General features: G+C 41.0%; 1 protein-coding gene and 5 non-coding genes across 6 annotated transcripts; all 6 read left to right on the plus strand.

Annotated features, from left to right (window-relative positions):
• The first annotated feature begins 23,888 nt into the window (after window positions 1–23,888).
• Window positions 23,889–26,770, plus strand: LOC123045117 (60S ribosomal protein L13a-4). Its single transcript, XM_044468063.1, has 3 exons — window positions 23,889–24,362; window positions 24,452–24,539; window positions 26,435–26,770. The coding sequence occupies exons 1-3, from the start codon at window positions 23,974–23,976 to the stop codon at window positions 26,576–26,578; spliced, it is 621 nt and encodes a 206-aa protein (XP_044323998.1). The 5' UTR covers window positions 23,889–23,973; the 3' UTR covers window positions 26,579–26,770.
• LOC123047809 (small nucleolar RNA R12) lies at window positions 24,984–25,066 on the plus strand. Its single transcript, XR_006423161.1, has one exon. It is a non-coding gene; the product is annotated as a small nucleolar RNA R12 (small nucleolar RNA).
• On the plus strand, window positions 25,293–25,375 carry LOC123047759 (small nucleolar RNA SNORD24). Its single transcript, XR_006423123.1, has one exon. It is a non-coding gene; the product is annotated as a small nucleolar RNA SNORD24 (small nucleolar RNA).
• On the plus strand, window positions 25,551–25,633 carry LOC123047763 (small nucleolar RNA SNORD24). Its single transcript, XR_006423127.1, has one exon. It is a non-coding gene; the product is annotated as a small nucleolar RNA SNORD24 (small nucleolar RNA).
• LOC123047762 (small nucleolar RNA SNORD24) lies at window positions 25,770–25,851 on the plus strand. The gene has a single exon (XR_006423126.1). It is a non-coding gene; the product is annotated as a small nucleolar RNA SNORD24 (small nucleolar RNA).
• On the plus strand, window positions 26,037–26,119 carry LOC123047761 (small nucleolar RNA SNORD24). The gene has a single exon (XR_006423125.1). It is a non-coding gene; the product is annotated as a small nucleolar RNA SNORD24 (small nucleolar RNA).
• Window positions 26,771–72,089: the final 45,319 nt, after the last annotated feature.

Below are 72,089 nucleotides of genomic sequence, written 5' to 3' on the forward strand. Positions count from 1 at the left end.
TTTTCTTTATTGTTACATGAATGTTCAGATCCAAAAGATTCAAGATAAAAGTTTAATATTGACATAAAAATAGTAATACTTGACCAAGCAGTTGATGTCTTATCAAAATAACATAGCCAAAGAAAGCTTATCCCTACAAAATCATATAGTTTGGCCATGCTTCATTTTCGTCACACAAAATGCTCCCATCATGCACAACCCCGGTTTCAGCCAAGCAATTGGTTCATACTTTTTAACGCGCTTCAACCTTTTCAACCCTCACGCAATACATGAGCGTAAGCCATGGACATAACACTATGGGTGGAGTAGAATACGATGATAGGGATTATGTGAGAAAACAAAAAAGGAGAAAGACTCACATTGACGCGGCTAATCAACGGGCTATGGAGATGCCCATCAATTGATGTCAATACGAGGAGTAGGGATTGCCATGCAACGGATGCACTAGAGCTATAAATGTATGAAAGCTCATAAAAAAGAAACTAAGTGGGTGTGCATCCAACTTGCCTGCTCACGAAGACCTAGGGCATTTTGAGGAAGCCCATCATTGGAATATACAAGCCAAGTTCTATAATGAAAAAATCCCACTAGTATATGAAAGTGACAAAATAATAAACTCTCTATCATGAAGATCATGGTGCTATTTTGAAGCACAAGTGTGGAAAAAGGATAGTAACATTGTCCCTTCTCTCTTTTTCTCTCATTTTTTTATTTGGGCTTCTTTGGCCTCTTTTTTTCTTTTTTCTTTTTAATTTTTTCCTCTTTTTTTATTTCGTCCGGAGTCTCATCCCGACTTGTGGGGGAATCATAGTCTCCATCATCCTTTCCTCACATGGGACAATGCTCTAATAATGGAAATCATACACTTCTATTTATTTACAACTCAAGAATTACAACTCGATACTTAAAACAGAATATGACTCTATATGAATGCCTCCGGCGGTGTAACGGGATGTGCAATGAATCAAGAGTGACATGTATGAAAGAAATATAAAGGTGGCTTTGCCACAAATACGATGTCAACTACATGATCATTCAAAGCAATATGACAATGATGGAGCGTGTCATAATAAATGAAATGGTGGAAAGTTGCATTGCAATATATCTCGGAATGGCTACGGAAATGCCATAATAGGTAGGTATGGTGGCTGTTTTGAGGAAGATATAAGGAGATTTATGTGTGATAGAGCGTATCGTATCACGGGGTTTGGATGCACCGGCGAAGTTTGCACCAACTCTCAAGGTGAGAAAGGGCAATGCACGGTACCGTAGAGGCTAGCAAATTGCGGAAGGGTAAGAGTGTGTATAATCCATGGACTCACATTAGTCATAAAAACCGATATACTTATTGCAAAAGTTTATTAGACCTCGAAGCAAAGAACTACTACGCATGCTCCTAGGGGAAGGGTTGGTAGGAATTAACCATCGCGTGATCCCGACCTCCACTCATAAGGCAGGCAATCAAAGAACACCCCATGCTTCAAATTTGTCACACAACGTTCACCATACGTGCATGCTACGGGATTTGTCAACTTTAACACAAGTATTTCTCAATTTCATTATTACCCAACTAGCATGACTCTAACACCACCTTTATATCTCAAAACAATTATCAAGTATCAAATTTATCATAGTGTTTAATGCACTCCATATGAAAGTTTTTATTTTACCCAACTTGGATGCCCATCATATTAGGACTAATTTTAAAACCAAAGCAAATTACCATGCTGTTCGAAAAGACTCTAAAAATAATATAAGTGAAGCATGAGAGTTCATCTATTTCTTCAAAATAAATCCACCACCGTGCTCTAAAAAGATATAAGTGAAGCACTAGAGCAAACGACAAACTACTTCAAAAGATATAAGTGAAGATCAATGAGTAGTCAAATAATTATATAACTATGTGAAGACTCTCTAACATTTAAGAATTTCAGATCTTGGGATATTATTCAAACAGAAAGCAAAACAAAATAAAACAAAATGACGCTCCAAGCAAAACACATATCATGTGGTGAACAAAAATATAGCTCCAAGTAAAGTTACCGATGAATGAAGACGAAAGAGGGGGTGCCATCCAGGGCATCCCCAAGCTTAGGCTCTTGGTTGTCCTTGAATATTACTTTGGGGTGCCTTGGGCATCCCCAAGCTTAGGCTCGTGCCACTCCTTATTCCATAGTCCATCGAATCTTTACCCAAAACTTGAAAACTTCACAACACGAAACTTAACAGAAAACTCGTAAGCTCCATTAGTATAAGAAAATAAATCACCACTTAGGTACTGTTGCGAACTCATTCTAAATTCATATTTGTGTAATATATACTGTATTCCAACTTCTCTATGGTTCATACCCTCCGATACTACTCATAGATTCATCAAAACAAGCAAACAACACATAGAAAACAGAATCTGTCAAAAACAGAACAGTCTGTAGTAATATGTAACTCTCGAATACTTCTGTAACTCAAAAGATTCTACCAAATTAGGAAAACCTGAGAAATTTGTGTACCAAGCCAGAGCAAAAATAATCAGATCAAAAGCACGTTTCTGTGAATTATCAAAACTAATTTACTGGGTGCAAAAGTTTCTGATTTTCAGCAGCATCAACACAACTATCACCATAAGCTATCCTAAAGGTCTTACTTGGCACTTTATTGAAACAAAAGCTATAAAACATGATTACTACAGTAGCATAATCATGTGAACACACAAAAACAGTAAAGGTAAATATTGGGTTGTCTCCCAACAAGCGCTTTTCTTTAATGCCTTTCTAGCTAGGCATGATGATGACAATGATGCTCACATAAAAGATAAGAATTGAAACATAACAGGAGCATCATGAAGCATATGACTAGCACATTTAAGCCTAACCCACTTAGTATGCATGGGCATTTTGTGAGCAATCAACTTATGGGAACAAGAATCAACTAGCATAGGAAGGTAAAACAAGCATAGCTTCAAGATTTTCAACACATAGAGAGGAAACTTGATATTATTGCAATTCCTACAAGCATATGTTCCTCCCTCTTAATATTTTTCAGTAGCATCATGAACAAATTCAACAATATAACCATCGCATAAAGCATTATTTTCATGATGCACAAGCATATAAATTTTACTACTCTCCACATAAGCAAACTTCTTCTCATGAATAGTAGTGGAAGCAAACTCGACAAAATAACTATCATGTGAAGCATAATCCAACTGAAAATTAAAATCATGATGACAAGTTTCATGGTTATGTTTATTCTTTATGGCATACGTATCATCACAATAATCATCATAAATAGGAGGCATGCTTTCATCATAATAAATTTGCTCATCAAAACTTGGGACAAAAAATATCATATTCGTCAAACATAGCATCCCCAAGCTTGTAGCTTTGCATATAATTAGCATCAAGGGTATTCAAAGAATTCATACTAACAACATTGCAATCATGCCCATCATTCACATATTTTATGCCAAGCATTCTATGTAATTCTTCTTCTAGTACTTGAGCACAATTTTCGGAATCCTTATTTTCACGGAAGACATTAAAAAAATGAAGCATATGAGGCACCCTCAATTCCATTTTTTTGTAGTTTTCTTTTATAGACTAAACTAGTGATAAAACAAGAAACAAAAAGATTCGATTGCAAGATCTAAAGATATACCTTGAAGCACTCACCTCCCCGGCAACGGCACCAGAAAAGAGCTTGATGCCTACTACGCAACTTTCTTCTTGTAGACGTTGTTGGGCCTCCAAGTGCAGAGGTTTGTAGGACAGTAGCAAATTTCCCTCAAGTGGATGACCTAAGGTTTATCAATCCATGGGAGGCGTATGATGAAGATGGTCTCTCTCAAACAACCCTGCAACCAAATAACAAAGAGTCTCTTGTGTCCCCAACACACCAAATACAATGGTAAATTGTATAGGTGCACTAGTTCCGCGAAGAGATGGTGATACAAGTGCAATATGGATGGTAGATATAGGTTTTTTTAATCTGAAAATATAAAAACAGCAAGGTAACTAATGATAAAAATGAGCACAAACGGTATTGTAATGATTCGAAACAAGGTCTGGGGTTCATAATTTCACTAGTGCAAGTTCTCTCAACAATAATAACATAAGGGGTTCATATAACTATCCCTCAACATGCAACAAAGAGTCACTCCAAAGTCACTAATAGCGGAGAACAAACAAAGAGATTATTGTAGGGTACGAAACCACCTCAAAGTTATTCTTTCTGATCAATCTATTCAAGAGTACGTAGTAAAATAACATGAAGCTATTTTTTCCATTCGATCTATCCTAGAGTTCGTACTAGAATAACACCTTAAGATATAAATCAACCCAAACTCTAATGTCACCTAGATACTCCAATGTCACCTCGAGTATCCGTGGGTATGATTATATGATATGCATCACACAATCTCAGATTCATCTATTCAACCAACACAAAGTACTTCAAAGAGTGCCCCAAATTTTCTACCGAAGAGTCAAGACGAAAACGTGTGCCAACCCCTATGCATAAGTTCACAAGGTTACTGAACCCGCAAGTTGATCACCAAAAGGTACATCAAGTAGATCACGTGAATATTCCATTGTCACCATAGATAAGCACATGCAAGACATACATCAAGTGTTCTCAAATCCTTAAAGACTCAATCTGATAAGATAACTTCAAAGGGAAAACTCAATCCATTACAAGAGAGTAGAGGGGGAGAAACATCATAAGATCCAACTATAATAGCAAAGCACGCGATACATCAAGATCGTGCCAAATCAAGAACACGAGAGAGAGAGAGAGAGATCAAACACATAGCTACTAGTACATACCCTCGGCCCTGAGGGTGAAGTACTCTCTCCTCATCATGGAGAGCGCCGGGATGATGAAGATGGCCACCGGTGAGGGATCCCCCGTCTGGCAGGGCACCAGAATAGGGTCCTGATTGGTTTTTGGTGGCTACAGAGGCTTGCGGCGGCGGAACTCCCGATCTATGGTGCTCCCGGATGTTTTCAGGGTATATGAGTATATATAGGCAAAAGAAGTCGGTCAGGGGAGCCACGAGGGGCCCACGAGGGGGGGGCGCCTAGCCCCTGGGCGCGCCTCCCTGCCTCGTGGCCGCCTCGTTGCTTCCTTGACGTCCACTCCAAGTCTCCTGGATTGCGTTTGTTCCAAAAATGATCTCCCAAAGGTTTCATTCCGTTTGGACTCCGTTTGATATTCCTTTTCTACGAAACACTGAAATAGGCAAAAAACAACAATTTGCACTGGGCCTCCGGTTAATAGGTTAGTCCCAAAAATAGTATAAAAGTGCATAGTAAAGCCCATTAAACATCCAAAACAGATAATATAATAGCATGGAACAATCAAAAATTATAGATACGTTGGAGACGTATCAGTCAGTCAATCCAACATTTACAACAAATTGCATGAACTCTTGCTAGAATTCGGCTTCGTTCATGAAGGCATTGTGTGGCCATTCCCATGGCTGGACCTCCATCCTGCGCAGAATGTTGAGGTCACTTTCCAAGGAGTCTCCAATGACTCCCTTGGCATTCCATTTTGAGTAACTCCTCCGGAAGAATTCATTTTTCCTATGAACAAAATTTTAAAATTTCCGGGCCACAAAATGATGTCAATAAAACTTCACAAGATTGATAGAAACTACTCATATGAATGTTTAGAGGCCATATCAAGCATTCAAACTACTTGGAAGTCAAAGAATTCAACATGCAAGCTCATTTTCAGTAGCACCAAGAGCAACTAATTATGCAAAATATAATCCACTAGAGCAAAAACTAATTGGAGCAATGGAGGAATCACATACCAAGTAGCAATCCCCCTAAACAGTTTCGAAAACAGAGCTCTAAGCAAAGAGATCGAAAATCTCAGGTTTGGGAGCAAGAACACGAGAGATAGAGAGAGAGAGAGAGAGAGAGAGAGAGAGCTACCAGGAATTTTTTCTCGAGGGAAGAGATGAAGTGGGCTGGAGGAATAACAGAGGCGGTCCCTATAGGGCCCACAAGCCACCAGGGCACGCATAATGACCCACAAGTATATGGGATCAATTGTAGCCTTTTTGATAAGTAAGAGTGCCGAACCCAACGAGGGGCAGAAGGAAATGACAAGCGGTTTTCAGCAAGGCAATGTCTGCAAGTGTTGAAATTGTAAGTAACAGAGTAGTTTGATTGCCAGATAATTTGTAACAAGCAAGTAACGGTAGTAGTAACAAAAGTGCAGCAAGGTAGCCCAATCCTTTTGAGGCAAAGGACATGCCAAAATGGTCTCTTATAATAAGCAAAGTGTTCTTGAGGGTACACGGGAATTTCATCTAGTCACTTTCATCATGTTGGTTCGATTCCCTTAGTCCCAAATGGTGAAAAGTGTCATTTAATCGACGTTCACATGACACCACTAAAGGAATCACAACATACATATCATCAAAATATCGAACACGTATCAAGTTCACATGATTGCTTGCAACATGATTTCTCCCGTGACCTCAAGAACAAAAGTAACTACTCACAAATGATAATCATGCTCAAGATCAGAGGGGTATTAAATAACATAATGGATCTTAACATATAATCTTCCACCAAATAAACCATATAGTAATCAACTACAAGATGTAATCAACACTACTAGTCGCCCACAAGCACCAATCTATAGTTCTAGTACAAAGATTGAACACAAGAGATGAACTAGAGTTTGACAGGAGTTGGTGTTGTTGAAGATGTTGATGGAGATAGCCCACCCCAAGATGGGAGAGTTGTTGGTGATGATGATGACGATGATTTCCCCCTCTGGGAGGGAAGTTCCCCCGGCGAAATCGCTTTGCCGGAGGGCAAAAGCGCTCTTGCCCAGGTTCCGCCTTGAGACAGCGGCGCTTTGTCCCAAAAGTCCTCCCCTTTTTTTCTAGGTTAAAATGACTTATGTACCAGAAGAGGGGCACCGGAGGTGGCCGAGGTGAGCACAACCCACCAGGGCGCGCCTGGGCTCCCTAGCGCGCCTAGGTGGGTTATGCCCACCTGGTGGGCCCCTCTAGTACTTAGTGGCTCCAAAAATCCTCATTTATTCCATAACAAATCCTCATAAAGTTTCAGCTTATTTGGAGTTGTGCAGAATAGGTAGCCTGATGTAGCTTTTTCAGGTCTAGATTTCCAGCTGCCGAAATTCTCCCCCTTTGTGCATACCTTACATATTATGAGAGAAAAGGCATTAGAATTACTCAAAAAAGCCTTATTATGCAATAAAACAACATAAATAACAGTCGGTAAACATGATGCAAAATGGACGTATCAACTCCCCCAAGCTTAGACCTCGCTTGTCCTCAAGCGAAAACCAAAACCGGAAAACATGTCCACATGCTTAGAGAGAGAGAGAGGTGTCGATAAAAACAAAATACGTACATAGCAGCATCATGTAACTTATTATGACAGCAACAAACTTTAACATAAAATTTTTATCATAGACTTCTCATGAACAAGTAACAATTCATCACAACATCGAAGTATAAAATATAAACTCTATTGGAAACCAACAAACAATGTTCTCAGTCAACTTTGCAACTACAATTCATCATCTTTTCAGGAAGGGTCACGTATCGGAGCCTTTAGGCAAGTCCACATACTCAACCATCATATAGTGTTCTATGATTGCTAACACTCACCGCATACACATGAGAAAAACATTTCAACCAGACACATAGAAAGATAGGGGCTTATAGTTTCGCCTCCCAACGTATTCACCTCAAGGGTGATGTCAACAATAATAACTCATGCTACCCATATTCAACTGGATATATGTGCCTAGATCTTTCCCCACCACATGATGCTTGCCAAAGGAGAAAATAAAAAGGAATAGAGAGAAGAACTTTGACTCTTGCATGAAATTAAATACATAAAAGTAAAAGATAGGCCCTTCGCAGAGGGAACCACAGGTTGCCATGCGCTTTTTGTTTGTATGCTCAACCCCTTAGTGCAAGAGAATGTCACGTTATATTGCCCCTTATGATGGTGCAGTCTGTCGCTTTTATTCTTCGCCACCACAAGTTTGTACAACACTCAATTTCTCTTATACTAAATGATCTAACACTTTTAGAAGCAATTTTTATTACCTTATTGCTCCGGTGACAACTTACTTGAAGGATCTTACTCAATCCATAGGTAGGTATGGTGGACTCTCAAAACAAGATTTGGGTTTAAGGGTTTTGGATGCACAAGTAGTATCTCTACTTAGCGCGGAATTTTTGGCTAGCAAAGATGGGGGGCAAGCACCACATGTTGAAGGATCTATGACAATATAACTCCTATGTGAATATGAACAAACATAAATCATTACGTTATCTTCTTTGTCCAACGTCAACAATTTTGGCATATAATATTTTTGATGGGTGCTCACAATCACAAAAGATTTCCAGGATAGTGTATTTGCATGTGAATCTTCTCTTCACTTATTAATTCTTTCATGAGTTGCATCATTGACCAATGCTATGTTTGTCAATCTACAACAAAATTTTCTACTTATACTTTTCCTTGTGTAATGTCATCACCTACCATAAGATTAGCATATGATCTTTTTCATTTATTTCCTTTATTTTTATTGAAACATGAAAGTAAAAGAAGCAAAACTCAAACTAAACTTTATTATATATCTCGCACACGATTACAAAGATAGATCACTAAGCAAACTCTCGAAAAGAAAGGATCGAACTAAACTTTTATTTGTCTAAGGCAAAAGATAACTATGGATCGAACTAAGAAAAGTAAAGGCAAGAGATAGTGAAGGTGTTACGATACTGGGGCACCTCCCCCAAGATTGGAGAAAGCCAAGGGGAGTGCCCATACCCGATACTCAATTTTCTTTTGGTGATGAAGAAGGAGGTGGTGGTGATGAAGCGGTAGCGATCCTGTCCTCGGGTTTCCACGATAGAGGCTCACCATCATAAGAGGAAGAGTGAGTCTCTCAGGTCCTGCAACTAGCAGCCAAACTCATACCTTTAAACCTCCCCTCATATTTAGAGACTTGGTTCTGAAGGTCGTAGATCTGGCTCTAGAGGAAGTTGATTTGCTCGTTGAAGGAGAAGACGTTGTACTTCATGGAGTTGCCACCCACCTTGAGATCATGGGTGTAGTCCGCGATCATGAGGTGATTGGCGTGAGTCCATGTTCCACCATCCCCTTGCACCGGAAGACTTCCTGCTCCATAGCTTCAAGCCTGGCCTCCATGGATCCAGTCCCCTTGGGGCCTTGCACGTCGCGGATGTGGAGCACCTCATCACGCATCTAGATAGCTTGAGGGTGCTGCATCACCTCCCGTAGATATGGGTTGATGATGTTCTAGAAGAACATGTCCTTGGAGGAGCTTGAAGCGGCCATGGTGGATTAGATCTCTCGGAAAATAGCAAGAAAAGAAAACAGGAGATTTCTTCGCGATACGGAGTTCAATAGGTTCGGGGTATATAAAGAATTTTTTATCTTGGGAAACAAGCAAACGGAAGAAAAATGGAGTCCAGAAGGTACCCGAGGTGGGCACAACCCACCTGGGCGCACCTGCCCACCAGGGTCACCTTCCTGGTAGTTTCTTATTTTCCTAATTTTTTAAATATTCCAAAACTGACAAAAAATATTTTTACGGATTTTTTGGAGTCCGTTTACTTACCATATCACGTACCTCCTCCTGTTCATGATTCTGGAGTGTTCTAGAAGGTTTATTTTATGTGTTCTTCTGGTGTCATAGTTTGGATAATATTGCTTTCAACATTAATGGGCGTACCTGAGGTATAATGTTTTATTCGTTGCCCATTAACAACCTTCGGGTTAGTGCCTTTGGCATTATATAGTTTGGTAGCTCCGGATCGATAAACCTCCTCGATAACATAGGGTCCTTCCCATTCGGAGAGGAGTTTTCCTGCAAAGAATCTGAAACAAGAATTGTACAAAAGAACATATTCTCCAACTTTGAACTCATGCTTTTGGATTCTTTTATCATGCCATATTTTAACTTTTTCTTTGAATAACTTTGCATTTTCATAAGCTTGGGTTCTCCATTCATCTAATGAGCTAATATCAAATAACCTCTTTTCACCAGCAAGTTTGAAATCAAAGTTGGGTTCTTTAATTGCCCAATATGCTTTATGTTCTAACTCAAGAGGAAAGTGACAAGCTTTTCCATAAACCATTTTATAAGGAGACATACCCATAGGATTTTTATATGTTGTTATATAAGCCCAAAGTGCATCATCTAGTTTCTTAGACCAATTCTTCTAGGGCCTATTGACAGTCTTTTGTAAAATTAGGTATATTTCTCTATTGCTAAGTTCAACTTGACCACTAGACTGAGGATGATATGGTGATGCAATTCTATGGTTAACATCATACTTGGAAAGCATTTTACGGAAAGCACCATGAATAAAGTGTGAACCACCATCAGTCATTAAATATCCAGGGACCCCAAACCTTGGGAAAATAACTTCCTTAAGCATTTTAATGGAGGTGCTATGATCATCACTACTGGTTAGAGTAGCTTCTACCCACTTAGTAACATAATCAACAGCAACCAAAATATGAGTATACCCATTAGAGGAAGGAAAAGGTCCCATGAAATCAAATCCCCAAACACCAAATGGTTCAACAGCAAGTGAATAATTCATAGGCATTTCTTGACGCTTACCGATATTACCTATTCTTTGACATTCATCACAAGATAAGATGAACTTACGGGCATCCTTGAAGAGAGTAGGCCAATAAAATCCAGATTGCAATACCTTATGAGCGGTTTTGTCTCCCACATGATATCCTCCATAAGCTTCGGAGTGACATTTCCATAGGATTTGTTCATGTTCATGCTCAGGTACACAACGTCTAGTAATACCATCTAGTCCTTTATAAAGATGTGGGTCATCCCAAAAGTAATGTCTTAAATCATATAAGAATTTTTTTCTTTTGTTGGTAAGTGAAGCTAGGTGGTATGTATTTAGCAACAATATAATTAGCATAGTCAGCATACCAAGGTGTACTATTTGAAACATTTATTGCAGCTAACTGTTCATCAGGGAAACTATCATTAATAGGTTGTGGGTCATCAAGAATATTTTCAAGCCTAGACAAGTTATCAGCTACGGGGTTCTCTGCTCCTTTTTTATCAGTGATGTGCAAATCAAATTCTTGTAGTAGAAGAACCCACCCGATGAGTCTACGTTTAGCATCTTTCTTTTCCATAAGATATTTTATAGCAGCATGATCGGTGTGAACAGTCACTTTGGAATCAAGAATGTAGGATCTAAGTTTATCACAAGCAAACACCACTGCTAAGAATTCTTTTTCAGTAGTAGCATAATTTTGTTAAGCATTGTCTAGAGTTTTACTAGCATAGTGGATAACATTCAATTTATTATCAACTCTTTGTCCTAGAACAACACCAACATCATAATCACTAGCATCACACATAATCTCAAAAGGCAAGTTCCAGTCAGGTGGTTGAACAACAGGTGCAGAAATTAAGGCTTTCTTGAGTGTTTGAAGGCTTCCAAACAATCATCATCAAAAACAAAAGGAATACCCTTTTACAAAAGATTTGTAAGAGGCCTAGAAATTTTTAAAAAGTCTTTGATAAATCTCCTATAGAAACCAGCATGACCAAGGAAACTACGAATACCTTTGATATCTTTAGGACATGGCATTTTATCAATTGCATCAATCTTGGCTTTGTCCACTTCAATACCTCTTTCAGAAATTTTCTGACCCAAAACAATACCTTCGTTAACCATAAAGTGGCACTTCTCCCAATTCAAGTCAAGATTTGTTTGCTCACATCTCTACAAAACTCGATCAAGATTGCATAAACAATCATCAAAAGACTTCCCATAAACAGAAAAGTCATCCATGAAAACCTCAACAATCTTTTAAAAAACAGAGAATATAGCAGTCATACATCTTTGTAAGGTAGCAGGTGCATTACATAGACCAAAAGGCATACGTCTATAAGCATAAGTTCCAAAAGGGCAAGTAAAATTGGTCTTTTCTTGATCAGGTTGAGAAACGGGTATTTGTGAAAAAACAGAATATCCATCAAGGAAGCAAAAATGTGTGTGCTTAGATAATCTTTCTAGCATTTGATCAATAAAAGGCAGAGGGTAATGATCTTTTCTTGTTACTTTGTTCAATTTTCTAAAATCAATTACCATTCTATAGCTTGTGACAATTCTTTGTGGACTAAGTTCATTCTTATCATTAGGAACAATAGTTATACCTCCCTTCCTAGGGACACAATGAACAAGACTTACCCATCTACTATCAGCTATATGATAGATTATACCTGCTTTCAGAAGTTTCAATATTTCCGTTCTTACCACTTCTTTCATCTTCGGATTTAACCGACGTTGGTGATCAACAATGGGTTTAGCATCAGGTTCCATATTAATCTTGTGCTGACATAGAGTGGGACTAATGCCCTTAAGATCATCAAGAGTACATCCAATGGCAGCTCTATGATTTCTTAGAACTTTCAATAATCTTTCTTCTTCATGTTTTGAAAGGTTAGCACTAATAATAACATGATATATCTTTTTCACATCAAGATAAGCATATTTCAAAGTGTCTGGCAACTATTTTAATTCAAACACAGGATCACTTTTAGGTGGAGGAGGACCTCCTAGAGTTTCAATAGGTAGATTGTGTTTAAGCAGAGGTTGTTGTTCGGACAAGATTCTAGCAATTTCATTTCTTTCATGCATATGCAAATCATTTTCATGGTCTAGCAAATATTGTTCTAAAGGATCAGTGGAGGTACAGCAATAGAAGCAAGACCAATACTTTCATCCTTACTAGGCAAATCTTTCTTATGAGGTTTTCTACTAAACTTAGAAAAATTAAACTCATGAGATTCATCACCAAAGCTAACACTGACAGTTTGTTTCTCACAATCTATTTTAGCATTAACGGTGTTCAAGAAAGGTCTACCAAAGATAATGGGACAAAAGTCATCTTGTGGGGAACCAGGAACAAGAAAATCAGTAGGGTATTTTATTTTCCCACACAAGACTTCAACATCTCTAACAATCCCAATTGGTGATATAGTATCTCTATTGGCAAGCTTAATAGTAACATCTATGTCTTCTATTTCAGCGGGTGCTATACAATTCATAATTTATTGATATAAGGAAAAAGGAATATCACTCACGCTAGCACCTAAGTCACATAAACCATGATAACAGTGATCTCCTGTCTTAACTGAGACAACAGGCATGCCAACAACTGGTCTATGTTTATCTTTTTCATCAGGTTTGGCAATTCCAGCAGCTTCGGCACAAAAGTAAATAACATGCCCATCAATATTATCGATCAAGAGATCTTTAACCATAGCAACACTAGGTTCTACTTTGATTTGTTCAGCTGGTTTTGGTGTTCTAATATAACTTTTGTTGACCACGGTTGAAACATTAGCATGTTCCTTCATCCTAACAGGGAAAGGTGGTTTTTCAATATAAGCAGTGGGAACAACTGGATCAACATTATAAATGATAGTTTCCTCTTTAGCTTTTACCAGTTCTTTAATTTCTTATTAAATTGGTGGGTGATATTTGAACCACTTCTCCTTAAGGCGATCAACATGAGTAGCAAAAGATTCACAAAAGGAAGCTACTATCTCAGAGTCAAGTCCATATTTAGTGCTAAACTTTTGAAAAGCATCGGTATTCATAATTTTTTAACACAATCAAACTTAGGCTCAATACCTGACTCTTTGCATTCGTCGAGTTCCCAATCTGTAGAGTTGCATTTAATTCTTTCCAAAAGATCCCACCGAAATTCAATACTTTTCTTCATAAAAGAACTAGTACAAGAAGTATCGAGCATGGATTGATCATTACTAGAAGCCGAGCATAAAAATTCTGAATAATAATCTCTCTTGAGAGCTCATGATTGGGGCATGAATATAACATTGAATTAAGCCTACCCCAAGCTAGAGCGATACTTTCTCCTTCACGAGACCAAAAATTATATATATAATTCCGATCACGATGAACTCGATGCATAGGATAATTTTTTTGATGGAATTCCAATTTCAACCGATTCCAGTTCCAAGATCCAATATCATCGCATAGCCTATACCGTGTCAAAGCCTTTCCCTTCAAAGATAAAGGGAAAACCTTCTTCTTAGCTTCATCTCCGGGTAAACCTAAAAGCTTAAACAATCCACAAATTTCATCCACATATATCAAGTGCATATCAGGATGTTCGGTTCCATCTCCTGCATAAGGATTAGCTAGCAGTTGTTCTACCATACCCGAGGAATTTCATATTCAATATTTTCAATAGGTGCAGTAGGTCGAGGGGCAACTAATTGTGGTTCCGGTCGAGGTGAAGATACCCCGAACAAACCCCTCAAAGGATTGTTTTCCATAGTAACAAGGGACAGTAAATTTCAGCACGTAGTAATAATGTTTCCTTACCAGTTTCCACTTACCAAGAGTGCTTCACTCCCTGACAACGGCGCCAGAAAACAGCCTTGATGACCCACAAGTATATGGGATCAATTGTAGCCTTTTCGATAAGTAATAGTGTCGAACCCAACGAGGAGCAGAAGGAAATGACAAGCGGTTTTCAGCAAGGTAATTGTAAGTAACAGAGTAGTTTGATAGCAAGATACTTTGTAACAAGCAATTAACGGTAGTAGTAAAAACAGTGCAGCAAGGTAGCCCAATCCTTTTGAGGCAAAGTACAGGCCTAAACGGTCTCTTATGATAAGCAAAGTGTTCTTGAGGGTACATGGAAATTTCATCTAGTCACTTTCATCATGTTGGTTCGATTCATGTTCGCACTTTGATAATTTGGTATGTGGGTGGACTGGTGCTTAGGTGCTATTCTTACTTGATCAAACCTCCTACTTATGATTAACCCCCTCGCAAGCATCTGCAACTATGAGAAAAGTATTAAGAATAAACTCTAACCATAGCATCAAACTTTTGGATCCAATCGGTCCCTTACAGAATAGCACATAAACTAGGGTTTAAGCTTCTGTCACTCTTGCAACCCAGCATCTAATAACTACTCCACAATGCATTCCCTTAGACCCAAATATGGTGAAGTGTCATGTAGTCGACGTTCACATGACACCACTAAGGGAATCACAACATACATATCATCAAAATATCGAACACATATCAAGTTCACATGATTACTTGCAACATGATTTCTCTCGTGACCTCAAGAACAAAAGTAACTAATGATAATAATGCTCAAGATCATAGGGGTATTAAATAGCATAATGGAACTGAACATATAATCTTCCACCAAATAAACCATATAGTAATCAACTACAAGATGTAATCAACAGTACTAGTCACCCACAAGCACCAATCTATAGTTCCGGTACAAAGACTGAACACAAGAGATGAACTAAGGTTTGAGATGAGTTGGTGTCGTTGAAGATGTTGATGGATATAGCCCTCCCCAAGATGGGAGAGTTGTTGGTGATGATGATGACGATGATTTCCCCCTCCAGTAGGGAAGTTCCCCCGGCCGAATCGCTCCGCTGGAGGGCAAAAGTGCTCCTTCCCAGGTTCCGCCTCAAGACGGTGGAGCTTCGTCCCGAAAGTCCTCTCATTATTTTTTCTATGTCAAAATGACTTATGTGCCAGAAGAGGGGCATCGAAGGTGGGCCGAGGTGAGCACAACCCACCAGGGCGCGCCTGGGCTCCCTGGCGCGCCCAAGTGGGTTATGCCCACCTGGTGGGCCCCCCTTGGTACTTATTGGCTCCAAAAATCCTCATTTATTCCATACAAAATCCTCGAAAAGTTTCAGCTTATTTGGAGTTGTGCAGAATAGGTAGCCTGACGTAGCTTTTTCAGGTCCAGATTTCCAGTTCCGGAATTCTCCCCCGTTGTGCATACCTTGCATATTATGAGAGAAAAGGCATTAGAATTACTCCAAAAAGCATTATTATGCAATGAATCAACATAAATAATAGTAGGTAAACATGATGTAAAATGGACGTACCAGCGCCCTGGTGCCTTGTGGGCACCAGGAGCACCCGCCTAGTGATGTTTCCAGTGCTAGAAATTCTTAATTGTTCCAGAAAACTCATGTTAAAATTTCACATCATTCTGAGAACTTTTATTTTTGGGCTATTTTTATTGCACGGGTAATTCAGAAAACAGGATAACCATGGCATTTTATTGTATTTAACTAAAAATAACATAGTGCAAAAAGTAGGTACATAAGGTTGTGCTTACTAAATTCATCGACCACACACCCCTAAAAAAGTATTAACAAACTATTTCCAAGTAACATGAAACCAAAGAATCTTCGTATAACACTAAGTTACCTCAACAGGGATATGAATCTCCCCAATAATAAGTGTTCCATATTTCTTTTTGACAGTAGGAAGAGGGAGTAGGAAACTTCCAGTAGTAATTGTCAGAGTCTTTTCAAAAACATTGATACCATTTACTTGAAATTGATTCTTTGGAAAGTGCACTGTATGCTCATTACCATTGATATGAAAAGTACCCTTGCTTTTGTTGCAATCAATAATAGCCCTTGCAGTATTAAAAAAGGGTCGACCAAGGATAATCGACATATTGTCTTCCTCAAGCATATCAAGTATAACAAAGTCTATTAAGATAGTAACATTCGCAACTACAACATGCACATCCTCACAAATACCAATAGGTATGGCAGTTGATTTGTTAGCCATTTGCAATGATATTTCAGTAGGTGTGAGTTTATTCAAATCAAGTCTTCTAACAGAAAGGCATAACACTAACACTGGCTCCTAAATCACATAAACAGTCTTGACATAATTTCTTTTAATGGAGCATGGTATAGTAGGTATTCATGGATCTCGTAGTTTCTTAGGTACTCCATCCTTAAAAGAATAATTTGCAAACATGGTGGAGATTCCAACTTCAGGTATTTTTCTTTTATTAGTGATAATATCTTTCATATATTTGGCATAAGATGCCATCATCAAAATATCAGTCAAATGAGTACGCAAAAATACTGGCCTAAGCATTTCAGCAAAGCCTTCAAATTCTTCCTCATCCTTGTTCCTGGATGGCTTAGGAGGAAAGGGCATGGGTTTCTGAACCCATGGTCCTCTCTCTTTACCATGTTTTCTAGCAATGAAATCTCTTCTACCATAACGTCTATTTTTAGGAGGTGGGTTATCAAGATCAACAGCAGGTTCTATTTCAACATCATTACCAGGTTCTTTATCATTGTCTAGTTGAGCATCCACATGAACATCATCATTATCATTATCACTAGATGAATGTTCATTTCCAGATTGTGTCTCGGCATCAGAAATAGAAACATCATTACTATTATAAGAAGGTTTTTCTATCTCGGGTTTGCTAGAAGCATGCAAAGTACTATCATTTTCCTTTTCCTTTTTCTTGTTAGATGGACTAGGTGCATCTATATTAGTTCTTTGAGAGTCTTGTTCAATTATTTTAGGATGACCCCTCAGGATAAAGTGGCTCCTGAGTCATTCTACCTCCTCTAGTCATTACTGTAACAACATGATCATTCATATTATTATTCATCTCATTAAGTAGTTCATTTTGAGATTTAGCAACTTGTCCTAAGTGAGTTTGGACCATGGATGCATGTTTACCTAGACTTTTAACATCATTAACAGTAATAAACATCAATTCACTCAAACGATCAATCATGAAATCATTACGTTTCAATTGTTTCATAACATATGCATTAAAATGTTCTTGCTTAATAATGTAATTGTCGAATTCATCCAGGTATTGACTAGCCGATTTATTATAAGGGATATCACCTTCATCAAATATCATGAGATAATTTATCTCTACTACCTGTGTCGGGGTGTCGAGTCCATGTATTTCTTCAATAGGTGGTAGATTCTTAACATCTTCAACTTTAATATCCTTTTCTTTCATAGATTTCTTTGCCTATTGCATATTTTCAGGATTGAGAAATAGAATACCCCTCTTCTTTGGAGTTGGTTTAGGTGGTGGTTCAAGAAGTGTCCAATCATTACCATTCCTCGATATATCATTAAATAGTTCTTCAACTTGTTCAATAGTTCGTTACCTAAAAACACAACCAGCACAACTATCTAGGTAGTCACTAGAAGCATCGGTTAGTCTCTACTATCCAAAAAAACACGTAGTGTTCCTTTTCCTGCCAACAGGACCATCTCCTGCCCATGTTTTGTCCAACTTCCCACACCCCTCGATCTGTTTGGGTCACCCCCTCTCGCGCATCGATTTCCAAAAAAAAACACTCGAAGCCATTGATCGATTCGCGCAGCCCTACGTTCCTCTCACGTCTGATCCAGAACCCATCGATGAATTCTCGCCTATCTCCTCCGGATCTGGCCATCGCCACAGTCCCTGCCACCACGACGTAAACACACCACCCCCTTCGCATCTCGCGAGCAGCGGGGAAAATTGGTGTCCTCGTGATCTGCCTCCACCAATGATGCATGTTTCCCATCCTTAACCTCCCTCCAGCGACGCCCTGATATCACCGACGCGGCCATCTGGGTTCGACATTGCGTCCCGGAGCTACTTCGCCCATGGTGTCAGGGAGAGTGTGGGTCAGACCTCCTGGCCTCCCATGGCCGCCGGCGCCGAGGCAGGCTTGTCTCATCAGGCCCACACGGTGGGCCGCTGGCCACGCGCTGATCGTTTCCATCTCAATCTGTTTGATCCACCTAGGTATGTTCTAATATCTCATGGGTAGTATACATCCAACTGAGCCAAGCGATCTATATTGCAAAACAACATTATATGTGCATATGTACTGCCTGACCCAACAAATGTTTCCAACGAGGAAACTGCATGGTGCTTGGTGAGACTAAGAGGAGACATTGCTGAACCCGTGGTTACCCAATGATGGAGGCAAGTGTTGTATGCTGGCAACTCCATGATTTTCTTTGTTCTACATGTACGTCCTTGCTACATCTTGTGCTTCCAATGAAGGTCTACAGGTTTGCTTTAGTTATGTATTTTGAGAGATTTCAACACAGACTACATGCAGATGTGCGTAGGGTGTTAGATGGGGTACAAGCGCGGCATGGGGTTAGATGCTCATGCCGATGTGCGTAGGGTGTTCAAAGCCAGATATTGCAATGTGGAATTCTTTGAAGAACATGTCGCAAATGGGTTGGGAACATGAAACATGCTTTGGAATTCGCGGAGTTCAGGAATAAGAGATCGATGTACCTAGACCTGAAGATCTGTCATTATCACCATCCGTAGATTGGGGAAGCAAGGGAAGTGGGATAAGATAAAGAAGTTGTTTCATAAACTGAGGAATCGAGTGCTCAAAGAAGTGCAATATGTGCAGTTTTGGTTGACATCTTTTTTTTGGTATTATATCTATTTTTGTGATGCTGCTTTTTAAAGTATATAAGAGCATATTCTTTTATTAACCGAGGAAGTTCTTTTTTACCTCTGCATATGTTCTTGAGCTTTCATCATTATTGAGTGTGAGCAATGTCTTCATATTATTTGTCTGATCAATCATATTATGTCGGAAACTTTGTGTTGTTTACTCTAAGAAATGCTATCTCTTGGCAAAAAATGAATAACACCCATAGACTTTTTCTTTATTTTTTGTTCCTTTGAATCAATTGATATTGGTATTAGGGAGAGGGATGGAGATAGTGGGTGGAGGAGAAGGAGGAGAACAAGAGTATATAACATTAAACGACATTGAACAATTAGATATAGATATGCCCCCGTTGCAACGCACAGGCATTTACCTAGTCCACTATAAAAGATATCAAGTATTTCATTCTTCTTAAGAGGATAATCAGGCAAAGCATTACGTAATTGGAGAAGCCTCCCCCAAGCTTTAGGGAGATTCTCTTCTTCAATTTGCACAAAGCTAAATATTTCCTATAAGGCAGCTTGTTTCTTATGAGCAGGAAAATATTTTCCAGAAAAGTAATATATCATATCCTGGGGACTACACACACAACCAGGAGCAATAGTGTTAAACCATATCTTAGCATCACCCTTTAGCGAGAAAGGAAACAACTTAAGGATATAGTAGTAGCAGTTTTTTTCCTCATGAGCAAATAGGGTGGCTATACCATTCAGTTTAGTGAGATGTGCCACAATAGTTTCAAGTTCATAACCATGGAAAGGATCAGATTCAACAAAAGTAATTAACTCGGGATCAACAGAGAATTCATAATCCTTATCAGTAACAAAGATAGGTGAAGTAGCTAACTTAGGATCATATTTCATTCTAGCATTCAAAGATTTTTCTTCAGTTATTTCTTAACATCCTCCCTATCATTACAAGCTAGAAGTTCTCTAGTTATCTCTTCACCCACAAAAAACTCTCAAGTATCTTAGGCATTTCAATTCTAGGATAGCTAGGCCTAATAGGTGTTTCATAATTTTCAGTTCCAATAATTTCATCAGTTTCAGCACTCTCAAATTCTTTAGCTTTAGCAAGTTGTTCATCAAGAAATTCACCTAGTGGCATAGTTTCGTCGAGCAAAGTACTAGCATCATCAACAACATCATTCATAATAGAAGTAGTATCATCAATTACTTGCGACATATCAGAATTAATAGTAGGTGGTGGTGTCACGAGCTTACTTAAAACAGAAGGTGAATCAAGTGCAGAGCTAGATAACAGTTCCTTACCTCCCCTCCTCCTAGAGGGAACGATCTTGGTTCTATCATCCTTCAGATTCTTCATAGTGATCAACAAATATAAATCCCAATTAACTTAGCAAATAGAGCTATGCTCCCCGGCAACGATGCAAAAAAAGGTCTTGATAACCCACAAGTATAGGGTATCGCAACAGTCTTCCAGGGTAGAGTATTCAACCCAAATTTATTGATTCGACACAAGGGGAGCCAAAGAATATTTGCAAGTATTAGCAGTTGAGTTGTCAATTCAAGCACACTTGAAGAATTAAATATCTGCAGCAGAGTGATCAGCAGCACAGTAGTATGAGAGTTAGATAGCGGTAGTAGCAGTAGCAACAGTAACGGCAACAGTAACAATACCAGTTTTATAGCAATTGTAATAGTAGCAACAATAGTAGTAACTTGGCAAAGATCAATATGTGAAAAGCTCGTAGGCATTGAATCAGTGATGAATAATTATGTTGGATGACATTCATCATGTAACAGTTATAACCTAGGGCGACACAGAGCTAGCTCCAATTCATCAATGTAATGTGGGCATGTATTCCGTATATAGTCATACGTGCTTGCGATAAGAACTTGCATGACATCTTTTGTCCTACCCTCCCGTGGCAGCGGGTCCATAAGGAAACTAAGGGATATTAAGGCCTCCTTTTAATAGAGAACCGGAAAAAAAGGATTAACATGTAGTGAATACATGAACTCCTCAAAATACGGTAATCACCGGAAAGAACCCCAATTATTGTCACCGGATCATGACACGTAATAAGTGCGTATAACTTGCAAGATAGGATCAAGAACATAAATGTATTCGTAAAAACATAAAGGGTTTAGGTCTAGAATCATGACACTCGGGCCTTAGTGACAAGCATTAAGCATAACAAAGTCATAACAACATTAATCTCAGAACATAGTGGATACTAGGGATCAAGCCCTAACAAAAACTAACTCGATTACATGATAAATCTCATCCAACCCACCATCGTCCAGCAAGCCTACGAAGGAATTACTCACTCCAGACGGTGAGCATCATGAACTTGGTGATGAAGAAGGGTTGGTGATGGCGATGACGACGAACCCCGCTCTCCGAAGCCCCAAATGGACTCCAGATCTAGCCTCCCGATGAAGAACAGGAGGTGGCGGCGGCTCCATATCGTAAAACGCGATGAAACTTCTTATTCTATTTTTTCTCCGAAAATAGGAATTTATAGGCTTGAGATTAGGGTCACCGGAGCCTCGTGGGCCCCACAAGCCACCAGGGCACGCCCTGGTGCCTTATGGGCAGCAGGTGGGCACCCTCTAGTTGGTCTTCGCTCCAGTATTTTTTGTATATTCCATAAAAAATCTCAAAAAAGTTTTATCCAATTCTGAGAACTTCTATTTTTGCACAAAAACAACACCATGGTAGTTCTGCTCAAAACAACGTCAGTTCGTGTTAGTTTGATTCAAGTCATGCAAATTAGAGCCCAAAACAAGAGCAAATATACTTAGAAAAGTAGATAGGACGGAGACGTATCACCCCTATTATGTCAATTGCCTAACAGTAATTTGTCTACCATGCCACTACCTATTTTTGAGAGAGATGCCACTAGTGAACCTATGGCCCAGGTCCATTATCCATTAATATAAAGCTCTTGTAAATTTGCTCTTTTACTTTCCTTTTACTTTTTAGCACTTTGCTATTATCACTACCCATTTGCTTCTAATCTTGTAACTAGCAAGATGGGATTGATAACCTCCTAGTCAGGCTCGGTGCAAGCATTTGTATTGTGTTTGTGTGTAAGTGTTGTTTACATTTTAGCTTGGTGAGTCCTACTGCTTTCATAAACCTTGGTTCTTAACAGGGGGAAATACTTTCTACTGTGCTACATCACCTTTCCTCTTCAGGGAATCCAACAACTCCAACAAAAGTAACATCGTAGTACAATTTTGGGGACTGTCCGTGGCACATAGGAGTGTTTCAATAGATTAAGATTAGAAAGACAAGTTTGAGGTGGTTTGCTGTTAAGCACACCTACGCAATTTCATCTTACTTTCTTCGATTAAAAAGTAGAAACTTTGGATTAATTATTTATTGCACATGTTGAGGGATTATCATGATGTTTAACCATGTTAATGATGTTGAGAGTTGACAATAGCGAACGTATGAACACTAGGCCTTGTTTCCACGCATTCAAACACTATTTTACTCATTTTTGTTACTTGTTACCTTGCTGTTTTTATTTATTCAAATTACAAAACCTATTTCCACCATCAATATCACACATCTATCATCATCTTTTCGTCGAACTAGTGCACCTATACAACTAACAACTGCATTGAATGTTTTGGGGGCACAAGAGACCACTTGTATTTGTTTGTAGGGTTATTTGAGAGAGACCATATTCACCATGCACCTGTTGCGGATTGATAAACCTTAAACCATGAAAATTTGTCGTTATACTACAAAACTCTATGCTTGGTGGTCCAACAGAGTTCACAAGAATAAAGTTATGTAGTGGACATCACCCTGTGCGCCCTTCTGGGCTGGCCCATATGCATAGCGGGACGCCTCCATTTTTACATTTTTTTGCTTTCTTCTTTTCTATTTTCTATTTTTTTTGCTTCTTGTTTTTTATTTTATGTTTTTTACTTCTTCAAATAATTTGAGGTTTCCAAAAACTTTCAAATTAATTTTTTGTGTGAATTTTGAAACAAAAAATGTTCGAGAAATCATAAAATATTCATGAATAAAAAAATATTTATGATTTTGAAAAATGTTCGGGAAATTGTAAAATTTTCATGATTTTAAAAATATGCTCACGAATTTGAGAAATGTTTGGGATTTCATATAATTTTCATGAACTAGAAATGTTCACAAAAATTCAAAAATGTTTGCGAATTTCAAAAAAAATGCAAAGTTTTATAAGTAATCCTGGATTCAAAAAATGTTCACCAAAACAATATAGGTTTTCATGTATTTCAAAAATTATTGCTGAATTTCAAGAAAATATTCGTCAATTCCAAAATTGTTTGCCGATTCAAAAGAATGTTCAAGAGTTTCAAAAAATTGTTCACAACATGGGCACGGGACTGACCTGCTTTCTAATAGAGACATGACATAGTGTAAGCCTATTAGGACTTTTTGTGGAGTACAGCCCATTAAAATTTTATTAGGTAACGAGGCCTATTGTTCTTTTGAGAGCACTAGCAACCGCCCGGCCCAATCTGCTACCTCCTGGTCGCCTATAAAATCATAAACCCTAACGTCTTCCTGCGCCCTCCTTCGCCGCCGCCACCCACGACCACCACCGGAGCCGGAGGAAGAGAGGAAGGGAGAAGCCAACAGGTAACGATGGTGTCCGGCTCCGGTGTGTCCGCGCGTCGCGTGGTGGTGGATGCGCGCCACCACATGCTGGGTCGCCTTGCGTCGATCGTGGCCAAGGAGCTGCTCAACGGGCAGCGCGTGGTGGTGGTCCGGTGCGAGGAGATGTGCATCTCCGGCGGGCTGGTCCGTCAGAAGATGAAGTACCTCCGCTTCCTCCGCAAGCGGATGAACACCAAGCCCTCGCACGGCCCCATCCACTTCCGCGCCCCCTCGCGCATTTTCTGGCGCACCGTGCGCGGCATGATCCCGCACAAGACGCCCCGCGGCGAGGCTGCGCTCGCCAGGCTCAAGGCGTTCGAGGGCGTCCCGCCGCCTTACGATCGCACCAAGCGTATGGTCATCCCCGACGCGCTCAAGTACGCGCCTTATCTTTGTTGCTTGCGCTCTAATGGCGGATTTAATTAGTTATGTGGTGATGGTCTTTGTCTGACTACTTGTTGGATAGGGTTCTGAGGCTGCAGCCGGGGCACAGGTACTGTCTGCTCGGCGAGCTTTCCAAGGAGGTCGGATGGAACTACCATGAAACTATCAAGGTACGTTTTGTTACAATCGATCACTCTGGGTGTCACCTCTGAACAAAATGATGAGTATGTGATGCATACATATGACTCTTTGGCCCACAATGTTAGATTGTGGTGGTTGTCCTGTGGGTTTAGTTTGTAGATGTCAACCAGATTGTTATTGAGAATTTGAGATAATAGCTTCTCACTGTGTGGCTAAGTCAAAATTATTTGCTGTCGAGCTGAAACACAGGTTAGGTTAATCGTTGCCATGGAATAAGGCTTTCGATAGTGATAGGGTGAAATGCTGAATTGTATAAGCCTATTTTACTGATTTTAACAAAAGGCACTGTCAAGTTTCCTTTTGTGCTTAGCCTAGTACCTTCCATCAGTACCCTTGTTAAGTGCATTGAGAACTGTTTTTGTGCCATTTGAATTTGTTGATTTTTCACATTGCAAGTGTGCAAATTTAGCATGACTGGGATGATGCAGAAACTCAGGACTGATGTCCATTGATTTTTCACAAAGATGATGCTTACAACCAGCTACTTCTGACTAGTCATGCTATTTTTTTGACAGCAAAAGCTATTTTAATTCGTCTGTTCCCTCATGTCTGACGATAGACATGTTTTTCTTTTAGCCTGATTCTGATTAATTTTGTCAATGATGATTTCTGATTGATCATGGCATTTGTTGCCACATTCCATTGTAAGATTCTCATGTAGTAACATTTGGCTGTGGTTATTATCATGTCCTTTTGTTGGTTTCTCTTGTGTTTTAATGATATGCCTATGATGTGAGATTAATATTTGCTACTCTTGATGGGTGCTGCCCAGTTGACGACTATAACCACCAAGATCTCTGAGGCGTATTTAACAACCAGCGATTCTTATTGTTATTTAAAATTTGTTGGCTAGTTCGTTTCAATAATTTGAACTCAGATACAAATCATAAAACTGCGATTTGGACTTTGGCACCTGTTCCTCATTCAACATTTGTCTGTGGCTTTTAGCCTGTTCTTTTATTTGTTGTGCTTCAGTTATAAGCCTGTGATGTGAGATTAATATTTGCTACTCTTGATGGGTGTTCCCCAGTTGATGACCATAATCACCAAGATCTCTGAGGCCTCTTTTAACTTCTAGCGATTCTTATTGTTATTTAAAATTTGTTTCCTAGTTTGTTTCAATTATTTGATTCTCATTTGACATTTGGCTGTGGCGTTTAGCTTGTTCTTTTGTTTGATTCTCCTGTGCTTGAGTTATAAGCCTATGATGTGAGATTAATATTTGCTACTCTTGATGGGTGCTCCCAGTTGATGACCATAATCACCAAGATCTCTGAGGCCTCTTTTAACAACCAGGGATTGTTTTCTTATTATTGTCTAAATCTGTTATAGTTTGCTTCATTTATGTAAGTAGAGATAGCAAATCATAAAACTGGGATTGGGTCTCTTAATACCTGTTCCTCATGTAACATTTGACTTGGCTTTTACCCTGCTCTTTTGTTTGATTCTCCTGTACTTTAGTTATAAGCCTATGATGTGAGATTTATATTTGCTACTCTTGATGGGTGCTCCCCAGTTGATGATCATAACCACCAAGATCTCTGAGGCCTCCTTATGACAGCCATGGCTTGTTTTCTTATTGTTCTAATTTTGTTAGCTAGTTCGTTTTAGAAAAAAAAGCCAGAATCAGATTGCACATATCGTAATGATGTTAGAAAAATGGCCATTGACCACCAAGATCTTGTTGTGCATTTCATAGTTGATAATGGCCATTGACCACCAAGATCTCCAGCGTGATGTTAGGTTCTTGATTGGGGACTGTTTTTAATCCTTGATTTGAGCGCATGCCTTGAAAACATATGTATACTTGCAACTAGATGTTATTTGGAAAATGGCTCATCACCTTTTTTGTTTAAACTGGCAGGAACTGGAGGAGAAGAGAAAGGAGAAGGCTAAGGTGTCGTACGACAGGAGGAAGCAACTGGCCAAGCTGCGCGTCAAGGCTGAGAAGGCTGCCGAGGAGAAGCTGGGTTCTCAGTTGGACATCCTGGCACCAATCAAATACTAGTGTGCCCCGCAGTCATGCATCGTCTGTTTTGCTGGATAATGGTGGTTATTGTTTACGTTATTAGTAGCCTGAGAGTGTCGTTGAGATTTGAAACCTCTGAATATCTATACTCTTCCAATCTTTGTAGCAAATGGATTGTTTGGTATTGTTGTTTTCGCCCCATGAGATTTCCTAGATGTTGCTGTTTTCTCCCATCATGTTTTTGTTGTCGCCAGGAATTTACGCTTCTAGATCCAGCTCTCACGCAAGTCAAGCGTGCAAGCTAGTTAAAGCACATTGATCCGCTGAGTCTCGGCGTGATATAAATTGAAGAAGAGGCAAACTGAGATTATCGAACGGGAAGTAAACATGGCGGAGGCTTGCGCCAAACACCTCCCCAGCGCTGCTACCCTTAGAGGAGTGCTGGTCAATAGCAACATTACATACCGGTTCAGGTGTTTGCTAACATTGCAGTTTAAGCAAAGGCGAGGTTTTCTCTGCCTATTTCGCTGGTTACAGAGGATCTAACACCTCACCATCATGCGATCCGACAGTTTCTGGACATCCAAATCGAAACATTTGGGCCATCAGAATATCTTCTATTTCCACGTTGGAATTTTTAGTTTAAACCGATGGCGAGCTGCATTCCAGAAATTGGTAGGTTGCATCTATTTTGGGGTCTTTTCATATGTGACTCAGTTGGACTTGACTGAGTAAATGTATGCCAAAAACGCATGTTTGGCTACCGTAGCTACCGTTGACTTGCTTGCGCTCTGGGTGAGAACCTAGACCCAGTTTCCCGGTTCGGACGATGGCGGCGCTAGTGTCGCTCTCCCTCATGGGGGCATCGTTTTTGGAGCAGCTGCCGGATGGGGAAGACAAAAGGTGGAGCGGTGTTTCATTTACCGCATCGAAGACGACGGATCTCGGTGGCATGGCGCAGCAGGGTCTTGGCGGCAGAGGTGTGATGATGGACGCGCAGGGAGGTGGTGTTGTTTGGCACTGTGGTAGCGTCGACGCCAGTCCTGGCAAAGTCGATGCGTCTGTACATGCTCTGAAGATGGATCGGTGGATGATGGTGGTGGCGGCCTCTGAGGGTGCGCCAGACCGGTGTGACCTAGTCCCGGCAGTGGTCTGGCTGGGCCATCCGGCTTTAGATGTTAGGCTTTGGTGCGATGTCTGTTTGGTATTCTGCTCGGACATTGGGCACCCTTCATCATGGGGATAGGAGTAGCGACAGGTGTTGCTAAGTTGATGGCTTCAGGCTTACTGATGTATTACTTTGTAAGATCTTTGTGAATAATTAATAAAATGGCTGCATCATCGTCCAGATGTAGAGGCCGGGGGTATATCTTTTTTTCTAAAAAAGGAAAATGCATGTTCTGCACCTTGTTTGGTAACCTACATATAGGCTAGCTGCATCAGGTAACCAATTTTTCCCTGATGTTTGATGGCATGCGTTGGGCATGGCGTAATTTGTGATCATCCCTTCTCACTAGTGGTGACCTTACCGCACACGATCAAAACATCATTTCAGTCCTAGCTAGTACATGAATGGTAGTTCATCTTAACTACTAACAAATAGGATAGGAATTAACAGTCATATGGCTCAACAGGGAAAAGTTCATCGATGCCGAACTAGGCGAAAGTCCATCCTCTTCTTATACACCTACTACTAAAATTGCCTTTTAGCATCTCAAAGAAGCACCTGCTGCAGCTCCAATGCTAGCTCTACCAGACTTCAAGAAACATTTTGTTGTAGAAACAAATACTAGCAACAAAGAGATTGGAGTTGTGCTTATGCATGAGGGTCACCCTCTCTCACCTCGGCAAAGCTCTGGCCCTAAGAGCATCTCCATCCGCGCCCCAACAGGCCCCCAGGCCCCTTTTTCGGCGCCGGCGCCCAAAAAAGGCCCAGACGTGCCCCCAAAAGCGCATTTTTGGCCGGTTAGGCCCAAAACTGGCGCCGGCAGACCAAGGCCAAACCCGGCGCGTGATACGTCTCCAACGTATCTACTTTTCCAAATACTTTTGCCCTTGTTTTGGACTCTAACTTGCATGATTTTAATGGAACTAACCTGGACTGACGTTGTTTTCAGTAGAATTGCCATGGTGTTATTTTTGTGTAGAATAAAAGTTCTCGGAATGACCTGAAACTTCATGGAGTCACGTTTTGGAATTAATAAAAAATATTGGCGAAAGAATCAACAGAAGGGGGCCCACACCCTGTCCACGAGGGTGCAGGGCGCGCCCCCTGCCTCGTGGGTCCCCTGGACCTCCACCGACCTCAACTCCAACTCTATATATTCATGTCCGGGGAGAAAAAATATCAGAGAGAAGGATTCATCGCGTTTTACGATACAGAGCCGCCGCCAAGCCCCGTTCTTCCTTGGGAGGGCAGATCTGGAGTCCGTTCGGGGCTCCGGAGAGGGGAATCCGTCGCCATCGTCATCATCAACCATCCTCCATCACCAATTTCATGATGCTAACCGCCGTGCGTGAGTAATCCCATCGTAGGCTTGCTGGACGGCGATGGGTTGGATGAGATTTACCATGTAATCGAGTTAGTTTTGTTAGGGTTTGATCCCTAGTATCCACTATGTTCTAAGATTGATGTTGCTATGATTTTGCCATGCTTAATGCTTGTCACTAGGGTCCAAGTGCCATGATTTCAGATCTGAACCTATTATGTTTTCATGAATATATGAGTGTCCTTGATACTATCTTGCAAGTTATAGTCACCTACTACGTGTTATGATCCAGCAAGCCCCGGAGTGACAATAGTCGGGACACTTCCCGGTGATGACCGTAGTTTGAGAAGTTCATGTATTCACTAAGTGCTAATGCTTTGGTCCGGTTCTCTATTAAAAGGAGGCCTTAATATCCCTTAGTTTCCAATAGGACCCGCTGCCACAGGAGGGTAGGACAAAAGATGTCATGCAAGTTCTTTCCCATAAGCACGTATGACTATATTTAGAATACATGCCTACATTATATTGAATAACTGGAGCTAGTTCTGTGTCACCCTATGTTATAACTGTTGCATGATGAATGCCATCTGACATAATTATCCATCATTGATCCATTGCCTACGAGCTTTTCATATATTGATCTTTGCTAAGTTACTTCTCCGTTGCCACTGTTACGATTGCTACAAAACTGCTACTGTTACTTTTGCCACTGTTACCGTTGTTTCCATACTAGTTTGCTACTAAATACTTTGCTGCAGATATTAAGTCTTTCAGGTGTGGTTGAATTGACAACTCAGCTGCTAATACTTGAGAATATTCTTTGACTCTCCTTGTGTCGAATCAATAAATTTGGGTTGAATACTCTACCCTCGAGAACTATTGCGATCCCCTATACTTGTGGGTTATTAAGACTTTTTTCTGGCGCCGTTGCCGGGGAGCATAGCTCTGTTCTTTGAGTCACTTGGGATTTATATCTGTTGATCACTATGAGGAATTTGAAAGATCAAAGAACCCAGATTTTTCCCTCAACTACGAGGGGAGGTAAGGAACTGCCATCTAGCTCCGCACTTGATTCACCTTCTGTTTTGAGTAAACTTGCGACACCTACACCTGCTATTGATTCTGATATGTCGCATGTTATTGATGATGCCACTTCTGCTATGCATGATGCTTATGATGATAGTACTTCTCTGCTTGATAATACTGTGCCATTAGGTGAATTTCTTGATGAACAACTTGCTAGGGTTAGAGAGAATGAAATTATTGAAATTGATGATATTAATGAAAGTGATGATGAAGATTCTCCCCCTAGATATGAATTTCTTGTTGTACCTGAGGGTTATGTTATGGATGAAGAAACTGCTAGAGACTACCTTGCTTGCAATGATAGATATGATCTTAAGAAACTGTTAGCTGATACGTCCATTTTGCATCATGCTTTATATCGATATTTATTGCATTATGGGATGTTACTACACATTATGTTACAATACTTATGCCTTTTCTATCTTATTTTACAAGGTTTACACGAAGAGGGAGAATGCCGACAGCTGGAATTCTAGGCTGGAAAAGGAGCAAATATTAGAGACCTATCCTGCACAACTCCAAAAGTCCTGAAACTCCACAAAAGTCAGTTTTGGAATATATTAAAAATATTGGATGAAGAAAGCACCAGAGGGGGGCCACCCACCGTCCACGAGGGTGGAGGGCGCACCCTACCCCCCTAGGCGCGCCCCCTGTCTCGTGGGCCACCTGGCAACCCCCGATGCCCATCTTCTGCTATTTGGTGTCTTTTACCCTGAAAAAATCATAAGGAAGCATTCGGGAGGAAGCACCTCCGTCTCGAGGCGGAACCTTGGTGGAACCAATCTAGGGCTCCGGCGGAGCTGTTCTGCCGGGGAAACATCCCTCTGGGAGGGGGAAATCATCTCCATCGTCATCACCATCGATCCTCTCATCGAGAGGGGGTCAATCTCCATCTACATCTTCACCAGCACCATCTCCTCTCAAACCCTAGTTCATCTCTTGTATCGATCTTTGTCTCAAAACCCCAGATTGGTACCTGTGGGTTGCTAGTAGTGTTGATTACTCCTTGTAGTTGATGCTAGTTGGTTTACTCGATGGAAGATCATATGTTCAGACCCTTTATGCATATAATACCCCTCTGATTTTGAACATGAATATGATTTGTGAGTAGTTACGTTTGTTCCTGAGGACATGGGAGAAGTCTTGTTATAAGTAGTCATGTGAATTTGGTATTCTTTCGATATTTTGATGAGATGTATGTTGTCTTTCCTCTAGTGGTGTTATGTGAAGTCGACTACATGACACTTCACCGTTGTTTGGGCCTAGGGGAAGGCATTGGGAAGTAATAAGTAGATGATGGGTTGCTAGAGTGACAGAAGGTTAACCCTAGTTTATGCGTTGCTTCGTAAGGGGCTGATTTGGATCCACATGTTTCATGCTATGGTTAGGTTTACCTTAATTCTTCTTTCGTAGTTGGGGATGCTTGCGAGAGGGGTTAATCATAAGTGGGATGCTTGTCCAAGGAAGGGAAGTACCCAAGCACCCGTCCACCCACATATCAAATTATCAAAGTAATGAACGCGAATCATATGAGCATGACGAAAACTAGCTTGGCGATAATTCCCATGTGTCCTCCAGAGCGCTTTGCTTTATATAAGAGTTTGTCCAGGCTTGTCCTTTGCTACAAAAAGGATTGGGCCACCTTGCTGCACCTTATTTACTTTTGTTACTTGTTACCCGTTACGAATTATCTTATCACAAAACTATTTGTTACCGATAATTTCAGTGCTTGCAGAGAATACCTTACTGAAAACCACTTGTCATTTCCTTCTACTCTTGGTTGGGTTTGACACTCTTACTTATCAAAAGGACTACGATATGTCCCCTATACTTGTGGGTCATCAAGACTCTTTTCTGGCGCCATTGCCGGGGAGTAAAGCGCCTTTGGTAGGTGGAATTTGGTAAGGAAAAATTTATATTGTGTGCTGAAATTTATTGTCACTTGTTACTATGGAAAATAATCCTTTGAGGGGCTTGTTCGGGGTATCTTCACCCTGACCAGAAGAGCAAAGAGTTGCTCCTCAACCTACTAAACTACTGAAAATATTCACTTTGAAATTCCTTCGGGTATGATAGATAAACTGCTAGCTAATCCCTATACAGGAGATGGAACGTTACATCCCGATATGCACCTAATCTATGTGGATGAAGTTTGTGGATTATTTAAGCTTGCAGGTATGCCCGAGGATGTTATCAAGAAGAAGGTCTTCCCTTTATCTTTGAAGGGAAAGGCATTGACATGGTTTAGGCTATGTGATGATATTGGATCATGGAACTACAACCGATTGAAATTGGAATTTCATCAGAAGTTTTATCCTATGCATCTGGTTCATCATGATCGTAATTATATATACAATTTTTGGCCTCGTGAAGGAGAAGTATCGCTCAACCTTGGGGGAGGCTTAAGTCAATGTTATATTCATGCCCCAATCATGACCTCTCAAGAGAAATTATTATTCAAAAATTTTATGCTCGACTTTCTCTTAATAATCGCTCCATGCTCGATACTTCTTGTACCGGTTCTTTTATGATGAAGACTATTGAATTCAGATGGGATTTATTGGAAAGAATTAAACGCAACTCTGAAGATTGGGAACTCGACGAAGGTAAGGAGTCAGGTATAACACCTAAGTTTGATTGTGTTAAATCTTTTATGGATACCGATGCTTTTCGTGAATTTAGCACTAAATATGGACTTGACTCTGAGATAGTAGCTTCTTTCTGTGAATCATTTGCTACTCATGTTGATCTCCCTAAGGATAAGTGGTTTAAATATCATACTCCCATTGAAGTAAAAGTAGTAGAACCTATTAAAGTTGAAGAAAAGACTATCACTTATAATGTTGATCCTATTGTTCCTACCGCTTATATTGAGAAACCACCCTTTCCTGTTAGAATAAAGGATCATGCTAAAGCTTCAACTGTGGTTCGTAAGAATAATGCTAGAACACCCATGATACGTCTCACATATCTATAATTTTTGATTGTTCCATGCTATTATATTACCCCTTTTGGATGTTTATGGGCTTTATTTTACACATTTATATCATTTTTGGGACTAACCTACTAACCGGAGGCCCAGCCCGTATTGTTGTTTTTTTGTGCCTATTTTAGTATTTCGAAGAAAAGGAATATCAAACGGAGTCCAAACGGAAGGAAACCTTCGGGAGCGTGATTTTTGGAACGAACGTGATCCGGAGAACTTGGAGTGCAAGTCAAGAAGCTTGCGAGGCGGCCAGGAGACAGGAGGGCGCGCCCACCCCCTGGGCACATCCCTATCTCCTGGGCCCCACAGGCGGCCACCGACGTACTTCTTCTTCCTATATATACCTACGTACCCCGAAAACATCCAGGGAGCCAACGAAACACAATTTCCACCACCGTAACCTTCTGTATCCGCGAGATCCCATCTTGGAGCCTTCGCCGGCGCTCCGCCGGAGGGGGAATCGACCACGGAGGGCGTCTACATCAACACCATAGCCCCTCCGATGAGTTGTGAGTAATTTACCACAGACCTTCGGGTCCATAGTTATTAGCTACATGGCTTCTTCTCTCTTTTTGGATCTCAATACAATGTCCCCCCCCTCTCTTGTGGAGATCTATTCGATGTAAACTCTTTTTGTGGTGTGTTTGTCGAGATCCGATGAATTGTGGGTTTATGATCAAGTTTATCTATGAGAAATATTTGAATCTCCTCTGAATTCTTTTATGTATGATTGAGTTATCTTTGCAAGTCTCTTCGAATTATAAGTTTGGTTTGGCCTACTAGATTGATCTTTCTTGCCATGGGAGAAGTGCTTAGCTTTGGGTTTAATCTTGCAATGTCCTTTCCCAGTGATAGCAGGGGAAGCAAGGCACATATTGTATTGTTGCCATCGAGGATAAAAAGATGGGGTTTATATCATATTGCTTGAGTTTATCCCTCTACATCATGTCATCTTTCTTAATGCGTTACTCTGTTCTTTATGAACTTAATACTCTAGATGCAGGCAGGAGTCGGTCGATGTGTGGAGTAATAGTAGTAGATGCAGGCAGGAGTCGGTCTACTTGTTGCGGACATGATGCCTATATACATGATCATGCCTAGATAATCTCATAATTATTTGCTTTTCTATCAATTGCTCGACAGTAATTTGTTCACCCACCGTAATACTTATGCTATCTTGAGAGAAGCCACTAGTGAAACCTATGGCCCCCGGGTCTATCTTTTATCATATAATCTTTCAATCTACTTTTATTTGCATCTTTACTTTTTGCATCTATATTATAAAATACCAAAAATATATTTATATTATCATATTATCTCTATCAGATCTCACTTTTGCAAGTGGCCGTAGGGATTGACAACCCCTTTATCGCGTTGGTTGCGAGTTCTTTATTTGTTTGTGTAGGTGCGTGGGACTTTTGAGGAGCCTCCTACTGGATTGATACCTTGGTTCTCAAAAACTGAGGGAAATACTTATGCTACTATTGCTGCAACACCCTTTCCTCTTCAAGGAAAACCAACGCAAGCTCAAGACGTAGCAAGAAGGTTTTCTGGCACCGTTGTCGGGGAGGTCTTCACTCAAGTCAAGACATACCAAGTACCCATCACAAACTCATCTCCCTCGCATTTACATTATTTGCCATTTGCCTCTCGTTTTCCTCTCCCCCACTTCATCCTTGCCGTTTTATTTGCCCTCTCTTTCCCAATCTCCTCCTCTCTCTTTCGCTTGCCTTTTTTGCTCGTGTGTTAGATCGTTTACCTTGTCATTATGGCTAGTCCTCCTATCCTTGTTATCACTCCCGAACATGAAATTCTCAATTTTAAGCAAAGGGAGGGAGAGAATTTAAAAGATGCTTGGCATATAATTTGCAATGCTCAAAATAGATCTACTAGGAAGGTTTCTACTTCCGTTCTTCTTCGCAATTTTTATGTAGGCATTACTCCTTGGAATAGATGTGTTCTTGATACCATTGTCGGAGGGGATTTCTTGAGTAGCCATACATTTGATGCTTATAATGCTATGTTAGATTTGTTTGGCCCACCACCTCTTTTGGTTAATGGAACTACTTTAACTTTAGAACACGTTATGCAACGGCTTGAGATTATTGAAAATAAAATTGCCACTGTTGAGTTGATTGAAAATTTGGATAAAAATATTCATAATCACATCACCCAATATGGATCTATGGTTGGAGTTACTTTGAAAAATCTTATAGAGAAAGAACCTATAGTTAATGAAAAATAGATCTAGATTCTGCAAGAATCGGTAAACTTGAGGATATCATTACCAACTTAGGTTCCGCATTTCTTCCATGAAAAATACTCCAAAACTCCCCACCAAAACTGCCAAGTTTATTTATGTTCCTAAAAATAAGGGGGAATCTTCTAGTAAAGGAGACGCGGATCTCAAATCCATAAGTGTTCATCCAAATTGTCTCTCTATCATTAAGGAACCTTTTGCTACAAATGAATTTCTTGAATTTTTGCCTAAAGGTTTAAGCATTGCTAAAAAGGGAGAAACCCCTAAAGATTATAAGTGCTCTATTGAGGAATTGAGTGCCAAAGATGGCACTACTTAGATCTATCTTCGCTTTTATGCCTAGCTAGGGGCGTTAAACGATAGCGCTAGTTGGGAGGCAACCCAATTTTATTTGTGTTTTTTGTTTTTGTTTCTGTTTAGTAATAAATTTTGCATCTACCTCCTGTTTAGATGTTTTTTATGTTTTAATTAATGTTTGTGCCAAGTAGAACCTATAGGACAACCTATGATGATAGTTGATTTGATTCTGCTGAAAGAACAGAAACTTTTCACGCACGAATTTAGTTTTGTTAAATCACAGGAACGTGATTTTGTGTTGATTCTTTTTTCTACTGATCAACATACAAATTTTCCAGGACTGCCTATTTTGGTAGGATTTTTAGAGTTCCAGAAGTTTGCGTTAGTTACAGATTCCTATAGACTGTTCTGTTTTTAACAGATTCTGTTTTCGTGTGTTGTTTGCTTATTTTGATGCATCTATGGCTAGTAAAATAGTTTATAAACCATAGAGAAGTTGGAATATAGTAGGTTTAACACCAAAATATATAAATAATGAGTTCATTACAGTACCTTATGTGGTGGTTTTGTTTTCTTTCACTAACGGAGCTTATAAGATTTCCTGTTGAGTTTTGTGTTGTGAAGTTTTCAAGTTTTGGGTAAAGCTTTGATGGACTATGGAATACGGAGTGGCAAGAGCCTAAGCTTGGGGATGCCCATGGCACCCCAAGATACTCAACAATAGCCAAAAGCCTAAGCTTGGGGATGCCCCGGGAAGGCATCCCCTCTTTCGTCTTTGTTCATTGGTAACTTTACTTGGAGCTATATTTTTATTTGCCACATGATATGTGTTTTGCTTGCAGCGTCGTGTATTATATTAGTCTTTGCTTTTTAGTTTACCACAATCATCCTTGCTGTACACACCTTTTGGGAGAAGCCCACTTGACTAGAATTTGCTAGAATACTCTATGTGCTTCACTTATATCTTTTGAGATTGATAGTTTATGCTCTAGTGCTTCATTTATACCTTTTAGAGCACGACGGTGGCTTAATTTTGAAGAAATTGCTAGTATCTCATGCTTCACTTATATTATTTTGAGAGTCTTTTAGAACAGCATGGCATTTGCTATGGTTACAGATTTGGTCCTAGAATGATGAGCATCCAAGTTGGGTATAATAAAAACTATCATAGGAAGTGAATTGGATGCTATGATCAATTTGATGTTTGATAATTGTTTTGAGATATAGAGGTAGTAATGTTAGAGTCATGCTAGTGGGTAATTATGAAATTGAGAAATACTTGTGTTGAAGTTGGCAAGTCCCGTAGCATGCAGTATGGTAAAAGTTGTGTGACAAATTTGTTGCATGAGGTGCTCTTTTGATTGTCTTCCTTATGAGTGGAGGTCGGGATCACGCGATGGTTAAATCCTACCAACCCTTCCCCTAGGAGCATGCGTAGTAGTACTTTGCTTTGAGGGCAAGTAGACTTTTGCAATAAGTATACGAGTTCTTTATGACTAATGTGAGTCCATGGATATACGCACGCTCATCCTTCCACTTTGCTAGCCTCTATTATACCACGCAACTTTCGCCAGTATCATGCACCCATTATTTACCTTCCTCAAAACAGCCACCATACCTACCTATTATGGCATTTCCATAGCCATTCCGAGATATATTGCCATGCAACTTTCCACCGTTTCGTTTATTATGACACGTTCCATCATTGTCATATTGCTCTTTGCATGATCATGTAGTTGACATCGTATTTGTGGCAAGGCCACCTTCATAATTTTCATACATGTCGCTCTTGATTCACTGCATATCCCGATACACCGCCGGAGGCATTCATATAGAGTCATATCTTGTTCTAGCTTTGAGTTGTAATTCTTGAGTTGTAAATCAATAAAAGTGGGATGATCTTCATTATTAGAGCATTGTCTCAGTGAGGAAAGGATGATGAAGACTATGATTCCCCCACAAGTCGGGATGAGACTTCGGACATTACAAAAAAAAAGAGAAAGGCCAAAAAAAAAGGCCAAAGAAAAAAAAAGAAAAAAAGAAAAAAAGGAGAAAAAATGAGAGAAAAAGAGAGAAGGGACAATGCTACTATCTCTTTTTCCACACTTGTGCTTCAAAGTAGCACCATGATCTTCATGATAGAGAGTCTCATATGTTGTCACTTTCATATACTAAGTGGGAATTTTTCATTATAGAACTTGGCTTGTATATTCCAATGATGGGCTTCCTCAAAATGCCCTAGGTCTTCGTGAGCAAGCGAGTTGGATGCACACCCACTTAGTTTCTTTTGTTGAGCTTTCATATATTTATAGCTCTAGTGCATCCGTTGCATGGCAATCCCTACTCACTCACATTGATATCTATTGATGGGCATCTCCATAGCCCATTGATACGCCTAGTTGATGTGAGACTATCTTCTCCCTCTTTTTGTCCTCACAACCACCACCTTATACCACCATAGTGCTATGTCCATGGCTCGCGCTCATGTATTGCGTAAGAGTTGAAAAAGCTGAAGCGCGCTAAAAAGTATGAACCAATTGCTTGTCTGAAATCGGGGTTGTGCATGATGGGAGTATTTTGTGTAATGAAAATGAAGCATGGCCTAACTATATGATTTTTGTAGGGATAAGCTTTCTGTGGCTATGCTATTTTGATAGGACATGATTATTTGTTAGTATGATTCAAAGCATTATTATTTTATGTTTTATAAGCTTTTATCTTGAATCATTTGGATATGAACTTTCATGCCACAATAAAGAAAATTACATTGAGAATTATGCTAGGTAGCATTCCACATCAAAAATTCTATTTTTATCATTTACCTACTCAAGGACGAGCAGGAATTAAACTTGGGGATGCTTGATACGTCTCCAACGTATCTATAATTTTTGATTGTTCCATGCTATTATATTACCCCTTTTGGATGTTTATGGGCTTTATTTTACACATTTATATCATTTTTGGGACTAACCTACTAACCGGAGGCCCGGCCCGTATTGCTGTTTTTTTGCCTATTTCAGTATCTCTAAGAAAAGGAATATCAAACGGAGTCCAAACGGCATGAAACCTTCGGGAGCGTGATTTTTGGAACGAACATGATCTAGAGAACTTGGAGTGCAAGTCAAGAAGTTTGCGAGGCGGCCAGGAGACAGGAGGGCGCACCCACCCCCCTGGACACGCCCCTATCTCCTCGGCCCCACAGGCGGCCACCGACGTACTTCTTCTTCCTATATATACCTACGTACCCCAAAAACATCCAGGGAGCCAACGAAACACAATTTCCACCACTGTAACCTTCTGTATCCGCGAGATCCCATCTTGGAGCCTTCACCGGCGCTCCGTCGGAGGGTGAATCGACCATGGAGGGCGTCTACATCAACACCATAGCCCCTTCGATGAGTTGTGAGTAGTTTACCACAGACCTTCGGGTCCATAGTTATTAGCTAGATGGCTTCTTCTCTCTTTTTGGATCTCAATACAATGTTCTCCCCCTCTCTTCTGGAGATCTATTCGATGTAAACTCTTTTTGCGGTGTGTTTGTCGAGATCCAATGAATTGTGGCTTTATGATCAAGTTTATCTATGAGAAATATTTGAATCTCCTCTGAATTCTTTTATGTATGATTGAGTTATCTTTGCAAGTCTCTTCGAATTATCAGTTTGGTTTGGCCTACTAGATTGATCTTTCTTGCCATGGGAGAAGTGCTTAGCTTTGGGTTCAATCTTGCGGTGTCCTTTCCCAATGACAGCAGGGGCAGCAAGGCACGTATTGTATTGTTGCCATCAAGGATAAAAAGATGGGGTTTATATCATATTGCTTGAGTTTATCCCTCTACATCATGTCATCTTTCTTAATGCGTTACTCTATTCTTTATGAACTTAATACTCTAGATGAAGGCAGGAGTCGGTCGATGTGTGGAGTAATAGTAGTAGATGCAGGCAGGAGTCGGTCTACTTGTTGCACACGTGATTCCTATATACATGATCATGCCTAGATAATCTCATAATTATTCGCTTTTCTATCAATTGCTCGATAGTAATTTGTTCACCCACCGTAATACTTATGCTATCTTGAGAGAAGCCACTAATGAAACCTATGGCCCCCGGGTCTATCTTTTATCATATAAGCTTTCAATCTACTTTTATTTGCATCTTTACTTTTTGCATCTATATTATAAAATACCAAAAATATATTTATATTATCATATTATCTCTATCAGATCTCACTTTCGCAAGTGGCCGTGAAGGGATTGACAACCCCTTTATTGCGTTGGTTGCGAGTTCTTTGTTTGTTTGTGTAGGTGCGTGGGACTTTTGAGGAGCATCCTACTGGATTGATACCTTGGTTCTCAAAAACTGAGGGGAATACTTACGCTACTATTGCTGCATCACCCTTTCCTCTTCAAGGAAAACCAACGCAAGCTCAAGACATAGCAACCCACACCCCCTGAGCAAATTAAAGTTGAACCTAGTATTGCTATGGTTAAAGATCTCTTGGTCGATAACATTGATGGGCATGTTATTTACTTCTGTGATGAAGCTACTAGAATTGCTAGACCTGATACTAAAAATAAACATAGACCTGTTGTTGGCATGCCTGTTGTTTCTGTTAAAATAGGAGATCATTGTTATCATGTCTTACGTGATATGGGTGCTAGTGTGAGTGCAATACCTCATTCCTTATACAAAGAAATTATGCATGATATTGCACCTGCTGAGATAGAAGATATTGATGTTACTATTAAGCTTGCCAATAGAGATACTATTTCACCAATTGGGATTGTTAGAGGTGTTGAAGTCTTGTGTGGGAAAATTAAATACCCTACTGATTTTCCTATTCTTGGTTCCCCACAAGTTGACTTTTGTCCCCATTATATTTGGCAGACCCTTCTTGAATACTGTTAATGCTAAGATAGATTGCGAGAAGTATATCATTACTGTTGGTTTAGGGGATATGTCTCATGATTTTAATTTCTCTAAATTTTGTAGAAAACCCCATGATACAGAATTGCCTAGTAAAGATGAAATTATTGGTCTTGCTTCTATTGTCGTGCCTCCTAATGATCCGTTAGAACAATATTTGCTCGACCATGGAAATGATATGTTTATGAATGAAAGAAGGGAAATAGATGAATTATTCTTTAAACAAGGACCTATTTTGAAACACAACTTGCCTGTTGAAATCCTAGGGGATCCGCCTCCACCCAAGGGAGATCCCGTGTTTGAGCTTAAACAACTACCTGATAGTTTGAAATATGCTTATCTTGATGAAAAGAAAATATATCCTGTTATTATTAGTGCTAACCTTTCAGAGCATGAAGAAGAGAAATTATTGAAAACTCTGAAGAAGCACTGTGCTGATATTGGATATACTCTTGATGATCTTAAGGGCATTAGTCCCACTCTATGCCAGCACAAAATAAAATTGGAGAAAGATGCTAAACTGGTTGTTGATCACCAATGACGGTTAAATCCTAAGATGAAAGAAGTGGTGAGAAATGAAATACTAAAGCTTCTGGAGGCAGGTATAATTTATCTTGTTGCTGATAGTCAGTGGTTAAGTCTTGTCCATTGTGTCCCTAAGAAGGGAGTTATTACTGTTGTTCCTAATGATAAGGATGAATTGATCCCACAAAGAATTGTTACAGGTTATAGAATGGTAATTGATTTCCGTAAATTAAATAAAGCTACTAGAAAAGATCATTACCCTCTACCTTTTATTGATCAAATGCTAGAAAGACTATCCAAACATACACATTTTTGCTTTCTAGATGGTTATTCTGGTTTCTCTCAAATACCTCTGTCAAAAGAGGATCAGGATAAGACCACTTTTACTTGCCCTTTCGGTACCTTTGCTTATAGACGTATGCCTTTTGGTTTATGCAATGCACCTGCTACCTTTCAAAGATGTATGACTGCTATATTCTCTGACTTTTGTGAAAAGATTGTTGAGGTTTTCATGGATGATTTCTCCATTTATGGAACTTCTTTTGATGATTGCTTAAGCAACCTTGATCAAGTTTTGTAGAGATGTGAAGAAACTAATCTTGTCTTGAGTTGGGAGAAGTGCCACTTTATGGTTAATGAAGGTATTGTCTTGGGGCATAAAATTTCTGAAAGAGGTATTGAAGTTGATAAAGCTAAGGTTGATGCTATTGAAAAGATGTCGTGTCCTAAGGACATCAAAGGTATAAGAAGTTTCCTTGGTCATGTTGGTTTTTATAGGAGGTTCACTAAAGACTTCTCTAAAATTTCCAGGCCTTTGACTAACCTCTTACAAAAAGATGTTCCTTTTGTTTTTGATGATGATTGTGTAGAAGCATTTGAAAGACTTAAGAAAGTCTTGATTTTTGCACCTATTGTTCAGCCACCTGATTGGAATTTACCCTTTGAAATTATGTGTGATGCTAGTGATTATGCTATAGGTGCTGTTCTAGGACAAAGAGTTGATAAGAAATTAAATGTTATCCAATATGCAAGTAAAACTCTAGACAGTGCCCAGAGAAATTATGCTACCACTGAAAAAGAATTTTTAGCAGTTGTGTTCGCTTGTGATAAGTTCAGACCCTATATTGTTGATTCCAAAGTAACTGTTCACACTGATCATGCTGCTATTAAATATCTGATGGAAAAGAAGATGCTAAGCCTAGACTTATTAGACGGGTTCTCTTGCTACAAGAATTTGATTTGCATATTATTGATAGAAAGGGAGCTGAGAACCTCGTTGCAGACAACTTATCTAGGTTAGAGAATGTTCTTGATGACCCACTACCTATTAATGATAGCTTTCCTGATGAACAATTAGCTGTCATAAACGCTTCTCGTACTTCTCCATGGTATGTTGATTATGCCAATTACATTGTTGCTAAATTTATACCACCCAGTTTCACATACCAGAAAAAGAAAAAGTTTTTCTATGATTTAAGACACTACTTTTGGGATGACCCACACCTTTATAAAGAAGGAGTAGATGGTGTTATTAGACGTTGTGTACTTGAGCATGAACAGGAACATATCCTATGCAAGTGTCACTCCGAGGCTTATGGAGGACACCATGCTGGAGATAGAACTGCACATAAGGTATTGCAATCCGGTTTTTATTGGCCTACTCTCTTCAAAGATGCCCATAAGTTTGTCTTGTCTTGTGATGAATGTCAAAGAATTGGTAATATTAGTAGACGTCAAGAAATTCCTATGAATTATTCACTTGTTATTGAACCATTTGATGTTTGGGGCTTTGATTATATGGAACATTTTCCTTCCCCTAATGGGTATACACATATTTTAGTTGCCGTTGATTACGTTACTAAGTGGGTAGAAGCTATTCCAACTGGTAGTGCTGATCATAACACCTCTATTAAGATGCTTAAAGAAGTTATTATTCCGAGGTTTGGAGTCCCTAGATATTTGATGACTGATGGTGGTTCACATTTTATTCATGGTGCTTTTCGTAAAATGCTTGCTAAGTATGATGTTAACCATATAATTGCATCTCCATACCACCCTCAGTCTAGTGGTCAAGTAGAATTGAGTAATAGAGAGATTAAATTGATTTTGCAAAGGACTATTAATAGATCTAGAAAGAATTGGTCCAAGAAACTTGACGATGCATTATGGGCCTATAGAACTGCATATAAAAATCCTATGGGTATGTCTTTGTATAAAATGGTTTATGGAAAAGCATGTCATTTATCTCGCGAACTAGAACATAAGGCATATTGGGCCATTAAAGAGCTCAATTATGATTTCAAACTTGCCGGTGAAAAGAGGCTATTTGATATTAGCTCACTTGATGAATGGAGAACCCAGGCCTATGAGAATGCCAAATTGTTTAAAGAAAAAGTTAAAAGATGGCATGGCAAAAGGATACAAAAGCATGAGTTTAATGTAGGTGATTATGTTATGCTATACAACTCTCATTTAAGATTTTTTGCAGGAAAACTTCTTTATAAATGGGAAGGTCCTTACATTATCGAGGAGGTCTATCGTTCCGGTGCCATAAAATCAACAACATCGAAGGCACAAATCCGATGGTGGTGAACGGTCAAAGAATCAAACGTTATATCTCAGGCACTATTGATCTCACATAATCCCATAAATGTTGAAACCAATGTTATTGACACCGTAACCCTGGAGGAGTACATAAGGGACACTTCCCAGAATGTTTTAGACTCCGAAAAGGAATAGGTATGTGGTACGATAAGTAAACCGACTCCAAAACAGTTCTAATAGCATTTTTTCTCCATTTTGGAATATTTAAAAAAATAGGAAAATAAGAAGCAGTCTGAAGGAGACACGGGGCATCCACGATGGTGGAGGGCGCGCCCTACCCCCTGGGCACGCCCCCTGCCTCGTGGACACCCCGTGTGCCCTCCGGACTCAGTTTTCTTGCACGATGCTTCTTTTGGTCGGTAAAAATTCATTATATAATCTCTCGAAGATTTTGACCACCGTACCACGACGAAATCCTCTATTTTTGTTTTGAGCTCTTTTCTGCCAGAGTTTCTCAAGGTCAGGCATCATGTCACCCCCCTCCTCCAACAACGTGGGCGATAATGCTTGGCTAATGAAGATAGAGACAAAGCAATAAGAAATTGGGGAAATCAAGGAAGGTGACAAGATCAAGGAAGCCGTAGAGGAGCAAGTCCCGGCAGTAGAAGAAGAAGGCTTCTTTCAACCTTACTACAATCATCTCACCTCTACTGAAATTGAAGCTTTCAAGATGATTGAGCTAGTTCACATACAAAACAAGTATCTCACACATGAAAATATTTTGTTGCAAGAGCATATCACCGAACTCAAGGGCATCATCCGCAAGTTGGAGGATCTCCTACGCTCGATGTGCGACATCCCGTCATCAACAACTCCATCATCACCACCTCCGAAGAAAGAGACATAAATACATGGGTATGGGCACTCCCCTTGGCAACTGCCAAGCTTGGGAGAGGTGCCCCGGTATAGTATCACCATCACACTTCTATACCGTTTTCTTAGTTTGATCCTTTTGGTTATATCTTGATCTAGTAGAATAAAGTTTTAGTATGATCTAGTTTTGAGTTTGGTTTTGATCTCTATCTATGTAATCGAGTCCGTGAGCTATATATATAATAAAGATTAGTTTTGAGTTGAGGGCCTTTTCTATCTTGCTATGATCTTGAGGGAATAAAAGAAAAATGATAATAAAAAAGAGATCATATTGATCTTATGGAGAGTAATGACTTCACATATAAAGAGTATGATGAATAAAAGTTGTTGAGAGTTGATAAACATAGTTTTGGTCATCGTTGCAATTAATAGGAAGTAGAGAGCTTTTCACATATAAATATACTATCTTGGACATATTTTATGATTGTGAGCACTCATCAAAATATGACATGCTAAAAAGTTGATGTTGGACAAGGAAGACAATGTAATGGGTTATGTATTCTTATATCTGAAATAAATTATATGTCATGGATCATCCAACATGTTGAGCTTGCCTTCCCCCCCTCATGCTAGCCAAATTCTTTGCACCAAGTAGAGACACTACTTGTGCTTCCAAACATCCCTATACCCAGTTTTGCCATGAGAGTCCACCATACCTACCTATGGATTGAGTAAGATCCTTCAAGTAAGTTGTCATCGGTGCAAGCAATAAAAATTGCTCTCTAAATATGTATGATCTATTAGTGTGGAGAAAATAAGCTTTATACAAGCTTGTGATATGGAAGAAATAAAAGCGACGGACTGCATAATAAAGGTCCCTATCACAAGTGGCAATATAAAGTGACGTTCTTTTGCATTAAAATTTTGTGCATCCAACCATAAAAGTGCACGACAACCTCTGCTTCACTCTGCGAAGGGCCTATCTTTTATTTTTATCTTCTACCTTATACAAGAGTCATGGTGATCTTCACCTTTCCTTTTTACACTTTATCCTTTGGCAAGCACTATGTGTTGGAAAGATCCTGATATATATATCCACTTGGATATAGGTTTTCATATATTATTATTGTTGACATTACCCTTGAGGTAAAAGGTTGGGAGGCGAAACTATAAGCCCCTATCTTTCTCTGTGTCCGATTGAAACTTCATACCCATAAGTATCACGTGAGTGTTAGCAATTGTGAAAGACTAAATGATAGTTGAGTATGTGGACTTGCTGAAAAGCTCTTACATTGGCTCTTTCCGATGTTATGATAAATTGCAATTGCTTCAATGAGTGAGATCATAGTTTGTTAGTTTTCAATGAAGTTTCTGATTCATACTTTACAGTGTGAATAGATTGTTACTTTAGCATAAGAAATAATATGACAATATATATATGTTGCTGTTCTAAGAATGATCATGATGCCCTCATGTCCGTATTTTATTTTATCGACACCTTTATCTCTAAACTTGTGGACATATTTTTCGATATCGGCCTTTGCTTGAGGACAAGCGAGGTCTAAGCTTGGGGGAGTTTATATGTCCATTTTGCATCAAGCTTTTATATTGATATTAGTTGCATTATGGGCTGTTACTACACATTATGTCACAATACTTATGCCCTTTCTCTCTTATTTTATAAGGTTTACACAAAGAGGGAGAATGCCGACAACTGGAATTCTGGGCTGGAAAAGGAGCAAATATTAGAGACCTATTCTGCACAACTCCAATAGTCCTGAAACTCCACGAAAGTCACTTTTGGAATATATTAAAAATATTGGGCAAAGAAAGCACCAGAGGGGGGGGGGGGCACCCACCGTCCACGAGGGTGGAGGGCGCGCCCAACCCCCTGGGTATGCCCCCTGCCTCATGGGCAACCTGGCAACCCCCCGATGCCCATCTTCTGCTATATGGTGTCCTTTGCCATGAAAAAAAATCATAAGGAAGCTTTCGGGACGAAGCGCCGCCGTCTCGAGGTGGAACCTTGGCGGAACCAATCTAGGGCTCCAACAGAGCTGTTCTGCCGGGGAAACATCCCTCTGGGAGGGGGAAATCGTCGCCATCATCATCACCATCAATCCTCTCATCGAGAGGGGGTCAATCTCCATCAACATCTTCACCAGCACCATCTCCTCTCAAACCCTAGTTCATCTCTTGTATCCGATCTTTGTCTCAAAACCTCAGATTGGTACCTGTGGTAGTGTTGATTACTCCTTGTAGTTGATGCTAGTTGGTTTATTCGATGGAAGATCATATGTTTAGATACTTTATGCATATTAATACCCCTATGATTTTGAACATGAATATGATTTATGAGTAGTTACGTTTGTTCCTGAGGACATGGGAGAAGTCTTGTTATAAGTAGTCATGTGAATTTGGTATTCGTTCGATATTTTGATAAGATGTATGTTGTCTTTCCTCTAGTGATGTTATGTGAATGTCGACTACATGACACTTCACCATTGTTTGGGCCTAGGGGAAGGCATTGGGAAGTAATAAGTAGATGATGGGTTGCTAGAGTGACAGGAGCTTAAACCCTAGTTTATGTGTTGCTTTGTAAGGGGCTGATTTGGGTCCACATGTTTCATGCTATGTTTAGGTTTACCGTAATTCTTCTTTCGTAGTTGCGGATGCTTGCAAGAGGTTAATCATAAGTGGGATGCTTGTCCAAGGAAGGGCAGTACCCAAGCACCGGTCCACCCACATATCAAATTATCAAAGTAATGAACGCGAAACATATGAGCATGACGAAAGCTAGCTTGACGATAATTCCCATGTGTCCTCGGGAGCGCTTTGCTTTATATAAGAGTTTGTCCAGGCTTGTCCTTTGCTACAAAAAGGATTGGGACACCTTGTTGCACCTTAGTTACTTTTGTTACTTGTTACCTGTTACAAATTATCTTTTCACAAAACTATCTGTTACCGATAATTTCAGTGCTTGCAAAGAATACCTTACTTAAAACCGCTTGTCATTTCCTTCTGCTCCTCGCTGGGTTCGACACTCTTACTTATTGAAAGGACTATGATAGATCCCCTATACTTGTGGGTCATCATTAGCTAAGCTGAAAGAAAAGTCTTTGAATACTAGAATGCAATAAGACCCTGCTTTTGCTTTACTGATAAGGATTATGAATTCTTTGTCAATCCTAGTGAATTACTTTGGTTGAATCTGATCCTTTCTATGGCTATGAATCTGAAACTGTTGTGGCACATCTTACTAAACAAAATGATATAGCCACCCTATTTACTCATGAGGAAAAAATTCGCTATTACTATATCATTAAATTGTTTCCTTTCTCATTAAAGGGTGATGATAAAATATAGTTTAATTCTCTTACTCCTGGTTGTGTGCGTAGTCCACAGGATATGATTTATTACTTTTTTGCAAAATATTTCCCTGCTCATAAGAAACAAGCTGCCTTGCGGGAAATATTTAATTTTGTGCAAATTGAAGAAGAGAGTCTCCCACAAGCTTGGGGGAGGCTTCTCCGATTACTTAATGCTTTGCCTGATCATCCTCTCAGGAAAAATGAAATACTTGATATCTTTTATAATGGACTAATCGATGCTTCCAGAGACCACCTGGATAGTTGTGCTGGTTGTGTTTTTAGGGAAAGAACTGTTGGGCAAGTTGAATTGCTATTGAGTAATATATTGAGTAATGATACTGATTGGAAATTTCCTGAACCAACTCCTAAGCCAACTCCAAAGAAAAGGGGTATTCTATTTCTCAGTCCTGAAGATATGCAAGAGGCAAAGAAATCTATGAAAGAAAAAGGTATTAACGTTGGAGATGTTAAGAATTTACCACCTATTGAAGAAATACTGTTGGGGAACGTAGCAGAAATTCAAAATTTTCCTACGCGTCACCAAGATCTATCTATGGAGAGACTAGCAACGAGGGGAAGGAGAGTGCATCTACATACCCTTGTAGATCGCTAAGCGGAAGCGTTCAAGTGAACGGGGGTGATGGAGTCGTACTCGTAGTGATTCAGATCACCGATGATCCTAGTGCCGAACGGACGGCACCTCCGCGTTCAACACACGTACAGCTCGACGATGTCTCCCACGCCTTGATCCAGCAAGGAGAGAGGGAGAGGTTGAGGAAGACTCCATCCAGCAGCAGCACAACGGCGTGGTGGTGATGGAGGAGCGTGGCAATCCTGCAGGGCTTCGCCAAGCACCTACGGGAGAGGAGGAGGTGTCACGGGAGGGAGGGAGGCGCCAGGGGCTCAGGTATCGATGCCCTCCCTCCCCTCCACTATATATAGGGGCAGGGGAGAGGGGGGAGGCGCAGCCTTGCCCCTTCCTCCAAGGAAGGGGTGCGGCTAAGAGGGGGAAAGGAGTCCATCCTCCCCAAGGCACCTCGGAGGTGCCTTCCCCCTTTAGGACTCTCCCCTTTTTCCTATATCTTGGCGCATGGGCCTCTAGGGGCTGCTGCCCTTGGCCCATGTAGGCCAAGGCACACCCCCTACAGCCCATGTGGCCCCCCGGGGCAGGTGGCCCCACCCGGTGGGCCCCCGGGACCCTTCCGGTGGTCCCGGTACAATATCGATGACCCCGAAACTTGTCCCGATGGCCGAAACAGGACTTCCTATATATAAATCTTTACCTCCGGACCATTCCGGAACTCCTCATGACGTCCGGGATCTCATCCGGGACTCCGAACAACATTCGGTAACCACATACAAACTTCCTTTATAACCCTAGCGTCATCGAACCTTAAGTGTGTAGACCCTACGGGTTCGGGAGACATGCAGACATGACCGAGATGTTCTCCGGTCAATAACCAACAGCGGGATCTGGATACCCATGTTGGCTCCCACATGTTCCACGATGATCTCATTGGATGAACCACGATGTCATGGACTCAATCGATCCCGTATACAATTCCCTTTGTCTAGCGGTATGGTACTTGCCCGAGATTCGATCGTCGATATACCGATACCTTGTTCAATCTCGTTACCGGCAAGTCTCTTTACTCGTTCCGTAACACATCATCCCGTGATCAACCCCTTGGTCACATTGTGCACATTATGATGATGTCCTACCGAGTGGGCCCAGAGATACCTCTCCGTTTACCGTTTACACGGAGTGACAAATCCCAATCTCGATTCGTGCTAACCCAACAGACACTTTCAGAGATACCCGTAGTGTACCTTTATAGCCACCCAGTTACGTTGTGACGTTTGGCACACCCAAAGCACTCCTATGGTATCCGGGAGTTGCACAATCTCATGGTCTAAGGAAATGATACTTGACATTAGAAAAGCTTTAGCATACGAACTACATGATCTTGTGCTAGGCTTAGGATTGGGTCTTGTCCATCACATCATTCTCCTAATGATGTGATCCCGTTATCAACGACATCCAATGTCCATGGTCAGGAAACCGTAACCATCTATTGATTAACGAGCTAGTCAACTAGAGGCTTACTAGGGACATGGTGTTGTCTATGTATCCACACATGTATCTGAGTTTCCTATCAATACAATTCTAGCATGGATAATAAACGATTATCATGAACAAGGAAATATAATAATAATCAATTTATTATTGCCTCTAGGGCATATTTCCAACAGTCTCCCACTTGCACTAGAGTCAATAATCTAGTTCACATCGATATGTGATTAACACTCAAGGTCACATCCCCATGTGACTAACACCCAAAGAGTTTACTAGAGTCAATAATCTAGTTCACATTTACCATGCGATTAACACTCGATGAGTTCTGGGTTTGATCATGTTATGCTTGTGAGAGAGGTTATAGTCAACGGGTCTGAACCTTTCAGATCCGTGTGTGCTTTACAAATCTCTATGTCATCTCCTAGATGCAGCTACCACGTTCTATTTGGAGCTATTCCAAATAACTGTTCTACTTGGAGCTATTCTAAATTGTTGCTCCATTATACGTATCCGGTATCTCTACTCAGAGCTATCCGGATAGGTGTTAAGCTTGCATCGACGTAACCCTTTACAACGAACCCCTTTACCACCTCCATAATCGAGAAAATTCCTTAGTCCACTAGTTACTAAGGATAACTTTGACCGCTGTCCCGTGATCCATTCTTGGATCACTCTTGTACCCCTTGACTGACTCATGGCAAGGCACACTTCAGGTGCGGTACACAGCATAGCATACTGTAGAGCCTACGTCTTATGCATAGGGGACGACCTTAGTCCTTTCTCTCTATTCTGCCATGGTCGAGCTTTAAGTCTTAACTTCATACCTTACAACTCAGGTAAGAACTCCTTCTTTGACTGATCCATCTTGAACACCTTCAAGATCATGTCAAGGTATGTGCTCATTTGAAAGTACCATTAAGCGTTTTAATCTATCCTTATAGATCTTGATGCTCAATGCTCAAGCAGCTTAATCCAGGCTTTTCCATTGAAAAATACTTTCCAAATAACCCTTTATGCTTTCCAGAAATTCTACGTCATTTCCGATCATTAATATGTCAACAACATATACTCATCAGAAATTCTATAGTGCTCCCACTCACTTCTTTGGAAATACAAGTTTCTCATAAACTTTGTATACACCCAAAATCTTTGATCATCATCAAAACATACATTCCAACTCCGAGATGCTCACTCTAGTCCTCAGAAGGATTGCTAGAGCTTTGCATACTTATTAGCATATTTCAGGATGGACAAAACCTTCCGGTTGTATCACATACAACCTTTCCTCAAAAATCGTCGAGGAAACAATGTTTTGACATCCTATCTGCAAGATTTCATAAATAATGCAGTAATTGCTAATATAATTCCAACAGACTCTTAGCATCGCTACGAGTGAGAAAGTCTCATCGTAGTCAACTCCTTGAACTTGTCGAAAAACATCTTAACGACAAGTCGAGCTTTCTCAATGGTGACACTTACCATCATTGTTTGTCTTCCTTTCAAAATCCATCTGCACTCAACAGCCTTACGACCATCGAGTTGTTCTGCCAAAGTCTACACTTTGTTTTCATACATGGATCCTATCTCGGATTTTATGGCTTCTAACCATTTGTCGGAATTTGGGCCCACCATCGCTTCTCCATAGCTCGTAGGTTCATTGTTGTCTAGCAACATGACCTTCAAGACAGGATTACTGTACCACTCTGAAGTAGTACGTATCCTTGTCACCCTACGAGGTTCGGTAGTGACTTGATCCGAAACTTCATGATCACTATCATAAGCTTCCACTTCAATTGGTGTAGGTGCCACAAGAACAACTTCCTGTGCCCTGCTACACACTTGTTGAAGTGACGGTTCAATAACCTCATCAAGTCTCCACCATCCTCCCACTCAATTCTTTCGAGAGAAACTTTTCCTCGAGAAAGGACCCGATTCTAGAAACAATCCCTTATTGCTTTCGAATCTGAGACAGGAGGTATACCCAACTGTTTTGGGTGTCCTATGAAGATGCATTTATCCGCTTTGGGTTCGAGCTTATCAGCCTGAAACCTTTCCACATAAGCATCGCAGCCCCAAACTTCTAAGAAATGACAGCTTAGGTTTCTCTAAACCATAATTCATACGGTGTCATCTCAACGGAATTATGTGGTGCCCTATTTAAAGTGAATTTGGTTGTCTCTAATGCCTAACCCATGAACGATAGTGGTAATTCGATAAGAGACATCATGGTACGCACCATATCCAATAGGGTGCAACTATGATGTTCGGACACACCATCACACTATGGTGTTCTAGGCGGTATTAATTGCGAAACAATTTCCACAATGTCTTAATTGTGTGCCAAAACTCGTAACTCAGATATTCATCTCTATGATCATATCATAGACATTTTATCCTCTTGTCACAATGATCTTCTACTTCACTCTGAAATTATTTGAACCATTCAATAATTCAGACTTGTGTTTCATCAAGTAAATATTCTCAACATCTACTCGAATCATCTGTGAAGTAAGAACATAACGATATTCACTGCATGCCTCAGCACTCATTGGACTGCACACATCAAAATGTGTTACTTCCAACAAGTTGCTATCTTGTTCCATCTTACTGAAAACGAGGCTTTTCAGTCATCTTGCCCATGTGGTATGATTTGCATGTCCCAAGTGATTCAAAATCAAGTGAGTCAAAATGGTCCATTTGCATGGAGTTTCTTCATGCATATACACCAATAGACATGGTTCGCATGTCTCAAACTTTTCAAAAACGAGTGAGCCCAAAGATCCACCAATATGGAGCTTCTTCATGCGTTTTATACCGATATGACTTACGTGGCAGTGCCACAAGTAGGTGGTACTATCATTACTATCTTTTGGCATGAACATGTGTATCACTACGATCGAGATTTAATAAACCATTCATTTTAGGTGTAAGACCATTGAAGGTATTATTCAAATAAACAGAGTAACCATTATTCTCCTTAAATGAATAACCGTATTGCGATAGACGTAATCCAATCATGTCTATGCTCAACGCAAACACCAAATAACAATTATTTAGGTTTAACACCAATCTCTTTGGTAGAGGGAGCGTCCGATGCTTGATCATATCAAGCTTGGAAAAACTTCCAACACATATCGTCAGCTCACCTTTAGCTAGTCTCCGTTTATTCCGTAGCCTTTTGTTTCGAGTTACTAACACTTAGCAACCGAACCGGTATCTAATACCCTGGTGCTACTAGGAGTACTAGCAAAGTACACATTAACACAATGTATATCCAATATACTTCTATCGACCTTGCCAGCCTTCTTATCTACCAAGTATCTAGGGTAATTCTGCTCTAGTGGTTGTTCCCCTTATTACAGAAGCACTTAGTCTCGGGTTTGGGTTTTACCTTGGGTTTCTTCACTAGAGCAGCAGCTGATTTGCCGTTTCATGAAGTATCCCTTCTTGCCCTTGCCCTTCTTGAAACTAGTGGTTTCACCAACCATCAACAATTGATGCTCCTTCTTGATTTCTACTTTCGCGGTGTCAAACATTGCGAATACCTCAAGGATCATCATATCTATCCCTGATATGTTATAGTTCATCACGAAGCTCTAACAGCTTGGTGGCAATGACTTTGGAGAACCATCACTGTCTTATCTGGAAGATCAACTCCCACTCGATTCAAATGATTGTTGTACTCAGACAATCTGAGCACAAGCACAACAATTGAGCTTTTCTCCTTAGTTTGCAGGTTAAGAAAGTCATCGGAGGTCTTATACCTCTTGACATGGGCACGAGCCTGAAATCCCAATTTCAGCCCTCAAAACATCTCATATGTTTCGCGATGTTTCAAAAACGTCTTTTGTGCCTCAACTCTAAACCGTTTAACTGAACTATCACATAGTTATCAAAACGTGTATGTCAGATGTTCGCAACAACCATAGACAACGTTCGAGGTTCAGCACACTGAGCGGTGCATTAAGGACATAAGCCTTCTATGAAGCAATGAGGACAATCCTCAGTTTACGGACCTAGTCCGCATAATTGCTACTATCAACTTTCAACTAATTTTTCTCTAGGAACATATCTAAACAGTAGAACTATAGCGTGAGCTACGACATAATTTGCAAAAACCTTTTGACTATGTTCAGGATAATTAAGTTCATCTTATGAACTCCCACTCAGATAGACATCCCTCTAGTCATCTAAGTGATTACATGATCCGAGTCAAACTAGGCCGTGTCCGATCATCACGTGAGACGGACTAGTCATCATCGGTGAACATCTTCATGTTGATCGTATCTTCTATACGACTCATGTTCGACCTTTCGGTCTCCGTGTTCCGAGGCCATGTCTGTACATGCTAGGCTCGTCAAGTTAACCCTAAGTGTTTCGCGTGTGTAAAGCTGTCTTACACCCGTTGTATGTGAACGTTAGAATCTAACACCCGATCATCACGTGGTGCTTCGAAACACGAACTGTCGCAACGGTGCACAGTTAGGGGAGAACACTTCTTGAAATTGTTGTAAGGGATCATCTTATTTACTACCGTCGTTCTAAGCAAATAAGATGTATAAACATGATAAACATCACATGCAATCAAATAGTGACATGATATGGCCATCATCACTTTGCTCCTTTTGATCTCCATCTTCGGGGCTCCATGATCATCATCGTCACCGGCATGACACCATGATCTCCATCATCATGATCTCCATCATCGTGTCTTCATGAAGTTGCCTCGCCAACTATTACTTCTACTACTATGACTAACGGTTAGCAATAAAGTAAAGTAATTACATGACGTTTTAAGTTGACACGCAGGTCACAAATAAATAAAGACAACTCCTATGGCTCCTGCCGGTTGTCATACTCATCGACATGCAAGTCGTGATTCCTATTACAAGAACATGATCAATCTCATACATCACATATATCATTCATCACATCCTTTGGCCATATCACATCACATAGCATACCCTGCAAAAACAAGTTATACGTCCTCTAATTGTTGTTTGCATGTTTTACGTGGCTGCTATGGGTTTCTAGCAAGAACGTTTCTTACCTACGCATGAACCACAAAGTGATATGCCAATTGCTATTTACCCTTCATAAGGACCCTTTTCATCGAATCCGATCCGACTAAAGTGGGAGAGACAGACACCCGCCAGCCACCTTATGCAACTAGTGCATGTTTGTCGGTGGAACCGGTCTCACGTAAGCGTACGTGTAAGGTTGGTCCGGGCCGCTTCATCCCACGATGCCGCCGAATCAAGATAAGACTAGTAACGGCAAGCATATTGAACAATATCGACGCCCACAACTACTTTGTGTTCTACTCGTGCAAAGAATCTATGCAATAGACCTAGCTCATGATGCCACTGTTGGGGAACATAGCAGAAATTCAAAATTTTCCTACGCATCACCAAGATCTATCTATGGAGAGACTAGCAACAAGGGGAAGGAGAGTGCATCTACATACCCTTGTAGATCGCTAAGCGGAAGCGTTCAAGTGAACGGGGTTGATGGAGTCGTACTCGTCGTGATTCAGATCACCGATGATCCTAGTGCCGAACGGACGGCACCTCCGCGTTCAACACACGTACAGCTCGACGATGTCTCCCACGCCTTGATCCAGCAAGGAGAGAGGGAGAGGTTGAGGAAGACTCCATCCAGTAGCAGCACAACGGCGTGGTGGTGATGGAGGAGCGTGGCAATCCTGCAGGGCTTCGCCAAGCACCTACGGGAGAGGAGGAGGTGTCACGGGAGGGAGGGAGGCGCCAGGGGCTCAGGTATGGATGCCCTCCCTCCCCTCCACTATATATAGGGGCAGGGGAGAGGGGGGAGGCGCAGCCTTGCCCCTTCCTCCAAGGAAGGGGTGCGGCTAAGAGGGGGAAAGGAGTCCATCCTCCCCAAGGCACCTCGGAGGTGCCTTCCCCCTTTAGGACTCTCCCCTTTTTCCTATATCTTGGCGCATGGGCCTCTAGGGGCTGCTGCCCTTGGCCCATGTAGGCCAAGGCGCACCCCCTACAGCCCATGTGACCCCCCGAGGCAGGTGGCCCCACCCGGTGGGCCCCCGGGACCCTTCCGGTGGTCCCGGTACAATATCGATGACCCCGAAACTTGTCCCGATGGCCGAAACAGGACTTCCTATATATAAATCTTTACCTCCGGACCATTCCGGAACTCCTCGTGACGTCCGGGATCTCATCCGGGACTCTGAACAACATTCGGTAACCACATACAAACTTCCTTTATAACCCTAGCGTCATCGAACCTTAAGTGTGTAGACCCTACGGGTTCGGGAGACATGCAGACATGACCGAGATGTTCTCCGGTCAATAACCAACAGCGGGATCTGGATACCCATGTTGGCTCCCACATGTTCCACGATGATCTCATCGGATGAACCATGATGTCAAGGACTCAATCGATCCCGTATACAATTCCCTTTGTCTAGCGGTATGGTACTTGCCCGAGATTTGATCATCGGTATACCGATACCTTGTTCAATCTCGTTACCGGCAAGTCTCTTTACTCGTTCCGTAACACATCATCCCGTGATCAACCCCTTGGTCACATTGTGCACATTATGATGATGTCCTACCGAGTGGGCCCAGAGATACCTCTCCGTTTACACGGAGTGACAAATCCCAATCTCGATTCGTGTCAACCCAACAGACACTTTCAGAGATACCCGTAGTGTACCTTTATAGCCACCCAGTTACGTTGTGACGTTTGGCACACCCAAAGCACTCCTACGGTATCCGGGAGTTGCACAATCTCATGGTCTAAGGAAATGATACTTGACATTAGAAAAGCTTTAGCATACGAACTACATGATCTTGTGCTAGGCTTAGGATTGGGTCTTGTCCATCACATCATTCTCCTAATGATGTGATCCCGTTATCAACGACATCCAATGTCCATGGTCAGGAAACCGTAACCATCTATTGATTAACGAGCTAGTCAACTAGAGGCTTACTAGGGACATGGTGTTGTCTATGTATCCACACATGTATCTGAGTTTCCTATCAATACAATTCTAGCATGGATAATAAACGATTATCATGAACAAGGAAATATAATAATAATCAATTTATTATTGCCTCTAGGGCATATTTCCAACAAATACATGGTCTTGATAACCTGACACGGGTAGTAAAGGTAAATTCTCTCTATAGATTTTATAAGGGTGAAATCCCATCTACTAAGTTTGCTAGTCAATGCTTGGATGAGTTTGATAATTTTATTGTTAAGCAAGAAGACTTCAATGCTTATTTTGATAGACAATTGAAACGTAGTGCTTATATGGTTGAACACTTGAGTGATTATATGTCTAGAGTTAAGGGTGATCTTAAGCTTATTAGTAAACATGCTTCCATGGTTACCACTAAAATAGAACAACTACGTAAGGCACAAGATGATTTGCTCAATGAATTAAATAATAAGAATAATGATAATGTTGTTAGAGTTATGACTAGAGGTGGTAAGATGACCGCGGAACCTTTGTATCCTGAGGGCCATCCTAAGAGAGTTGAGCAAGATTCTCAGAGAACTAATATAGATGCACCTAGTCCTTTTAAGAAAAATAAAAAGAATAAGGATAGGACTTTGCAAGCTTCTAGTGAACCTGTCGTTGACACACCTGAGAATCCCAATGATATTTCTATTTCTCATGCTGAAACACAATCTGGTGATGAACATGAACCTAGTGATAATGTTAATGATGATGTTCATATTGATGCTCAACCTAGCAATAACAATGATGTAGAGATCGAACCCGCTATTGATCTTGATAACCCACAATCAAAGAATCAACGTTATGATAAGAGAGACTTCGTTGCTAGGAAGCACGGTAAAGAAAGAGAACCATGGGTTCAGAAACCCATGCATTTTCCTCCTAAGCCATCCAAGAAAAAGGATGATGAGGATTTTGAGCACTTTGCTGAAATGATTAGACCTATCTTTTTGCATATGTGTTTGACTGATATGCTTAAAATGAATCCCTATGCTAAGTATATGCAAGATATTGTTACAAATAAAAGAAAAATACTGGAAGCTGAAATTTCCACCATGCTTGCCAACTATACTTTTAAGGGTGGAATACCAAAGAAACTAGGAGATCCAGGAGTACCAACTATACCATGCTCCATTAAAAGAAACTATGTTAAAACTGCTTTATGTGATCTTGGAGCCGGTGTTAGTGTTATACCTTTCTCTTTGTATCGTAGACTTGAGTTGAATAAGTTGGCACCTACTGAAATCTCTTTGCAAATGGCCGATAAATCAACTGCTATACCCATCGGTATTTGTGAGGATGTACCTGATGTGGTTGCGAACGTTACTATTTAACGGACTTTGTTATTCTTGATATTCCGAGGACGATAGTATGTCTATTATTCTTGGAAGACCTTTTCGAATACTGCAGGGGCTGTTATTGATTGCAACAAAGGCAATGTCACTTTTCATGTTAATGGTAATGAGCATACGATACACTTTCTAAGGAAACAACCTCAAGTCCACAGTATCAATTCTATTGGAAAAATTCCATCGATTATTTTCGAGGTTTTGAATTTCCCTCTTCCTACTGTCAAAAGAGATATGATATTCTTATTATTGGGGATGTCCATATCCCCATTGAGGTAACATAGTGTTATTCGAAATTTCTCTGGTTTCATGTTATTCGGAAATGAGTTTGTTAACAAGACTTGATCAACCTTGTTAGTGGATTCCTTTTGATGAGCGTGAGATGGATGAAGTTAGAAGGCACAACCTTTTGTACCCTCTTTTACTTTCTCTTATTTAGTTTAAATAAAACAAAATAGTATTTTCTGTCTATTTTCTGAATTATCCATGCAATAAAAAATACCCCAAAAATAAAAGTTCTCCAAATGCCCTGAAAATTGAGTATGATTTTTTTGTAGAATATTTGAGAATTTCTGGCACTTAGAACACACCAGGGGGACCCACCATTTGGTCACGAGGGAGGAGGGCGCACCCTACCCCCCTGGGCGCGCCCTACCCCCTAGGCGCACCCCTGCCTCGTGGGCCCCACATGCCCCCCTCCACTTATTCTAGTACCCACACAGTTCGTCTTCCTCCAGAAAAAATCACCCTGTAGCTCAAACCCGTGTTCTTGCTTGTTTTGCTGCCATTTTCGATCTCCTTGCTCAAAGCTCCATTAACAAAACTGCTTTGGGGGATTGTTCTTCGGTATGTGACTCCTCCAATGGTCTAATTAGTTTTTGTTCTAGTGCTTTATTTATTACAAATTTTTGCTGCTAAGGTGACCCTCTTCTTGAGCTTGCATGTCAAATTTATATGGTCCAAATTAATTTTAATGCATGATATAGCCTCTAGGAACTTGTAGGAGTAGTTTCTATCAATCTTGTTGAGTATGGTTCACTTTTATTTTGAGTCACTAAAATTTCAGAAATTTTTCAGAGGAAGAAAAATGTTCAGGAAAATGTACGAAGGTGGTTCTTCAAGGAGGCAAGCACCAAGGCTTGCGATACGTGAGCCGGATCTTGAACCACGAAGAGAAGCTCCAGTGCGGCCTTGCGAATGGCCATCAGATGAATTTATGATCCAAGCTGGCTTCAAGGATGAATTTGATGAGTATGTGCGTAATGCTAATCTTGATGACTTGGTATCAGATAAGTGCCTCCAATACTATCACCTGATTCCCTTGTGCGGAGGTTTAACTTTTCATCTAAGTGCAACACTCACACTGTTATATTTGACCTATATGATAAATCATATACAATGGACCTTGAAGATTTTAACACTGCTTGTAAAATCCCATAGTGGGGCATCTTTAGTGAACCTCGCAAATCTGAATATAATGATTTCCTTGCTAGCATCACTATGAGAGAAACTAGAGATATCACACAAGCTATCATAGGGAGCATTCATTTCCCTTCCTTACATTACTTTGCTCTCTTTATAAGTAGATGCATTAACGGAAGGATGAGATTTTCCGCATTTGTGTCCCAGATCTTAGTGTCCTCAAGAGTGCGGTGCTAGGTGATAAACGATATAACTTGGGGCCCATTGTTGCACGGAGGTTACATCTTAATGCTAAAAATGGAGATTTATTTGGTGGAATATCCCAGTACAACCCCGACTACAACTTTGGTTATCCGCCAGGCCAGCCATGGGCATAGACCAACTTAGGCCAAAAGCCTAAGCTTGGGGGAGTACGTATTTCTCACCGACATTACATTCATGTTCACACACTCATTCTAGCTGTCGGTGCTCATACTTTTTCATTGTACTATCCATGCTAGTTTATTTTCTATTCTTGCTTTCTTCTTGTGTGTTTGAAAACCCTTGAGAAAAAACCAAAAAAAATTAGTTGTAGCTTTTAGCTAGTTTACTTTCCATGCTTGTAGTAGTAATATTAAACAAGAAACCCAAAAAGATTTCCCGTTCTTCTTTTGCTTGTTGGGAGCTTTCCCATGTGAATAGTATTTCTCTTTCTTTTAAATTCTTTTCTTTTCTTTGGGGGTCGAGAGGAGAAGACCATGATGAAAATGATGAGTTGCTCTCATATGCATTATAGTTGATCTAACCAAGAGCACATATTACCTTGTCTTCTCCTTTGAATTAAATGTTTGCCGATTCCAGCTTAGTACAATGCACGTGCACTATTATTATTATCCACACCGTTCGGTCGTGCAAGTGAAAGGCAATAATGACGATATATGATGAAATGATTGAGACATGGAAAAGCTGGTATGAACTCGACCTATCTTGTTTTTGTAAATATGATTAGTTCATCGTTCCTGATTCAACCTATTATGAATGAAACATGGTTGCAATGACCATTAGAGATTACAGTTACTCATGCCATGCTTAATTAGCTAGGAGTTTATAATGGTTTACCTTGCGTGCCAACATGCTATTAAAATGGTTGTGATGTAGTATGATAGGGTGGTATCCTCCTTTGAATGATTCGAGTGGCTTGAATTGCCACATGTTCACACATGTAGTTGAAACAAAATCAACATAGCCTCCACGATATTTATGTTCATGGTGATTTATATCCTACTCATGCTCTCACTCATTGTTGGTTAATCTTAATGCATGTTTATTTGAAAGTGCAACTATCCCTAGGTGGTTTTGGTAATTCCTAACAACATATAGCTCATTGAGCTAATGCTATTTCAAGATAAATATTTCAGGAAAATCTCAATGAATGGCATGGCATGGATGAGAAAAGTGGACCCCTCAAAATACTAAGGATAAAAGGATTGGCTCAAGCTCAAAGCTCAAGACTCTACATTTTATATTTTAGTGATCCAAGATCACATTGAGTCTATAGGAAAAGCCAATACTATCAAGGAGGGATGAGGTGTTGCTTAATGAGGTTCTTTCTCCATAGTGCTTAGTGATATGCTCCAAAACCCTCAACTACTTTCTCACATCCACATTTGACCTAAACCAAAAGTCAAACTCGGCCCTACCGATTCTTTCTATCCGGCGCCACCGAGTTCAGATGTCATAGCCACTGCCACAAACCCTAGGCAAATCAGTCTCACTGATAGGGATCTCGGTCTCACCGGGATGGGATTATAATCTCTCTGTTTCCCTTTGTAACGTTTCGGTACCACCGAGATGAGCGATTGGTCCCACCGAGATTGCAATGTAAACTCCTTGTTTCCTTTCCGTAACATTTCGGTCCCACCGAAATGAGCGAACCGGTCTCACCGAGTTTACCTGACCAACTCTCTGGTTAGCTTATTACCAAAATCGGTCCCACCGAGTTTGTGTAATCGGTCTCAGCTAGATTATGTTATGCCCTAACCCTAACCATATCGGTCCTACCGAGTTGCATGTCGGTCCCACCGAAAATGCTAACGGTCACTAGATTTGCTGAATCGGTCTGACCCAGTTTCTCAATTCGGTCTCACCGAGTTTGGTAAGTTGTGTGTAATGGTTAGATTTTGTGTGGAGGCTATATATACCCCTCCAACTCCTCTTCATTCATGGAGAGAGCCATCAGAACGAACCTACACTTCACTACAAAAAAAACACTTCCGTGATGATACATGTTTGTCACAGTAGGTCGCGTTTTTTGTCATGCATGTACATCCATGACAAATTTATGACAGAATCAAGATAGTCATACCTGTGCTGTCATAGAAGTGTTCCATGACATTACCAAAATTATCATCACGGAAGTGTCCACTTCCTTGACGATAAATCGCGCGTCACAGAAGTGCTTTCGTCAAGGGTGACCGGCACGTGGCATCCACCGTAACGGAACGCCGTTAAGCTATCGGGTCGGATTTTGGATCCGATAACCCGTTAACATCCACGACCAATGCCGATTTTCCATGTGTAAAATTCTCATTGGCTAACGGATCCACGTGTCAGCTCCGCGTTGGCACAGGTGTCACCCATCCAACGGTCGAGATGGGCTTATGATATGTTGACACGTGGACCGGCCCAAAAGTGGCCCACAAAGTTTAAATGGGCCGGCCCAACCAAAGGCCCATAAGATTTAGCGGACCATAATGGGCCGGCCCAGCAAAAGGCCCACAAAATTTAGCGGACCATAATGGGCCGGCCCAGCTAAAGGCCCACAAGATTTTGCAGACCACAATGGGCCGGCCCAGCTAAAGGCCCACAAGATTCTGCAGACCATAATGGGCCGACCCAGCTAAAGGCCCAACATTCTCTGTCAAATCGGCCCGTCAACGGCTTGGTCTAAACTTGTCATCAATGCGGCCCATGGTCACTTCTGGCCCGTTAACAGTCCGCTAAGTAATTGGGCCGAATTACGGCCCGGTGTATTTCCGGCCTGTTAAAGGTCCGGCTTCATTTGGGCCCATTTACAGGCCATCAAAACTTTCGGCCCATAAACGACCGTGAAGGATTTGGGTCATATTCGGCCATGTCTGTCATTCGGCCTGTTAGAGGCCCACTATAGATTTGGCCCACTTTCGGCCTGTTGTCATTTTCGGCCCGTTAACGCCGGACGTAAACCATGGGCCATATGTGGCCCAACGTCATATCGGGCCCATTAACGGCCCATATAAAAATGACGATAATCTAGCCCGACCGAAGTTCCGGCCTGTTAAAGGCCCGTGTATTAGGTCGGCGCATTTACGGCCCGTCCGAATTTCGGCCTGTCAAATATCCGCATCGTAAATGGGCCACCATTTCGGCCTGCTAAGTCCAGTGGGTTATTTGGCACAATCAGGGCCCAATCTCACTTTCGGTCTATTAAAGGCCCATGTTTTTTATGGGCTCGACATATTTACACCTGTAAACGGCCTACTTTTACTGAGGGCCCAAATTATGTTTAGGCCTGTTAAAGGCCCACTATGGGCACAGGCCTACCAGAAAAATTTGAAAGCTTATGCTAATTTAAGCCCAGATATTTTTAGTGGGCTACATGCCAATTTCGGCCCGTAATCGTTTTTAGCCCAATTGGAATGGGCCCGACGAATGTTGGCATGTTGGGCTCCTACGAAGCTTTCGTCCGAATACATTACTAAGATAAACCTACACTATACAAAAATAGCGTCATAATTACTGCAGCCTGTGGCAGCATCATAAATGTTGTATCACAACAAAATAAATTCCAATCATACAACAAAAGGCCTGTTGGCATAAAGTTTACAGTCCTTCCAGATAAAAGCACCATCAGATGTATAGAAGCACAGATCATTTGACCTGAGTGCTAATGTTTCAGGCTGTAGAATCTGATGGAGCAGCACGATCTCCACCTTTTTTCCGCCATTGCTCTTCAACAACGAAGCGAATGTCTGATAGTCTGGTTTCAAAACCATTCATATCTTGACGGCATTTCTCAACCACTATTCTTGTTTCCGAAACAACGTCCATTAGGGATTGGACTTGTGTCTGGAGCACAGATATATCACTCTGTCTAGCAGGAAGATTTTGTTCAGTAGGCGATTTGGACGAGGTTACCTTGACAACCAACCCAGAATTACGCAGGAAGGTGCTTTTTGCACTGTTAGTGGAGAGATACTGACGCACTGCAGCAAGAGGTGACATTGTGCCTGTAGTAGCCTCGTCACCTTCAGGTGGTTGTGGCTGTTCAATCATTTGTTCCATAGCTTCCTGAAAGTTTGAACTTGTAGATTAGTGTACCAGTGAGTTACTAATGAGACAAAAACAAACAAAGTAGGTTAAACGTTTATACATAACTTATTTTGGTGAACTACTGTAATACATTAGCATGTATTGTAGTGCCAACTACATAATAAAATCACTTTCGGAACATATGTCCATGTAGCATGCCTACTGTATTGTCTATTTCCTCACATTCGTTGACATCTAAGGATAAAGAGACATGGTTTAAAGTAGGATGAACATAGTATGACATCATTCATATCATGGGCAAACAGATATAAAACAAACAGGCTATTTTATCATTGTGTGCGCACGTGAACATAACAACTAGATTACAGATCAAGACCAAAAGAATATCCTTCATCTCTTTTAAACCATGTAAGGTGAAATGATACGTTAAGACAACTGTGTATAAAAGTGAACAGAGTAACTGACATTGGCTGCAAACCAAGTAGTTAAATGAACACATCACAGTACCAATCAGTTCAAGGCAGGAGGAGTAAGGACTTACAACAGCGGCTTGAACTGGTGTGCTCATGCCCTTCATCTTGCTGGTGTGGCAATCCTTGAAGATTTGCACTGCATTCGGTTCAGGTTCTTTTTGGTCCGCACGGGCTTTCCGCTGTATTTGGAACAAGTCAATATAGATACGATAATATGGCACAAAAAAAGAAGGAAGTAGCAGCTATTTACAAGAGCCTCGCAGTGTGCAATATAGCTACGAGATCCTGTTGTCTGTTGGAATTTCACTTTAGAACGGTTGGTTTTGTTCTTCAAACAGTTAGCCTAGAAGAAGATACACTTGTAAGGCACATACATAAATACAAGTTCAATATGTGGTCTGATCAAATACATATAGCCTACCTGATACTTTGGATCAGACCAGTGTTTAACGAGGGCTGTCCAGTCTTCATCTGTAATATATTCCACTGGAGATGTTTGGGCGATTTCATTGTTAGCCTTGCCTTCAAAGTGAGATTTTCTAAGGTGGTACCGATACTGTCGCAGAGCAGACTGAAAAACATGAGTGCATGCTTGTTTAGTTGCATCATCTTTCGGATCCAACTTGAACCTCATCTGTTGAAAAAAGAATGTGAGTCTTATTAGGAGGAAGCTAGAAAGTATGGGACAGAGCAAGACAATATTACTAATTGCGATGAATAACATTACTTACAGATAAATGGTCAAGGAAGGTGTTAAACTGGGTATTGTCTTTCTCATTCCTGTACTGGATCCACGTTGGGAGGATACGCGCATGACACCTAACGGCAACGGCTGCCTCTGATACTAACTTGGCTGACTCTGTAGCATCACGTGGCCTTTTTAAACCTGCCTCAAAATGGATCTCCATTCTTCCTCCTTTAGATTTTGTTAATCTGTCAAGCATTATCCCTGATGTCTGTTTCCGCTTGCGCCGTGGTGCTAGTTCAACAACGAATATGGAAAGTGTTAGTGTACATCAAACTGTGAGAGTACATATAAAGGAGCATGCAACTGCAACTTGACTCGGTCAGGTACCGTCTTGGTGTTGATGCTCATGAGGTTCATCTGATCTTGCCAAGTCCTGTTGTGTCAACAGTGCTTCGGAAGTAGTGTTAGGTGTGAAGGCAGCTTGGGAACTGGCCAGTTCCGGAGCAAACGAACGAGTAACTGGTTGAGATGCTGGTACAGTTGAAGCGGATGCTGCAGCTGGTGGAGCAGGTGATACTGTGTTTGTAGATTTAGCCGGTGGACTTGGACCTTCTACTGCACTATAAGTACCAGCAGAATCTCGACGGCAGAGCCTTTTCCGTTTCACCCGACGAGTAACAGCACTCCCTACTATATTATTTTCCTTGCTCTTTTTTGACTTTGCCATGTCAAGCTGTACCCACAACACAAAAGAATAAAATCACTCTTCAGAACTCATTGATGCATGATACAGACAAGCAATACTTTGATGTAAGACAACCGTATGAGGATGGAATATGTAAGAAAAACAGGACGGCATGACATATTCACAGCTACGATGTGCAAACTAAGCAGAAGGATTTTCAAGAAAATAGAAGTAATGCAAGCTAGACACCATATGAAAGATGCAACCAATATTACTCTGCCAAGTTAAAAGTGTCTTGTCATAAGTGGCAATTCGAAAAATTAGAAGCAGTACAACGTAGAAATCAATGCAAGATGCAACCACTATCAAACTGCCATGTTAAAAGCGTCCAATCATGAGTTACTGATGCGGGATACACAACAGCAGTACTTTGATGTAAGAACATGGTATGATAGATAGATGCAGTGTATTCTAGACACAGAAAGCCATGTCATATGCACATGTATAACGTATAAACTCAGCAGGTGCAATTTAATCAAAATAGAAGAAATACAGGCTAGACAACATATGCAACATGAAACCAATTATCACACTGTCAACTTAGAGCAAGCACCTGCGATGGTGGAGTGCGGGAGATGAACTCATCATGTAGACTTGGGACTTCAACTTCATTAGCAGTAGCAGTGGCAAATCTAGAGAGTCTCTGTTTGCGTCGGTGCGGAGTACCACCAACATCCCCTAACTTACTCTTTTCCTTCCTATTTTCTGATATTGCCTTATGAAGTCAAAACCACAAGAAGATGAATAAAATTAGCTCTGCATAACTGGTTGATGCATGATACAGACGAACACTACTTTGATGTAAGGCAAGCGCAGGAGGATGGAATATATACAAAAAAGACAGCGTTTCATATTCACACGTACGATAGGAGGATGGAATATGTATGAAAAAACAGTAAGCGGAAGGCATTTCAACAAAATTAGAAGAAATGAAAGCTAGGCACCATATGAACATGCAACCAATATCACTCTATCAGGTAAAAAGTGTCTCGTCGTAAGTGCCATTTCAAGAAATTAGAAGCAGTACAAGCTAGAAGACAATGCAAGATGCAACCTACATCACAGTCCCAAGTTAAATGTGTCTTATGGGTAAGTGATCGTTGCAGGTATAAGTTGTAAGCTACGCAGATGCAATTCAACATAATCAGAAGCAATACAAACTAGACATCATACGGAAAACGCAACCACGTATAACAGTTCCAAGTAAGAGCAAGCACCTGTGATGGTGGAGTAGGGGAGATGTGCTCATCGTGTACACGTATGTTCTAGAAACAGGAACACGTGTCATATTCACAGGCATTATGTGTAAAGTAAGCAGATGCAATTCAAGTTAGAAGCAATACAAGCTAGACATCATACGCAACATGCAACCACATATAATAGTGTCAAGTTAGAGCAAGCACCTGTGATGGTGGAGTAGGGGAGATGTGCTCATCATCTACACAGCTACGTTGACTGTCCAGCCTTGTGTTGTCTTGCGAATCTTGTTGGGAGGATGGCGGAGTAGAATCTGTAGAGACCCCCTGTTTGAGTTGCTCCGAAGGACCACCATCATCCACTGCCGGACTAATTTCCTTCAGCTGTAATGATTTTGCATTGTGAAGTCAAACCGATAAGAAAAAGGAATAAAATTCGCTCTTCAGAACTCATTCATGCATGATACTGACGAACACTACTCGGATGAAAGGCAAACACATGATGCGAGGATGGAATATGTATGAAAAACAGGATGGTGTGACATATTCACACCTATGATGTGGTAACTAAGCAGAAGGCATTTCAACAAATTAGAAGCACTGCAAGCTAGACACCATATGAAAGATGCAACCAATATCACTCTGCCAAGTTCAAACTGTATGGCGTTTCAACAAATTAGAAGCAGTATATGCTAGAAATCATATGCAAGACACAACCAATATCACAGTGGCGACTTAAAGGTGCCTTATCATAAGTGACTGATGCGGGATATGCAAGAATAGTAGTCTGATGTAGAAACAGGAACACATGTCATATTCACAGGCATTATGTGTAAAGTAAGCAGATGCAATTCAACAAAGTTAGAAGCAATACAAGCTAGACATCATACGCAACATGGAACCACATATAATAGTGCCAAGTTAGAGCAAGCACCTGTGATGGTGGAGTAGGGGAGATGTGCTCATCATCTACACAGCTACGTTGACTGTCTAGCCTTGCGTTGTCTTGCGAATCTTGTTGGGAGGATGGCGGAGTAGAATCTGTAGAGAACCTCCGTTTCAGTTGCTCGGAAGGACCACCATCATCCAATGCCTTGCCAATTTCCTTCAGCTTTATTGATTTTGCATTGTGAGGTCATACCGACAAGAAAAAGGAATATCATTCGCTCTTCAGAACTCATTCATGCATGATACTGACGAACACTACTCTGATGAAAGGCAAAGTCATGATACGAGGATGGAATATGTACGAAAAAATGGACGGCTTGACATATTCACACCTATGATGTGGTAACTAAGCAGAAGGCACTTCAACAAATTAGAAACACTGCAAGACACCATATGGAAGGTGCAATCAATATCACTCTGCCAAGTTAAAACTGTCTCGTCATAGGTGGCGTTCATCAAACTAGAAGCAATACATGCTAGAAATCATATTCAAGACGCAAACCAATATCACACTGCCAACTTAAAGGTGTCCCATCATAAGTGACTGATGCAGGATACACAAGAAGAGTAGTTTCATGTAAGAACATGGTGTGATAGACAGATATAGTATGTACCAAAAACAGGAAAGCGTGTCATATTCACATGTATCATGTGTAAGCTAAGCAGATGCAGTTTACACTAATTAGGAGCAATACGAGCTAGACACCATATGCAACATGCAACCAGATATCACACTGCCAAGTTAGAGCAAGCACCTTGGATGGTGGAGTAGGGGAGCGGAGACTTGGACCATGTAATGCACTATCAGTACAAGGAGAATCGGTACAGATGCTCCGTTTACGTTGCTGCAGAGGACCACCATCATCGCCTTCCTTACTCTTTTCCTTCCTCTTTCTTGATTTTGCCTTGTCAAGTCAAACCCACAAGAAAAAGGAATAAAATTTGCTCTTCAGAACTTATTGATGCATGATACTGACGAACACTACTTTCATGTAAGGCAGCCGCATGATAGGAGGATGGAATATGTATGAAAAACAGGACGGCGTGACATATTGACATGTATGATGTATAAAGTGTAAACTAAGCACAAGGTGCTTGAACTTGTTAGAATCGATGCAAGCTAGAAACCATATGAAAGATGAAACCAATATCACTCTGCCAAATTAAAAGGGTGCCCTAACAAATGTATTTGACCAAATTAGAAGCAATACATGGCAACAGGCTAGAAATAATATGCAATATGCAACGAATAAAGGTGACTCATCGTAAGTAATTGATGCAGGATACAGAAGAGAGGTAGTTTCATGTAAGAACAAGGTTAACACATAGATGTAGTGTGTACCAAAAATAGGAAGGCATGTCATATTCACAGGTATAGTGTGTAAACTAAGCAGATGCAATTTACCCTAATTAGAAGCATTACAAGCTAGACACCGTATGCAACATGCAACCACATATCACACTGCGAAGTTGGAGCAAGCACCTGTGATGGTGGTGTAGGGGAAGTGCTGTCTTCAGGTACAGAGCAACGTTCAATATCTTCATTTAGGCTTGCTGTTTCTTGAGAATCATGTGGAGAGGATGAAATTGCATTCTTTATAAGAGTATTGCGTCTCATATTAACCCACGCGCGTGACTGTCTCATCATAAGCGATAGACGCAGGATACACAAGAACAGTAGTTTGATGTAAGAACATGGTGTGATAGGCAGATGTAGTATGTACCAAAAACAGGAAGGCGTGTCATATTCACATGTATAATGTGTAAGCTAAGGAGATGCAATTTAACAAATTAGGAGCATTGATGAGGGATACACAAGAGAAGTAGTTTGATGTAAGAACATGGTTAATAGAAAGACGTAGTATGTACCAAAAACAGGAAGGCATGTCATATTCACAGGTATAATGTGTTAACTAAGCAGATGCAATTTACCCTAATTAGAAGCATTACAAGGTAGACACCATATGCAACATGCAACCACATATCACACTGCCAAGTAAGAGCAAGCACCTGCGATGGTGGTGTGGGGGAATTGCGGTGATCAACTAGAGAGCTACGTTGACTATCTTCATTTAGCCTTGCTGTTTCTTGAGAATCATGTGGGGAGGATGACACTGCACTCTTTAAACGAGTAGGGCGTCTCACAGTAACCCACCCGGGTGACTGTCTCATCATAAGTGATTGACGAGGGATACAAAAGAGCATTAGTTTGATGTACGAACATGGTTAATAGACATATGTAGTATGTATCAAAAACAGGAAGGCATGTCATTATCAAAGGTATAATGTGTAAAGTAAGCAGATGCAATTTAACCAAATTGGAAGCAATACAAGCTAGACACCATATGCAACATGCAACCACATTTGACAGCGCGAAGTTAAAGCAAGCACCTGGGATGGTTGTGTGTGGCAATTGAGATCATCAACTGCAGAGCTACTTTTACTGTCTCCAACTGCTGACACTGCACCCATTAGAGCGTTGAAACGCTTACTGCTTATCTTCGAATTACACTGGAGCGACTTCTGTCTTTTCTTTTCTGCATTCATCAACACTGCGTCAGAGTCTGAAATACCCATGCATAAAAAAACAATAGTGTGAGTATGGGTGAAGTGTGTGCACAATTAGTACAGTGTAAAGGTAGCAGATAGCAGGTCGGTGAGAAATAAATGACGGGAGACATATGATAGCTCTACAACATGCATGGCACACTCAATTACTACAGGATTCTATGAAAATAACAGTCGACTGAAAGCAAATAGGTCAGTCCATTTTTTCTGCACCGTCCGATGTACAAAGAACGGGGAGATCGCCTTCATCTACCTCCAGCCAGTCAGTGTTGACGATCTTCCTCGAAACGCCAGCGACCACCGGCCCAGTATTCCTCCCCTGCCTGCGCCCTCCCCTCGACCTCACCGCACCGCCGTGCTTGGCACCGCCCCCCGGCCATCCATTCAAGCCCCGCCGACCTCCAGATCGGGCGCAAGCAGCTCCTGCGCCCCACACCCCTATGATAGACACCGATGCGCCGCTTCCCCGGGGAACAGGCGGACTAGGTGCTCCGCGCGCCTAAGCGGGTGCTGCTTCTTTTAATTGCGGTTCGACTGACCCTGAATTGAAATCCAGGCGGGCTACTGACCTCTAGCAAAGGTGAAATAGTAAAAGGGAGGAAACCTTGTGCATTTAGTATCACGAAGAAGATGCAGTAAGAAGCGCTCAACTAGTTTCTTTCGTGGGATGAATACGGTGTGAGCGGAGACGTAAGATTTGCACGAATAAGGGAAGAGGAGTACCTCTTTCTGCTGGCAGTGCTGTGTCCTCCTTCTGTTTTTCCGACGATCTTGTTGTTCGCCGGAAACCAGAAGTTGTGGAGGACGGTGCAGCCTTGGACGAACCCATGGCCAAGTTGTTGAGTGTGGTGCGGTGGCCGTCTGTCGGCGGCGGGGAAGCAGATCCGAGGCGGCGAACGACGGCGTAGCGGGAACAGCTCCGGTGCGGTGGACGGTTGCGACAGTGGAGCCGCAGCAGTGAGGCGCAGGACGGCGTGGTCGGAGTGGTTCTGGTACGGCGCACGTCGGCGTCGGCGTCGTGGAGGCAGCTCTGCCTCGGCTTCAGCTGCTAAGTCCTTGAGGGCGTTGCGGTTGCGGTTGCGTTGGACGACGACGTCGGGGTACCGGCTCCGGCGTGATGGAGGAGGGCGGCGGTGGATTGGCCGCTATGGGGTGGAGGACGGAGGAGGTTGGGGTTTCGCGGCTGGTGGAGAGGGCGTTTTCGCGCCCACGGAGTATGAATGGGGAAACGGAGGGAGGCGGGGAACTAAGGGGGAACAATGTTTCGGTTTGAGACGCGCTTGTTTGAAATTTGGGGAAAGTTACAAACTTTGCCCCCATCTAAAATTTCGGACATATTGCGGGTTGGGGGTAGGACAGTCATGTCAGGTGTCCCAAATGTGGGCGGGATAGATTTCGGCCGAGCGCATGGGTGTTTAGGCGCCCACGGCGTATG

The sequence above is a fragment of the Triticum aestivum genome, chromosome 2B (assembly GCF_018294505.1).
Source record: "Triticum aestivum cultivar Chinese Spring chromosome 2B, IWGSC CS RefSeq v2.1, whole genome shotgun sequence".
In the NCBI taxonomy this organism is placed as follows: domain Eukaryota; kingdom Viridiplantae; phylum Streptophyta; class Magnoliopsida; order Poales; family Poaceae; genus Triticum; species Triticum aestivum.

Coding starts and splice junctions, on each gene's coding strand:
- LOC123045117 (XM_044468063.1), top strand. CDS start 23,974: ATGGTGTCCGGCTCCGGTGTGTCCGCGCGTCGCGTGGTGGTGGATGCG. Junction 24,363..24,451: donor GTCATCCCCGACGCGCTCAA/GTACGCGCCTTA, acceptor CTTGTTGGATAG/GGTTCTGAGGCTGCAGCCGG. Junction 24,540..26,434: donor ACTACCATGAAACTATCAAG/GTACGTTTTGTT, acceptor TTAAACTGGCAG/GAACTGGAGGAGAAGAGAAA.